We start from the raw sequence: 61,465 nt of genomic DNA, 5'->3' as shown, positions 1-61,465 counted from the left end.
CAGTAGAAACTCAGTATTTGGGGTTTGTGAGACTCCTCCACCATTTCAGATGGACTTTAATTGGACTTGTTGCTCCAGACACTGACGATGTTCATGAGAACCTTCACTTCCCTGCTGATAAGGAATGAAATATGTGTGGTTTTGTCACAAACCATCTCTGTGGTTGCCATAAATGCACATATTGATATACAAAAATTCTTCAAGTGGAAGCAAGACAATGTTTTTATTTATTTTGGAGAGGCAGGTTCCTTTATACATGGAGTATTCCTTATGCAGAAAGTGTTTCAGGTCATGAAAGCACCCACTCATGGCAAACTCTGGATCACTACAGCTAGCTGGGATTTTATGCTGGATTTGAAGCATCGTAAACAAAACAAAACAAAACAAAAAAAACCCTCTACACTTCTGTTTTTTTTTTTTTTTCCTTTTTCACCCACCACCAAAAGTGGATTACTAGGGTAATACATCAGCTTCATTTGCCGTTTCCAATGGGGGAAAATTGGGTTGTGTGCAGGTCCCAATCCTATTCATTCAATTCTTTGCTGTCCAGGGTAGGAGTGTAATAAGGTACTGATTGGATAGCTCTCTCATTGACCTTCATTGTTTGAACACATAAAGTGCCTCCATACAATCATTCAAGAGGCCACCTTTGTAGTTGACTACACACTTGAGAGCAATTTGGATCATTTTCTAGGTTTAGGAACATGTTGACAGTTGACATTCTCCTGTCTCACATTTCTACATTTCTTCTGGTTGTAAGCTGCTCCTTTGTATTCAGATCTGGCCTCAGAATAATTATGTAGCACTTGGGAATGAAGATACAGGCCAGCAGACCAGCACTGGAAGCCAGGATGGAGAAGATCTGCACAGCCACCATGTATTTTCCTTTGGTACTTAAGTAAGTGGGGACAAAAGTCACCCAGACACTGCAGAAGACCAGCATGCTGAAGGTGATCAGTTTTGCTTCATTGAAGGCGCCAGGGAGATTCCTGGCCAGGAAAGCCACAATGAAGCAAATGGCAGCCAGGAAGCCCAGATAGCTGAGGGTGATGTAGAACATGACAACGGATCCTTCATTGCATTGCAGAATGATTAGTCCAGGCTGGGAGTGGAAGTCAGAGTCAGGGAATGGGAGAAAAACTCCCAGCCAAATGGAACAGATGATAATTTGGACAGTAGAACAAGAAAGGATGATGGAGTTGGCCAAACTCTTCCCCAACCATCTCTTCACTTGGTTTCCTGGTTTTGTGGCCAAGAAAGCCAGCACCACAGTAATTGTTTTGGCCAAGAGAGAAGAAATGCCAACTGAGAAGATAATGCTGAAAACTGTTTGTCGGAGAAGGCAGGTGGCTTTCTTTGGTTGACCAATGAAGAGAAAAGGAGACAAGAAGCAAAACAGGAGGGAGACCAGGAGGATGTAAGAGAGGTCCCGGTTGTTGGCTTTGACAATGGGAGTTTCTAGGTATTTAATGAATATGATTAAAACCAGACTTGTGGTTAGGAAAAAGAGTAGGGCAAAAGAGACAAGAATGATCCCCAGATGTTCTTCATAAGACAGGAAGGTTATAACTTTGGGGATACACTGGACTCGGTCCTCATTTGGATATTGATCATCTGGGCACTTGGTGCATTTTTCTGTATCTGTAAAAACCCACAAGCAATATTTATTTAATATTCTACCCTTTTACCATTCAAAATTATACTTTCTAGGGACAATAATTAATACCATGAATATTTTTCAAGATTCATTTCTTAGTATTTCCATAGAAAGAAGAAATGAATATCCGAGTAAGGGTATGGCTAGCTGATGAGAGCTAAATAGCTTGAAATAGATTTATACTAGTCTCTCTTTATTTCTTTATCAGCAAATATAAATTATATACACACACACAATTGAGTTTCAATCTGTCTTTTATCTTCCACTTCCATGGAAATTCTCTGGATTAATCCACTTTCACAAGGCCTTCCCTTTTCTTTAGTCTCACCCACCTTCTTGAGTGGAGATGGTCCCCTCTGGACAAGGAACACAGTCATAGCAGCAAACTGGCTCTCCTTCCTGAGCCTGCTTGACAAATCCAGGACGACAAATTTCCACACATTTGGATAGGGGCAGAGACTAAGGAGAAAAACAAGGAGTGCCAAAGAAAAGTGTGTTAGGACTAAACATCCATGGAAAATGGAGGTGGACATGAACATTTGTAAAATATTTGCTGGGCTTCCGTTCAGGTAAATAGGAAATCTCTGACTAATTTGAAACAAATGTAGGAGAAATATCTACTGACAGATTCTTCATTTACTTCCTCCCTTGGAATAACTCACTGCAGTAAATGATTTTTGTACTTAATAAAGTCCGGAGGAATGGAATTCAGAAAAGATTTAAGCATTAATAGCAATAGCACTTAGACATATATACTGCTTTACAGTGCTTTACAGCCCTCTCTAAGCAGTTTATAGAGTCAACTTATTGCCCCCAACAATTTGGGTCCTCATTTTACCCACCTCGGAAGGATGGAAGGCTGAGTCAACCTTGAGTCTAGTGAGATTTGAACTGCCAAATTGCAGTCAGCCGGCAGTCAGCAGAAGTAGCCTGCAGTAGAAGTAGCACTCTAACCTCTGTGCTACCACAGCTCATTCAGTAACAACCAGTGGCTTTCTCATGAACTGAAAGCCTTGGATCTCTTCATTAGGAGCAGAAGGCCTATTGCACTATCCCAGCGGGGTGAAAGAGAGGTATGGATAACTAAGTCTGGGCTGTTTAAGATTATCACTGACTATGGACCTCCTATTTCAAACCATAACAAGGTGAATCCTAATTCTAAAACTTTTTCCCACTGGGACCAAAAGACCCTGCATCGAGTCTTAGTTCAATTTTACTAGAGTCATTCCAAAACTCAAGCCATGGTCCAGAGAATTGCCTTCTTTACCATATCAGGACAAGGAAAAGTGAATTTGAGGCTATTAGTGCAAAATCTCCAGCATTTGACATTGTTTCTCAGCAGTTTTTTGGATATTGTAAATTGCAGAAGGGAGCCAAATGGCCATATGTGTCTGAAAGAAGAGTATCACATTTTAGCTATAGCTGTATCAGCTTACAACAATGTCCAATATCTGAAGGATACATTGGTCAATAGAACTGAAGTGTTCCTATCTATCTAAGAAAATTATAAAGGTTTTCTCCACATGTTCAATTCTCAGTGAAGGTTACCCCAATTTTTGGACTACGCTTCAACCACTTGAAATGGATTCTCAGGCTTTGAAAGAAAAAGACACAAATATTTGCCCCAACTTATTGATCAACTTTGGCCATGATAGAGAATATTTGTTGATGATAAGACTCTGTCTTTCAAAATTCATTAGATGCTCTTGGATGGGATTTTCCTTGGTGAAAACCTGGGCATTGCACAACCAAATTGTCCTCTCTCTCTCTCTCTCTCTCTCTCTCTCTCTCTCTCTCTCTCTCTCTCTCTCTCTCTCTCTTTGCTAATCTTGGGCAAGGATGACTTTAGGTTATGGGAATCACATCCTGGACATAAATTGTTTCAATTTCTACCCTCAAAACGACGCTATAGAGCACTGCACACCAGAACAACTAGACACAAGAACAGTTTTTTTCCTGAATGCCATCACTCTGCTTAACAACTAATTCCCTCAACACTGTCAAATAATTTACTAAGACTGTATTACTATTATTCTTCTCTTCCTCACTAGTATATATCTCTTCCCACTTATTATATATAACCATATTGCTTGTATCTTTCAATTTATATTGTTTTTACTTGTTTCTTAGTACAATTTGATAGCTTATTAGTAAAATTGACTATCACCAAGTGTTGTATCTTTTTATTCTTGATGAATGTATTTTATTCTCCTTATGTACACTGAGAGCATATGCACCAAAGACAAATTCCTTGTGTGTCCAATCATACTTGGCCAATAAAGAATTCTATTCTATTCTATTCTATTCTATTCTATTCTATTCTATTCTATTCTATTCTATTCTATTCTATTCTATTCTATTCTATTCTACTGTACTCTACTCTACTGTACTCTACTCTACTCTACTCTACTCTACTCTACTCTACTCTACTCTACTCTACTCTACTCTACTCTATTCTATTCTTACCATTTTAAGCAGATACCTATTACAAATGGGATACAAAGAAAAAAATCCCATGTTGGACCTTGATCAATAGTACTGAATCCTTCCAAGCAGACTAAGATTGCTATAAGTATTATACTCCCACATTTAGTTCTCAGTGAAGATCATCCACCTTGGTGACTAGACTCAGCCCACTTGAAATAGGTCCAAAGGCTTTGACAAATAGAGAAAACACAACAATAATTATCCCACCTTGTTGAGCAATTTTAGCCGTGAAACAGCATCTTTGTTAATAATAAGTCTCTGCCTTTCAAAACTCCCCAATTGCTCTTCAATAGGATCATTTTTGGAGAGAACCACCAAGCCCTTTAAATTCAGATCAGCTGCCAAATCTCCATTTTGGTCCATGTACAGTTTCAACAGGGAAATATTGCAAAACTCATTATTCTCCAAAAAGGAATGAAACTAGAATGGAAACATCCAAGAATTTTAAAAAGCAGTAAACTTAGTTACTTAACCAATGTTGTCTTTTTTCATTTGAATCTTTTTTTTTCTACGATTGTCTAATTTGCAAATATACTGAATTGGGAGAATAAGCTTTACCACTATCCTTAAAAATGAAAAACAAAGATTCAGCAAAAAAATTGTTGATCATATATTGACAAAATATGTCAATATATATTGAAGAAATAAAATTGACAAAATTTATCAATTTTAGGGAACATTCTATAGCCGGTCACAAATAAATTGAACAAACAAACAAAAAGAATGTCCATAAATTTCTTGAAAGCAACAAGTATCAAAAGGCATGGATTTGTCAGGAAGATATTTATCAGGCTAATATTCTCCCAGGTAAATCAGATGTAAATATGATTAAGTGAGCTAATTTTACTTATTGTAAAAGCAGGTTAAGAGAATCTTAAAAGTCTGAAAGTCCACATCTCCCACCAACACTTTTTACAGCCTGAGAAGTTAGGGAAGACAACTGAAGGATTTTACAAGAAGCTGAAGATCTGTTCAAAGTTACTCCAGAGTGTTGGACATGGAGAAATGAATTCAGTTACACAAACAGAGATTCTGGATGAGTGATAGGACAAACATCCTAAATGGAAACATAGTTTTAGAACTGAGCCAGTCAAGCAGAGAAGTTCAGACTCCCTTTCACTGATTGTCTTAATTCAAAGACCAACAGTCAGAAAAACTTTAACTGGGATTCCTGGACTAGACGATCTCAGGATCTCCTTCGGATTTATGAATTCTGCAATACTAATGACAGATCCATATGTACAGGAATTTATTTAAAAATGTATACATCCTTTTTTAAATCATTGTTTAATATCAAAATTAATCTGTCATGGTGCCCACTTTTGGAAGATGAGATTGGGTCAAACCTGTTGTCCTTTTTGTAACACAAGTAAGTTAATAAGGTTCCCCTCCTTCTTCTTTGGGTTCTTTTTCAAAGGAACTAAGCTTGATGCATTCTTGTAAGGTCCCCTTACCTGCCATGGCTTCATCCTCAAAGCCCTCAAACCGTCTTTCTCCTTCTTCCATCTCCTGCTGGATCTGGAGGAATAGGCAGCATTCAAGGCATGGACAAGAGTCTTAACAATACTGTAAAGATGGTGGTCATTTTGAACCCAGATCTTGTTTCTTTTCAGTTGGGTCTCCAGTGGTGCTTTCTGGGTGCATCTTCTCCGGCCTTTGACAGAAAAGATGTGCTTTGAAAAAGAACAGTGAAAAGACTGATCTTCAAACTTAGGATCTGTAAAGAAATAGGGTTCAAAGATGTAATATTTTGGTCTTTTTTTCCCCTGAAAAGAAAAGGTCCAAATACTATGAACATATTTTAAATGTCTGTTCTTTTTTATTTGATATGTTCCCAAGAATGTCATGATCCAAAGTTTCCCTTCTATTGGTCCTGGTAAACCTTCAAGTATTAAGTGGAAAGGAATAATTCTCTCCAAAGGGGAAACATATTCTATGAAGTGAACAAAGACATTGACTTGTTTCCATTTAGAGATGGCATCCCTGAGGGCTGCTGTATCTGTAGTTGTTGAGAATCGTTGTGATATCACAACACAAATATAACTCCCTACAAGCATAGGAGTAAAAGTCCTCATGAAGTTCTCTCCATTTTCTGTGTCTGAAACAAAGAGACCAATCAAGATCCATCTGAAATGGAGGAGCAGTTGGACAATTCCTGGGTAGTGGAAACCTTTTTTGGGGAGCGTTGGGTAGAAAAATGGGAATTGATTTTTATCACTCAGAGCCTCTGAAAGAAATCCATAACTCATCTGAAAAAGCAATGACAAATGTTGAGTCATATTTGGGGTCCTATCAAATCCCAAATATTACATTTCAATGAATCCAACATTGTTCTGATGTACATATTAGAATAACCTATTGCTGATTAATCATTAAGCCATATCAAGATGTAATATATAAAAGTGCTCCTGGAAAGGGTTTTGATCAGGGCCAATACCCTCAGTTCCATTTTAAGAGCAATCAATTTCCTCCATAATATTTCTCTGTTAATTGTACCAAGAGCTGCACTGAGATCTATACATTCAGCAAAACTATGTTTCCCCTGACTGATATATTTTATAATTAGATGATTTTTTTTTTTAAAAAAAGCAATTGTCAATAGAGGATCAACTCTATTGATCAAGAAGTCTTTTTCTTGTTATTCTGCAAGCTATCCACATTTACCTATCATTTCTCAACTCTAATCAAGAAGAGCCTGGCATATATTTTAATCAGAATATCTTTTAGGTGAACAGGCAGGTTATTGCTGTGATCCTTTTTATTCACTTTTATAGAGATAGGAAATACTGGATATGGCAGGTGTTATTTATGTGTATAATGAATCTGTCAATAGGGCATCCCACCAGTAAGGATATTTTTTTAATACTTCAGAAACTACATTCCAGGTTGACCATGAACAGATTAGATAAAAAAAATGTTGATATGGTGATTAATTTGCTTATATATTTTTTAAATTAAGTTGGTTAATTGCCGTATTTTTCAGAGTATGAAATGCACCTTTCCCCACCCCCAAAAAAGGCTGAAAATTTGGGTGCATCTTATACTCTGAATGTAGCTTTTTTGAAGCTTTTTTTCAGTGCTAACGAGGCACTAGCGAGAGAGCTGGCCAGCTTTGCCTGCTCCCTTGACTCTCCACTGTGCTTCAACGAGGTGCTAGCAAGTGAAGGGATCTCCATGCTTTGCTCCGACTCTCAGCTGTTCTTTAGAAGTTTTTTTTCAGCCCTAACTAGGCGCTAGTCGAGTGAAGCGATCTCCCATGCTTTGCCTACTTTTCTCATTGCTGCTTCCTCTCAGCTGTGTCTTAGAAGCTGTTTTTTATCCCCAAGCAGAGAATAAAATACCAGCAAACTAATATACTGAAGCTGACCAGACTAAGGACGCTAGCCAGATGAATACCTGGTAGGCAGATTCCCCCCCCACTATTTTCCTCCCCAAAAACTAAGCTGTATCTTATACTCAGATGCATCTTATACTCCGAAAAATATGGTAATGCTAGCGGGCCCTATGAGTCCATAAGCCGTATGTGTTTGATTAATTGTAGAGATAACCCAGTTAGATTCTTATGAATCTGCAATTTGCTCACCATTTCAAATATCATTCTTTTGACTAAGAAAGTATACAAAAATATTTATTTATTTTATTTTTATTTTATATCAAATTTATATACCGCCCTTGTCCCTGAGGACTCAGGGCAGTGTACAGCCAAATAAAAACATAGACTACAAACATTAAAATACTATTAAACAGATATATATATAAATTTGGCCCCGTAATTAAAAAACAAATGAATTTCCCATCACTGTTGCATCTTCCTTTTGTACAAGGAACTTTTGATTGGACACACAGCCTCTCCTCATTTTCACAAGTGTGCAGCAGAAATCCCCAAAATCAGTGCGGATGGTGTTATGCAAGGATATGGTTATTTGATCCTTGCAGCCTCTATGCTATGGATGCCAGTCTTTAGCCATGACAACTACAATAGCCATGGTGAAAAGCAGTTCTTGAATTCTAAAGAGAGTATAGTTGAACTTATCATTCACCCACCACAACTCACTCACGTTACCTATAGCTAAACACAAATACAAACCTGAGGGATTTTGTAAATATCTACTAATGTTGACATCTGGATGGAGATGTCCCGGTCAGTTTCATCAAGAAGAGCCAAATGTTTGTCCTGCTTCCCACAGCTGTAGTTAGGAAGATTGGCTTCGCCAGTGGAGAGTATGTCTAACAAAACATCTGAAGTGCGAAGTGTGTTCAGATAGTTGTCATGGATGTTGTAGCCCAGTGTGAGATTTTGCAAGAGCTGAGGCTTCTTGTTGACCATTTGAATTATGAAAATCAAGCGTAGAATTCTTGACTTATCAAAACGTAAACTAGTGTAAAAAATGTTCATGTTATTATCATTATCATCAAATAAGATTCTTTTTTTCAATTTAATCCTGTTTGCCTCCAAAAACCTACTGAGGTTTAAGCCAATGCTGATCCAAAATGGAAGCCTTGGTAGTACAGTGGTCTAAAGCACCCTGTTATTAACACAGCTGCCTGCAATTTCTGCAGGTTCGAATCTTGCCAGGCTCAAGGTTGACTCAGCCTTCCATCCTTTCTAAGGTAGGTAAATTGAGGACCCAGTTGTGGGGGCAATAAGCTGACTTTGTATAAATATACAAAAGTATGAAAGCTATTGCTTAGCGCATTGTACGCCGCCCTGAGTCTCCGGAGAAGGGCGGCATATAAATCAAATTAAAAAAAGAAGAAGAAGACAAATGACAGTCACTTGCCACTATTTATTTTTTTATTAGTGTTCAGAAGATGAGCTAGAGAGGTTAAAAGTCACAAATACATCATTATTTTTAGTAGTGCTGGTTTTCATTTTTTTCAAAATGTAGGATTCAAAATAATTCAATCATTAAAATATTAAAAGAGGATGTTGTTTCACAAGTAACACAGAAAAACAACTCTACAAAGACGTAATCCTTTATTTCTATTAGGATCAGACATTCAATAATGTGTCATTATAAAAATAGGCTGGATAGAGGAAACTATAGTAATTTCAATAATTATTTTAAACAAAAGTCAGTATTGAAGTGATGAATTTAGGATTTGATGGGGGTTTTCTTTCTGCCCCAACTTTGGATTTGTGTCTCTTCCACAAAATAAGACAAAAAAAGGAACCCATGGAAACCAAAACGATTCAAGAAATCAGATTTGTTCTGCAATATAGAAGTAAATGAAATGAGAAGGGGAGTGTTAGAACTTCAAATTCTAACATTTATTGCAATAAACCCATCACATTTATTGACTTACGAGGAAGACTGACTAGAAGGAACTATGTTGAATGCCAACATTGTATGTGATATTTTTGTTATAGTAGTTACCATACTAATGAGATGGTCTCCTGACTTGTAATAGCCCCATGGATTTTTCCCATCCTGGTTCTCTAAAGTTAGTGGGCACTTCATTCTGAACTTCCCAGAGACTGGCTGGGACACCAGCAGCATCAAAAGCAGAAACAGGAGGCCCATAATTCATAGAGCTGAATCAATTACCTTCCTGCTTCAAAAGAAGAAGAATTAGAAGTGTTAGAAGAACTCAAAGCACTCTCAAAAACACTTTCAATGGAAATGCTAATAGGTTTCCTGATTTAAACATAGATAAACTAAGCTTCATCTGGGAAGGAGAGAAAAATACATTCAAGAGCACAGTCTATACCTTTTCTCAAACTTCGGCCACACAGAGTATGACCTGAGATATTTATCCTCTTCTGATGCAAGAGCCCTTACATGTTGCTTCAGTCTGATGTTTATATCAAAGGCAATCACTGGAGAAGTAGCTTAGAAGATCTCAAAGACTAGGATGGTGATAATTACAGTGAGAAGCAGCTTACAAGCTCTATGTGTAGAGGGAAAAGTTGATGTGAAAAATCACAGATATACCTCTAGGGCACTGTTCTGTACTAATTGTGTTCCTTCCTGTCTGGACATGTCTAAAAAGTTATGCTGGATGAATAGAATTAGAATAGAATAGAGTAGCGTAGCGTAGCGTAGCGTAGCATAGAATATGTCAGATGTAAATGCCTTATTCTCTAATGTGTAAATAATGTATATATGGAACATCAGGGGTTAACTTATTACTTGAGCTTTAATGTATTCATATTTTACCACTCCCATTCCTGGCTCCGCCCCTTGTATATAAAAGGAGCCATCCTCCCCATTTTCCTTGCTTCTATCTTGAATATTCAGCGAATATAGAATGCCTATTATGAATAAAGAGAATTATATTTAAACCTATAATTTCTATTATCTTTATTGAGTCTGATCCTGAAAATATTGCAACAAGCTGGTAGCAGAGGATGGTTAATTGACTCAATAAGTAATTAAAAATGTCCAAGAAAGATAGGCCCAACACCAGGGCCTACAGCAAAGAAATAGAAACTGATCAAGAGATGATCAACGAATCCACTAATGCGATTTCGAGAGAATCCGAAGAATACACCACTGAAGAAGAAGAACTGATGAGTGAAAATAACGACCAGGAAGAAATCGAGATAGAAAATAACGAACTCAGGTCAGAAATATTAAAAATACTAAAAAGCCAAAAGAATGATGAAAGCCTCATCGCGGACCTCCAGGAGATGCTGAGGAACAGCGGAGCAGCGAGAGAGAAAAACATCATTAAAGAAAAACCCAAAGATCAAAAAACTGTGAGTGAAATGACTACTGAGAAAATAGTTGTAAAAAAGAAAAGATGTGACCCCGCGCGAAATTTTGAACGGCAGCCATCTTGGTTTCAACGAACTTCAAAAGAGAGTGAAGCAGAGCCAATCAAAACGCTCAGTTCAAAATTTCTGGCGCGAAAAACGCTATCAGACGAAGAAAGTGAAAAAGAAGTCTCAAACTCTTCAGATGAACCAAAATCAGAAAGTGAAGACGATTTAACAAAGTCTCAAGTAGAGTCAGCAATGAAAACACTTTTTGCTGCTTTTGGGCCAAGATTGAAAATTTCTAAGACATCAACGAAGAAGCAAGCAATCAAACCGACAACTCAAGACCTGCACGCTCCCATCCTGACTTCGAAAACGACGACACCCGAGCCCAGAGAGCCATGCCGATTCCGTCCTACACCGCAGACAGAATCGAGTGCCAGCACACACAAGAGAAAGAGAAGAACCGCCGCCATCACCAAAGCCCCAAAAACCGAGCCAGAGACCGACTCATCTGAAGAGGAGCGGATCGAGAGAGCTGAAATGGAGAGAACCTTCCACAACGGCGCCAAAGAAGAAATGAGCAACGCGCATGTGCAAAACTACGTAGACGGCCCCGAAAGACTTGAACTGGCCAGAGAACCGCGCAGACTCGTTACAAGCATCCCAATGCCGTTCTGTAATTTCCTGCACTTGAGAGACCACGGACTGCCTCAGGTTGTAAGTAATGGACAAAATAATGTGGGGAACTTACCCAGTGACTTCCCAAAACTTAGAGTTGATGGCATTAATTTACAAGAGTGGTACCAACAGCTTCAGGTTATTTTTATGAAAGAAAATTTACTATTCTTTATAACTAGTCCTCCAAGAAGACCTTGGACTTTAAAAATAGACTGTTTACATCATAGAGCATTTTTCATAATAATTTCTAGCGTGTCTCCTGCAATGTATCATAGCATCAAACCAAACCTAACTGTATCAGAAATAATTCAATGCATGTTTAATCTATTTCACAGCGATAGCGTAGCCACAACCACAAGAATGTCTAAGGATTTCTTTTCTTCTAGAGTGAAACCAGGGGTTTCTATAAGTGAACATTTGATAAATCTAAACAAAATAAGAGCTGAGCTGCAATTGAGGGGGGAAGTGATTTCAGATCAAACTATGAAAAGTGTTATTATCAATTCACTTGATCCATCATGGGATAGCTTTATGTCACACTTAGATACCATTAATTTGGGATATTTATCAATAGAAAGTCTATCTAACAAATTGATAGCAGAAGACAATTCAAGAAAAAATCGTTCCAGTAACCAAACAGAACACAAATCTTTTAGGAAAGTAGTCTTTCAAGATAAATATAATGAGGTCTTTAGATGCCACAATTGTGGATCCAGGGAACACAGTAGAAGAGACTGCCCCAAAGTCCCAAGGGAGAGACATAGGCCAGAATATAGGAGCAAATACAATTACAGACAATCTTCCACAGATAGACACAAATATAGAAGCCCACCAAACTACAGAGAAAGTAGAGGGGGTAGAGAAAATTCAAAAGAGAGAAAATCTGGGTCACTAAATGGGCTAAATAAACAAGACAGCACCAAAACACAACAAGATGAGAACAATAATTGGCTTATTGATTCTGGTGCAACAAATCACACCACTAATAACAAAAGTATATTATCTTCATTTACAGAAGATAAGTTTGTGATAAAGGTAGCTAATCAAGAAAAGGTTCAAGTATTAGGCAGAGGAAATGTGACCTTGCCTGGTTTAGGGAAAATAGAGGGGGTATTATTAATCCCAGAAATACCTCACAACATACTAAGTGCTATAAAACTAAGCAGAGAATCTGACATCAATATAGTTTTCTCAAAGGGGAAAGCAACTATAGAAAAGAACAAAACAAATGTAGGCACTGTGATGATAAAAGGGGGTCTACCCTATCTGATAACCAAAGAAAGATGGTTACATAACATTGATTCAAATATGGAAGATTGTATTGAAGCAGATGATGAAAATGTCAGTAACAGTGACAATGATGAATGTAAAATAACTCATGATAACAAAAATACACACAATGAGAAGAAACCAAAAATAGGTAAACCAATTCATGATGAGTGTGCTCATATCTTACATAGGAAGTTAGGACATGCAAGCTTTCCTGTAGTACAAAAAATGACTGAACACGCAGAAGGTGTAAAAATAAAAAATTGTGAAAATTATTTAGAATGCTCAGTATGTAAATCCACCAAACTAAAAACCAGTCCTAGACCAAAAAAATCTAACAGATCAACTAACAATATTTTTGATTTGGTACATATGGACTTAGTTGGTCCATTAACTCCATCAATTACCTATAGAAAACGTTACTTCCTAACAATAGTGGATGATTACAGTCGCTATGGTTTTGTTTACACATTAAAGCACAAGGATGAAACCTTTCAGAAATTTAAGGAATTCTACAAACGCATAGAAACACAACATAATATCAGAATAAAACAAATTATGACAGATAGGGGATGTGAATTCATGTCTAAAGAATTCTCCCAATGGTTAAAGGATAGAGGGATGCTACATTTCACGTCCAATCCATTTTCTGCCTTTCAAAATGGGATTGCAGAGAGAAAGAACTCCACACTACAAACCATGATTAGATGCACATTAGAAGATGCTGGTTTAGGCAAACAATTTTGGTCAGAAGCCTTACATTATTCAAATTACACTCAAAATAGAACATGGTCCAGTATTGTGAATAAGACACCATATGAGGTGATGTACAATAGAAAACCTAAATTAGCACACATGCACATATTTGGAGTTACTGCAGACGTGCACATACCTAAACAATTGAGGAGAAAGGGAGAAAACGTATCCAGGAGATTAAGATTCATGGGATACGAAACTGGAACCAAAGGGTACAGATTCATCGATAATAATAACAAATTTATAGTATCCAGAACAGCTGTGTTTCATGAGCAGGCCAATTGGTCTAAGTTGCACCTTAATGAAATTTTTTCTAATAAAAGCAAAGATAATATATCTTGCGAGGAAGGAACAACAGAAAATCAAAATACTAACAAAAGTAAGAACAAAACCAAAACTTGGACAAATAGTCAGCATAAAATAAAGACAGACACATTAACAAAAAAGGAAGCCAGATATTTGCATGACAACCATAGCAAACCTGAAAGAAATATTAGAAATAATAGAAACCAAATACCAAATAAATACAAAGATTATATTATGCATATGGATGGAGAACAAATAACACCTAATACATATGAGGAAGTATTGAAACTTCCCCGTGAAGAAAGAGAAAAATGGGAACTAGCTATGGAAAAAGAAATGAAAAGTTTACAAGGATTAAATGTATTCACACCTGCGATCGCACCTAAGGATAAAACAATTATAGGTACCAGGTGGATTTATAAAATTAAGAATTTAGAAGGAGGAAATACCTTATACAAGGCCAGACTAGTTGCACAAGGTTATGCACAAAAATATCCAGAAGACTACACTGACACATATTCACCCACAGTGAGAACAGAGAGTGTCAAAACAGCTCTAGTAGTAGCATCTGCACTCAATCTAGACGTGTTTCAATATGACATACAGACTGCATACTTACATGCAAAATTAGATAAGGAAATATATGTAAGAGCACCACACAGTCAATACACTAATAAGAACGAAATTTGGTTACTAAATAAGAGTCTGTACGGATTGAAGCAATCTGGCAAAAGATGGTACGATTGTTTGGTAAAAGTACTAAAGACCATGGATTTCAACGCCACCACTGCTGATAACTGTTTCTTTGTAAAAAAGAGTAATGATCATATTGAATTTGTATTAATTTATGTGGATGATATTTTATATATTGGAAAGCATAAAGAGAGCAGGGAAATCTTTGTAAATAAGTTAAACGAACACTTCTCATTGAAATCACTAGGTAGAGTGAATAAATACCTTGGTGTACAAATTAACAAAACAAAAAGGGGATTCAAACTTACTCAAAAAGATAAAATCATTGAACTCCTAAACAAATGTAACTTAAATAATGCCAAAACATGTGACACACCTATGCAAACTGATTTTCTTAGAAACAATGATGAATCTTCCCCTGAGTTTAAAGATAACACATTTTACAGATCAGTTATAGGTTCACTCCTTTATATATCTAATTGGACTAGGCCAGATATTGCATTACCTCTCAATTTATTGTCAAGATATGTTAGCAAACCAACCTTGTATCATTGGGAAGCTGTCAAAAGAATTTTAAGATATCTGAAAAGTACATTAGATTTTTGTTTAATATTGGAACCCAATAATGACAAAGAACCAAAAATTACTTGTTATGCTGATGCAGATTGGGCTGGTGATACATCATGCAGAAAGAGTACCTCTGGTTATGTTTTTCTATTGAACGATTGTCCAGTTTACTGGTATACTGGTAAACAAGAACTGGTAGCCACCTCTACCACAGAAGCAGAATATGTTTGCTTGTCTAAAGCTGCAAATAACCTTGTATGGTTCAATGATTTGATCACAGATGTTTGGAAGAAACCTACTTTACCATTTATTATGCATGAAGATAATAAAGCGGCCATTGAAATTTCTAGATCCGATGCAATTGGACAAAGGTCCAGGCATATTGATATAAAATTTAAGCACGTGAGACAACTATCTCAAGACGGATTCATCAAAGCAATACATTGTGATACTTCTGAACAATTAGCTGACATATTAACAAAACCCTTACCTTCTAAACAACACAAATATTTAACTTCTAAATTATATGTATTATATTGTCCTGAATCTGAATGTAACTGGTGTTGTATAACGAACCGGCATTTAGAGGGGGATTTGTCAGATGTAAATGCCTTATTCTCTAATGTGTAAATAATGTATATATGGAACATCAGGGGTTAACTTATTACTTGAGCTTTAATGTATTCATATTTTACCACTCCCATTCCTGGCTCCGCCCCTTGTATATAAAAGGAGCCATCCTCCCCATTTTCCTTGCTTCTATCTTGAATATTCAGCGAATATAGAATGCCTATTATGAATAAAGAGAATTATATTTAAACCTATAATTTCTATTATCTTTATTGAGTCTGATCCTGAAAATATTGCAACAGAATAGAATAGAATAGAATAGAATAGAATAGAATAGAATAGAATAGAATTCTTTATAGAATAGAATTCTTTATTGGCCTAGTCTGATTGGGCACACAAGGAATTTGTCTTTGGTGTATATGCTCTCAGTATACATAAGGAGAATAAAATGCATTTATCAAGAATAAAAAGATACAACACTTAGTGATAGATAATAATAATAATAATAATAATAATAATAATAATAATAATAATAATAATAATAATAATAATATTTTTATATTCAAACAACCAAACATTACACAATGAATTATCATACATCATTTTATCCCCACCCAACCCACCCTCCCCAATTCCCCCCCCTGACTTCCCAGAGGAAAAACAGGATATAGCATTTAACAAACATAAGCTAAAATATGCTAGCTATTACAGAATTCAAAACTCTCTCACACTTGTTAACTCCCCTTTTAAAAATTATACTTCAACCTTCCTTTTATAAATTCTCTTATCACATTTCACATTTGTAAAAAAAAAAAAACACCATGATCTTATTTTAAATATTTTAAAATCTCTTAATACAGAACATTCTCCAAAATATAAGTTTCAAAACTGTTAAAAAGTTATCCATTAAATTTTAAGTTATCCACCTTTAAACTTCAATACTTTAAAATTACCATAAAATTCAGAAGTTATCCAACTTTAATTAAATCTTTTAACATCATGAAACAATCTCCAAAATATGACCAGCCTTTCTTTCTTTCTATATTTTTTCCAGTCCTTCTTCAATAATACTTTTTCCTTCAGCATTGCTCCTCCCCCGCTTTTATTTTCGAAGATTTTTTGGTTTGAAATTGTAGTTGGTATGTCTTAGGAATTTGTTCTCTTCTTGGGATTGTTTCCTTTAATTTGAAGCCCCCGTTTCAACTCTTCCTGCATTTGTAATCCATCAGTTCGTTCCTTATATATCGGTTCTGTCTGTAGCACCAAAACTTGTCAAAATATTTATCAACCTGCAGTAAAGAGTCCTCTTGCTGTTTCTCAGTTAATTGAATGGAAGCCTCTTCCAAAACCTGTGTTTTTGATATAATAACCTCCATTTTAGCCCCAACAATGTCTCTTTTACCCTCCAAAGGCACATTGTCCTGATTAATTTCTTCCTCTTTTTCAGCCAGCAAGTCATTATTATCCCCCAATTTAAAATCTTGAATAGTTATTTTAATTATCTGTCTTATCTCAGCAGTAAAAGATTTTAAAAAGTCTTTTAAGTCCTTCGCAGTCACTACTTGTAAATTTGCTGACTCATGTAGTCCATCTTTAATTTCAGCCATTTTTCAATTGTCTCTTTATGTTTGTGTTAGTTCAGCTATCAGGTCATTAACTCCAATTATTTCCAGACAAATTAGGGATATAAATTAGTTAAAGTCAATACCACAGTCTTTTCCATTCCACTTCCACTTCAAATCTTTTTCTTGAATAACCCGATAGCTTTAACAATGTTACTGATATTAACAAGGACTTTCACTTATAGGTTTCAGTTTTCACACCCTAAGGTGCCATCTTTTTTTTTTTTAAACAGAGTTAGCGTACAATACTTGCATTTTTAGTCTCCTGGATTAACTCTGCCAGCATCCAAAATCCAAATTCTTTTTAATCCTTCTAGTTGCTTTGCTGGAGTGGTCGCGACGCTTCGGTCTGCTTTAAGCAGACTCGTCCCGGCTCCAGAGTTTTGAAGGGCTTTCAGGGAGCTCTCACCCTGCAAACCCCAGGCTTAGAAAAGAAAGCCTGGGGGTCTAGGGGAGCTCTACCCAGACCCTTCTGCTCTTCTCTCCCTCTTTTCCCTGGGGGAGAGTTTTAAAGCTGCTAGACAGCTGGTTTTCGCTGTTCTAGCGGCTGTACGGAGTCACAGGGCTGGAGCTCCTAAAAGGAGCACCGTCAGCGTTATGCGGAGCCACCGGAAGTGTGAACAACCAGTCTCTCAGGCCACCCCTGCACTTTACCAGCCAGCCTTCTGAATTCCCTGATGTATTCTGCCACAGGCCTCCCCTTCTGTTTTATCTTCAGTAGGTCTCCCTCGGCGTGTTGTGCTCCAGTACAGTCTTCAAACCTCTCCTGGAGGCCAGATAGAAACAGGCCTAAATCACCCAACTTGGCTGCATGGTCTCTATATAGATCCGCCACCCAGCCTGCCGCCTCCCCATCCATGACCGTTGTCACTGCAATAATGTATTTATTTATTTATTTATTTATTTATTTATTTATTTATTTATTTATTTATTTATTTATTTATTTATTTATTGGTTTGATTTATATGCCGCCCTTTTCCGGAGACTCAGGGCAGCTTACAATGCATTAAGCAATAGCCTTCATACTTTTGTATATACCTGCTTAGTAGGGCTTTCGCCCCCCCCCCTGACTTTTTTATACAAAGTCAGCTTATTGCCCCCACAATCCCACAATCCCACTGGGAGGTGTACCATCTGCCATAGCGGTCAAAGTGATCGAGGATCTGGCCTAGAGACAAAGGCACCTTCTCAGGGCTGCCATCAAATGACACTCGCAAGGTGGCGGGTCCCACCTGTCCATATATAGAGGGCCTTGCTGGGCTGGTTGGTCAGCCAGGAGATTGGGCAGTTGGCCCATGTACTCCTGTACCCCTGGCACCTGCGGTTCATATCGATGTCCTGTTGGCCCAGCATCCTCTGGGACGGGTTTTTGTGGAACCCCTAAAGCCCTTGGGAGGTCATATGGCCCTCCCTGCCCAAGCAGCCTTGATCAATGCCCCACAAATGGCAGCTCCATGCCAACAGCACACTGGAGCTGACACCGTATTTTTCAGAGTATAAGACGCACCTTCCCTCCCCTAAAAGAGGGTGAAAATTTGGGTGCATCTTATACACTGAATGTAGCCCCGCTGAAAAAAGGCTCTGAAACCACCATTCGAGAGGCTGAAAAAAAGGCCTCTGAAATGGGGGTTTCAAAAGTTGAAAAAAAAGCAAGGCACAGAGCTCACAACCAATGAACCTGTTGCTAAAGTTCACCTCTGGGAACAGCTGGGTAAGCCAATCAGCTTTTTTCTTATTTTCCTCCCCAAAAATTAAGGTGTGTCTTATACTCTGGTGCGTCTTATAGTCCAAAAAATATGCTAATCAATTATATTTATTTTGTACGGTGTAAAAGAATACAGCATTATTACATAAAATTAGAAGAAACAGGATATAAAAATGTTTATCAAAATATAAAACACCAGAACGGTGAATTATTTCAACAATGCATACGAGAAATGATGGGTACAATTATGAATAAAATTAAATTATGTATGAACAGTTACCAGAGTGACTAAACCTATGGCTGGATATCTAGACTGTTTAGCTATTGGGCAACAATGCCCTCAAGATGGTGTATTTAATGCCGGGATCCAGGGAACCTTCTGAGAAGGCATTTCATTGCAATATGATACTGTATAAAGTTTGTGGGATGTTCCCACAGTCACAGTTAGTAATATCAACCAGCCCCCATTTGTATTTTGAATATTGGCACCTGCCATGCTTGGTCAGTATCATCTGAAATCCAAAGAAGATCTTTCTTGAAAGGTGAAAAGAGATATAAAAGAAATATTACTTTTTGTTTTCTCAGATACTGAAAAATGCACAAAGTGCCCATATGATCAATATCCAACTGAGAACAGAGTCCAATGTATCCCAAAAAGAATAACCTTCCTGTCCTATGAAGAACATCTGGGCATCATCCTGGTCTCTTTTGCCTTACTCTTGTTCCTAACCACAGGAATTGTTTTAATCATATTCCTTAAATACCTAGAAACTCCCATTGTCAAAGCCAACAACCGGGACTTTTCCTTCATCCTCCTGGTCTCCCTCCTGCTTTGCTTCTTGTCCTCCTTTTTCTTCATTGGCCGACCAAGAAGAGCCACCTGTCTTCTCCAACAAATGGCATTCAGCATTGTCTTCTCAGTAGCCGTGTCTTCTGTGTTGGCCAAAACAATCACAGTGGTATTGGCCTTCCTTGCCACAAAACCAGGGAACAGGGTGAGAAAATGGTTGGGGAAGAGCTTGGCCAACTCCATCATCCTTTCTTGTTCTGCTGGACAAATTATCATCTGTGCCACGTGGCTTGGAATCTCTCCCCCATTCCCTGACTCTGACTTGCACACCCTGCCAGGAGAGATCATCCTTTGGTGCAATGAAGGCTCTGTCACCATGTTTTATCTTGGCCTTGGCTATATGTGCTTCCTAGCTATCATTTGCTTCACTGTAGCTTTCCTGGCCAGGAACCTGCCTGGGGCCTTCAATGAGGCCAAGCTGATCACCTTCAGTATGCTGGTTTTCTGCAGCGTCTGGATCTCCTTCCTGCCCACTTACCTGAGCACTAAAGGAAAGTTCATGGTGGTCGTGCAGATCTTCTCCATCTTGGCCTCCAGTGCTGGGCTTCTGGGCTGCATCTTCTTCCCCAAGTGCTACATTATCATCCTGAGACCAGATCTAAACACTAAGGAGCATCTAATGATAAAAGAGGGGAACTGATTGTGAATTGGTTTCATAGGCTTATAACATTTAATTATTCATTGAACTTATTACAGGGTTTGTATGCTTCCTTTGCATCCGTTTGATAATTAAGGTGATTGAATAATGAAAGAATTAAAACTACGAAGTTCAAGACTGGTGAAATTAAAATCCAATGTAATAATCAAAGATAAAATATGTGAATTAATAAATAAATGTATGATTCATTTATCCACACCTGTGATCGGTGTTCTTTGCTTCTTGGACACAGAAAAGTCAGGAGCTGAAGCTGGTGATTGGCATGGTCATATAAATCTCTTTTGCAAATTTAAGACCAAATAATGTTGAAGGGTGGCTGACTCTGGCTGACATTTGGTACTGCCTCTTGGAAGAAATTTGGGTGCCAGGAACCAGGTTAATGGGAGAATCAAAGTCTCCATGTGAGGATAATCTCCATTGATGAAGCACCCACAACTTCTGAAGGCAGCTGTTCCCCTGATTAATTGTCCTCACTGTTAGGAACTTTCTGCTTAATTCCAGGTTGCTTCTCTCCTTGTTTCCACCCATTGTTTTTTGACTTGACTTTTGATTTTTTGGAAAATAAGTTGACCCCCTCCTCTTTGTGGCAGTCCCTCAAATACTGAAAGATTGCTATCATGTTCCCTCTAGTCCTTCTTTTCCATAGAAAGCCTCAGAGATCTAGAGGTCAAAAAGCCCGATCACCATAGAGTGCATCCACACAACCAGAAGAAGGGAAATCATGTCTCTTTAAACCAGGGGTGGACCTCAAAAATTTTATCAAGGGGTTCTCTGCCTGGTTGCTGGGTGGGCGTGGCCATAGTTGGCATGGCCTAATAGGCCTCCTGCACCATGCCTGGTGGTGAAAACGGCCTCCCCAGGCTCTCAAGGCCCTCTGGAGGGCAGAAACGGGCCCATTTCCAGCCTTCGCAAACTTCCAGTAGGCCCATTTTTTGCCTTCCCTGAGTCTGTGCCCTACACTTACCTGCATCCAAAACGGGCTGTGTGGGGACTCCTGGGAGGGGTGGGCTGGGCTGGGCCAGCCAGGTGTGGGATTTGGGGGTTCTCTGAAATGCACAGAATCATAGCTAGAGTTTCTCCCAAACCCCTGTGAACCCCCAGCAACCCACCCCTGCTTCAAACCAGTTTTTTGGTGGGCATGGCAACAAATTGGTGTCAAGAAAAAAAATATATTGGCCCTCTATCTTTCTCCGAGGGGTGAAATGCTACAGGTTTGCTCCAATTCTGGTGAACTGGTAGTGATAAAAACTATCGGTTCGGGTTAACCAGTAGTAAAAAAAGTGCTTGAAAAAGTAAAAAAAAAAAGTTGGCCATGCCCACCCAGTCACATAACCCCCAACCAAGCCATGCCCACAAAGCCACTTGCATAGAACTGGAAGCAAAAAAAATTACATTTCACCACTGCTTTCTCAATATTAAAATTTAAAAACATTCCATGTTTTCAACCTAGAGTGGCACCAAACTCCATAGCTCTGGGTGACCTTACCCAGCAGCCCCTGGAGAAAAGAAACCATGTTGAAGAGCAGCAGAAGTCAACAATACTGTGTCTTCCTCCAGCATCATTTTCTAGATGGGTCCTGACAGGAAAGACCACAACCTATAGAGAACCCTGCCCTCAGGGACATATCTGTAATTTTTAGAATTGAGAAAGGAACAAGGCAGGGGTGTCCTCTGTCCCCATTGTTGTTTATCTTGACTTTGGAAGTGCTATTGAATAAGATACGTGACTCAGAAAAATTGAAGGGTATTGTAATTAGACATCAAGATTATAGATTAAGAGCATTTGCAGATGATTTGGTTGTTACCTTATCCCAACCTATAGAGTCGGCTCCATATATATTGGATATAATTGATCAATACGGGAAAGTATCAGGATTTAAAGTTAATTCACATAAGACAAAGATGATAATTAAAAATATGTCTATACTTGAAAGAGATGAACTAGCAAGAATAACAGATTTTGAAATAGCTAAAAAGGTTAAATATCTAGGAGTGTACATAGCAGCTTCAAATACAAAATTATACAAAAATAACTATGAGGTTCTTTGGCAGAAGGTACAGAAGGATATGGAGAATTGGAAAAAATTACAGTTGTCTTTATTGGGAAGAATTGCAGCAATTAAAATGAATGTGTTACCTAGATTTTTATTTTTGTTTCAAATGATACCTGTGCTTAAGAAAGATGAAAATCTGAGAGAATGGCAGAAAGGTGTTAATACTTTCATTTGGGCTGGGAAAAAACCCAGAATAAAAATGAAAATTATACAAGACACACGTGAAAGAGGGGGTCTCAAAATGCCTAATTTAAGATTATATTATGAAGCAGCAGTCTTATCACAAATTAGTGACTGGTTTAATTTAACTGAGGGGAGAATTCTGAATCTAGAAGGTTATGATGTTATATGGATGGCATGCCTATAAATTATATGACAAAAAAGTGGATAAAGTATTTAAGGCCCATATACTTAGAAATGCTTTGTTGAGGGTTTGGAAAAAATATCAATATAAGTTAAATTATAAGATACCTGTATGGGCAAATCCTAGACATGCAATAGAAAATATAAGTATAGAACAAAAACAGGAGGTGATTACCTATAAAGAGCTTCTCATTATGGAAAGGGGGGTAATGTATTTGAAACCTTTAGATACATTGAGAGAAGAAGGTATAATTTATACATGGTTTCAGTACGGTCAACTTCAAGCTAGATGGAAGGAAGATAAAAAAACTGGCTTCGTGCAAAATGAGGAGAATTTGGTAAAACAAATTAGAGATCAAAAACAAATGCATATTAAAAGGTTGTATAATGCTTTATTGGAAATAGATTCTGAGACGGAATTGGTTAAAGACTGTATGATTAAATGAGCACAAAATTTTCAAGAGCCAGTAATGATGGAGACTTGGGAAAAGATTTGGATTAGAAATGTGAAATTTACACAAGCACAAAATTTAAGAGAAAATTTTTATAAAATGTTTTATAGATGGCACTTAGATCCCAAAAAATTATCATGTATGTATCCTAATGTGCAAGCTAAATGTTGGAGATGTGACTGTGATGATGCAACTTATTATCATATATGGTGGACTTGTAGAAAAATCAAAGCATTTTGGATAAAGATTTGGTGGGTGATGCAGAATATTCTAAAAAAGAGACTGAAATTTACTCCACAGTTGTTTTTACTGGGTATAACTACGGACTGTACAATCGCAGAGACTAAATTGATTTTGAACTTGATAACAGCAGCAAGATTGTTGGTAGCACAACACTGGAAGAAGGATTTTTTGCCTACTATTGATGACTGGATATTGAAAGTACCTAATTTAGCTGAAATGGCTAAAATTTCAGCATATTTGAAGGATCACACACAAGAAAGGTACATACAGGACTGGAGAAGATGGATTGATTATATTCAAAATAAGTATCAGACCAAAAAATATCAAATAGCTTATGAATGATTTCTTTTAACTCTATAAGCGTTATATAAGTGATATTAGAAGTTTTATGTCTAAGAAGTAGGATTTTATCTATGGGGGAGTTAAGAATTTTTTTTTAGGGGGTGTCTGTAATTTTTCACTAACATGCTGTACTCTGGCTTCTTTTCTACAAATGGATCCAAGGAAGGAGTTCATCATCCCCAGAGGAAAAGTTGCTTCCCACTGTAATTATCACCATCCTGCTCTTTGAGATGTCTTCTACTTCTCCAGTAACTGATGTAAACAACAGACTGAAACAACATGGAGGGAGGTTTCCTCAAGGAAAGGATAAAGGCTTTAGGTCACACTCTGTGTTATCTGAATTTTAGGACAGGTAGGGGCTGTGCTGTTAAATGTACCTTTCTCTCTTTTCCAGGTGAAGCTTGGTTTGTCTCTGTCTGAATCAGGAAAGTCCCTGGCTTTTATGAGAAGGCTTTTAATTCTTCCTGTTCATGTTTAGAAACAGGAAAGTAATTGATACAGCCCTACGAATGATGGACCTTCTGCTTCTGCTTTTGATGCTGCTCTTGTCCCAGCCTGTCTCGGGGAAGCTGAGAACGAAATGCCCGCTGAGTTTAGAGCACCAGGCTGCAAAAAAACCATGGAGTTATTACAGACCAGGAGACCATTTCATTAACATAATCATCGCTACAGCAAAACTGGTGCATATAACGCTCCCTTTCAACGCAGAGCCTTCTAATCAGTTTGACTCGTAAGTCATCCAGGATAATGCAGTTGCATTCCCTTCATTTATAATTTAAACACTCTCATTTTGTTCGCCTTATTCCACTGGCTCCTATATTGCAGTACATGTCCTATCTACTTTCCTGAATCATGTTGATTTCCATGCTTTCTTTGTCTTATTTTGAGGAAAAGACTCAAGTCCAAAGATGTGACAGAAAAAAAGTCCACATTATTTTCCTCTCCCTGTTCAGTCTTGAATTCATGATTTGAATTCTGTACTGACTTTTGTTTAAATTAGTGATTATTGTGGTTTCCCCCTGCCTGACTCATTTCAAATACAACTACTCATTGATATTTACTTCCCAATCCTTATAGAAATGACTTATTTTTTACAATTGGTTTCTGAGTCACTTTTGAAACATCGTCTTCCTTTTATAGTGATGCCACTTTAATCATTCATTTATTTCTGACCTTGGTCACTGGCCAGATGAAAATCAGTATTGTTACAAATATTGGTGCATTTGCGATTCTTAACCCAGGAGGGGGGCTGTATCAATTCCATCTCCCCAACATTCATTAAAATTAAATGGAGACGGGTGAGTATCATTTGTTTCTGGGTTTGGAGTCAGTGTTGTCTTAGGATTCTGTAGGCTTCAAGAGACAAAGTGGATTAGATTAAAAAACAAATATATTGTTGGTTCTGTTGATGATGATAGAAAAGAGTAGAACAGAGTAGAGTAGAGTAGAGTAGAGTAGAGTAGAGTAGAGTAGAGTAGAGTAGAGTAGAGTAGAAAAGAATTCTTTAATGGCGAAGTGTGATTGGACACACAAGGAATTTCTCTTTGGTGGATAAGGTCTCAGTGTACATAAAAAGACAAGATACATTCGTCAAGAATCATAAGGTACAACACAATGATAATCATACGGTACAAATAAGCAATCAAATCATATTAGGAAACAGCCAATATAAATCGTAAGGATACCAGCAACAAGGTTACAGTCATACAGTCATAAGTGGAGGATATGGGTGATAGGAATGATGAGAAGATTAATAGTAATGCAGACTTAGTGAATAGTTTGACAGTGTTGAGGGAATTATTTGTTTAGCAGATTGATGGCATTTGGGAAAAAACTGTTCTTGTGTCTCGTTGTTCTGTTCTGCAGTGCTCTATATCATTGTTTTGAGTGTAGGAGTTGAAACAGTTGATATCCAGGATGTGAGGGGTCTGTAAGTTTTTTTACAGCCCTCTTTTTGACTCGTGCAGTATACAAGTCCTCAATGGAAGGCAGGTTGGTAGCCATGGTTTTTTTTCCACTTCTAATTATCCTCTGAAGTCTGAGTCTGTCTCGTTGGATTGCAGAACCAAACCAGACAGTTATAGAGGTGCAGGTGACAGACTCAATAATTCCTTTGTAGAACTGGATCAGCGGCTCCTTGGGCAGTTTGAGCTTTCTGAATTAGCACAGAAAGATCATTCTTTGTTTTGCTTTTTTGATTACGTTTTTGATGTTGGGTGTCCATAGCAATAGCACTTAGACTTATATACCACTTTACAGTGCTTTACAGCCCCCTCTAAGCGGTTTACAGAGTTGGCAGATTGCCTCCAACAATCTGGCTCCTCATTTTACTGACCTTGGAAGGATGGAAGGCTGAGCAACCCTGAGCCGGTGAGACCCGAACTGCCAAACTTCTGGCAGCTGCTGAACAGCAGAAGTGATGATAATAATGTGATCATTTTTTACAGGAGTTTATCTATTGCTCATTCAGAAGTGCAATGCTTCATTTTCACTAGTCAAGCAAAGATATATTAAAAAATATAAAATATATTTTAAGATTGATGATGGTGGTGGTGGTGATGATAAAATGAACACTTTTTATACTAGAATATCTTCTGATCAGTCTACAAGCCTACGCTATATTTTCGCTATTCAAATGGTCAGTAAGAATTCCCCGCTCCTGCACAATCTCACACTTGGCTACAACGTCCATGACAACTATTTCAGCACTCTTGGCACATCAGATGCCTTGCTGGACATCCTCTCTACAGGAGAAGCCAATGTTCCCAACTACGGCTGTGGAAAGAAGGACAACCATTTGGCTCTTTTTGATCAAATTGACATTGAGATCTCCATCCTGATATCAACATTAATAGCCCCCTACAAAATCCCACAGGTTTGTATGTCTGCCTCTCTATCTAGTAAATTGGGTGGATTGGTAGGATGGGTAAGCGATAAATCCAACTATATCTCCTCTGTGGAATTCAATCAATCAATCAATCAGAATAGAGCTGGAAGGGATCTTGGAGATCTGCTAGTCCAATCCCCTTCTCAAGCAGGAGACCCTACACCATTTCAGACAACTGGATGTCCAGTCCCTTCTTAAAAATCTCCAGTGAGATTTTTAAGATTTCCAGAAGCCTCCACAACTTCTGAAAGCAGTTCCGCTGGTTAATTGTTTTCACTGTTAGGAAGTTTCTCCTAAATTCCAGGTTGCTTCTCTCTTTGATTAGTTTCTATCTATTGTTTCTTGCCTTGCCTTCTGGTGCTTTGGAAAATAAGTTGGACCCCTCTTCTTTGTAGCAACCTCTCATATACTGGAACACTGCAATCATGTCAGCCCTACTCCTTCTTTTCTCTAGATGAGCCATACCCAAGTCCTGCAACCGTTCATAAAACGGTATGTTTTAGTCTCAGTCATCTGAGTTGCTCTTCTCTGCATTTTTTCCAAAGTCTCAACATCTTTTTTGTAACATGGTGACCAAAACTGGATGCAGTATTCTAGGTGTGGCCTTACTAAGGATTTGTAAGATCTTACCAATACATCATGTGAATTCAAGAGCTGGTTTCCTCCATGGCCACTCTAGGTGTGTTGTCAAAGGATTAGATTGATAGTGTTTGTGTGTGTGTGTGTGTGTGTGTGTGTGTGTAGCACCCAAGCAGCCATATAATTTCATGACAACATCCCCATTGCTTTGGGGGCTTCTCCTGCACACTTGTGAAGCTGAGGAGAGGCTTTGTGTCTTATCAAAGGATCTTCTGTAGAAAAGGAAGCACTGATGGAAAGCTTCCGTTTTCTTTATCAGCTTAGCCAAAATAATATTTTCAATGATGTATACGTTCCTGTTTTGTGAAAAGAATCCCAATGGCTTATATTATCTAAAGCTTATAAGAAATATATGTTTTTGGACTTACACTGACCACTCCCATTAATTAATCCAATTTATTTAAAAAGTACAAGCATATTAATCAATATGTCAACTATTTTTTACCCTAATCAGTCTATGATCAAATTCAACACAAAGGACTTGAAGAGCAACAAAGCTCCTGGAAAGGATTTTTTATTGGCTGAACGATTCAAGAAACATCCCAATCTGTGGGACCTGCAATTTACAGGTTGTTCTCCACGAATAAATAATAGATTTGTCTAATAGGTATTATGGCTAAAACCAATATATTGTTCCTCTTGAATAAAGTTCAGAGTGGAAAGATGAAGGAGAGCAAAGAATAAGAAGGATTTAGACACAGATAATCCATTGTTGACAATTGCTTTGTCATGAACAGTGTAATAAGAGGTGGTATTCAGCCAGTTCAGACTGGTTCGGGTGAACCAGTAGTGGAAATCACGGGTGGCCCACCCCCGCACTGACTGCATGAAGTCCTATTTAGGCATGTTTTTGAGGTCATGAGCATATGCTTAAGTGGCATGTGCGCTCATATTTGCGACCCGGTAGGGAAAGTACCACCCCTGCATGTAATCATACAATATGTCAGTCAGGGGGAATAAAGGTTTGTTGTCTCCATAAACCTTATTAATACTTATTAATAAAACAAGCTGAAAACTTATGGTTTTTAGAAATTGACATGGATTGATTGAGTTGGATTTATTGAAAGCTAATAATTGACACCCAAATACAGCATTCTTCATATTTTTTTCCCAGATGTGTTCAATTGCTGCAGAAGCTCTGGAAGATAAAAGACAATTCCCTTTTTTCTACCAGATGCTCCCCAAATTAGCGATTATCAACCCAGGAATTGTCCAACTGCTCCTCCATTTTGGATGGTCTTTGATTGGTCTCTTTGCTTCAGACACAGAGGATGGAGTGAACTTCATAAGGACTTTGACACCTCTGCTTGTCAGGAATGGGATTTGTATTGTTATATCACAACTTTTATCCACCCTTGCACGTACAGCAGCCCTCAGGGATGCCATCTCCAAGTGGAAACAAGTCAATGTCTTTGTTCACTTCTCAGACTATTTTTCGTTTTCGGACAGAATTTTTCTTTTCCATTCAATACTTCAAGGTTTGCCAGAACCCATTGAAGGAAAAGTCTGGCTATATGCAGGCTATGGGGAAATGCAAGTAAGAAGCCACACATTTCTCAAATATGTCCATAGTATTTGGTACTACCGTTTTCAGTGGAAAAAAACGCCAAATGATGGTTCCTTCGAACCAGATTTCTCTCTGGAACCACAGTTCACCAAACAGTCTTTTCAGTGTTCTTTTTCAAAAGACAACATTTCTGTCAAAGGCCGGACAAGATGCACTCAGACATCCCCACTGAACACCAAAGTGGAAAGGAACAGGATGTGGAACCTGTATAACCGCCATGTTTATGCTATGATGAATACTCTGGCCCATGCCTTGAATGCTGCTTATTCCTCCATATTCAAGAGGAGAAGGAAAGACCGAGAAGAGAGGCTGGGGACTCGAAGACTGAAGCCATGGCAGGTATGGAGTCCTGACAAAGATCCATGAAACTTATTTTCTTTGGAGAAGGAATACAAAGGAGGCAGGGAACCATTTCAACTGTTTTGTGCTTCAAAAGGCCAACATGTTTGACCAAACCAATCACTTGTGGATAATTTTCCAAAGAGCGGGTACTGTGACATATACATTTTGATATTAAGACAGTGTTAATTTTACAACGTAAGTATGCATTTTTAAATAAATTCCTGTCCTTATGAATTTGCGATTAGCATTTTGGAATTTTATGTTCATAAATTTGAAGGTGTCCCTGAGGCCATCTAGTACAACCCCTCCTGCCTGCCGAAATACCAGTTAAAGCTTCTTTAAGTAATGGCTCCTGGATCTTTGCGTTAAAGCAATCAGTGAAGAGGAAACTTGAACTTCTCTGGTCCACTAGATCAGCTCTAAAATTGTTCCTCCATTTAGGATGCTTTTCATCTCATTCAGCCAGAATCTCTTCTCTTGTGACTGAGCTCATTTTTTCCATGTCCAATACTTTGAGACAGGGCTGTCAAACTCAAGGCCTGTGGGCCAGATCTGGCCTGTGGGGTGTTTAGATCTGGCCTGTGAGGCTGCTCTGGAAATCGTGAAGGACCACTACCAGTGAAAATGGAGCTTGGGAGGGCTGCACTTCTGGGCTCCATTTTGGCCACAATGGCCTCCTACAGCCCTCTGCCACCTCCGTTTTTGGATCCCCCCAGCCCTGCCCAGGCCACCACAGGTGCCCGCAACACAAGTTACATCAAGCTGGCCATGCCCACCCTGGTCACGCCCATGCCCACCCTTGTCCACCCAGCCCCCCGAGGTCAAACACAACCCTGATGCAGCCCTCCATGAAATCGAGTTTGACACCCCTGCTCTGGAATAACAGTAAACATCTGTTATTTTTCCTTTCGGGAAAGGAAATGCCCTGGACTTTGGTTTGTGAGGGATGCATTACTTGGAACCTGACATGTAACATCTTTCAGCTATTGGAAGAATGCTGTATTCTCCTTATTCCAACCAAGAGATTTTGTCCATTGTAAAAGGTGCTCCCAGATTCCTTCTGATTTTCATCCCCAAAGAACAACATGACTCCTCTCCTTGTTGCCTTTCCTCCAGGCTAAGATGAGCTCCTTTGATATTTTCCTTGATTTCATTGCCCATCTCTAAAGCTGATCCAATCGTGGTACAATGTCTTCTTATGGGGGTGCCTGCAAGGGGACTTTGTACTTGAGTCAATTTCTCTCCAAACCTGCACATTTACTTCTAAGATTTTTATGGATGCATTTGCCTTCTTTCCATGAGCATCACACAGCCAACTCACATTTGGTTTGCAATCTACTATTTTGAGATCATTTCCACAAATATTCTTATCAAGAGTAGTTAGACAGAGATGTGGACATGGACATAGAATTATAGAGTTGAAATGGACCTTGGAGGTCTTCGAGTCCAACCCCCTACTCAGTCTCTTTTTGGAAGCCATCAGTGATGGAGCACGTACAACTTTTGAAGGCTACTCCAGACTAGTATTTCTGCTTTTAACATTCCTGGATATTTTTGTTCTAGTTCCATTCATTTTTGAAGAAGAATGAGTTTTGCAATCTTTCCCACATGAAAATATACTTGGACCAAAATGGTGATTTGACAGCAGATCTGGATATCGTAAGCTTGATAGTTCTCTCCAGGGAGGATCCCATTAACGAGCAACTAGGGGTCTTTATAAGACAGAGACTTACTATCGATCAAGATGCTATTTTACAACTAAAGTTGCTCAACAAGGTGAATTAAATATCGGTGTCTTTTCTCTGTTTTCTAAAGCCTTAGGGCACATTTCAAGTAGCTAAGCCTATTCACCAAATAGGCTTCAGTGAAAATTGAATTTGGGGAGTAGAATCCTTCTAATTTTTAAAAAATGTTTTAGGAGGCGTCAATATAATTGGCAAAGTGTCCTTTAGATGCCATGATATGAAACATGGTTTTAAATTGATTCAGCCATGTCCAACTTGGGATGCTGGGTGATGATGGCTATTTTGTGTCCCCTGTGCAAACTAGTATCTGTATAAAACTGCTGAAAGGGGACATCAAGTGCTGGGGATTTTGGTGCTCATAGCACCAACTTGTCTTGTTTCCTTGCTTCAAATTAGCAAAATGGAATGAAAGTCTTTTGGCCACTACCCACGTTCCTGGTGGAGTGAAAGAGGCAAGGATAACTCCAATCAAGACTGGATGCAGTTCCTGTTGATACCATTGGGAATTCAGATTTAGCTTGCCATGGTTGGGCAAGCTGATCTTCTTAAACAGACAATATATGTCAGAATTTCCCATACTTGTCTTTCATGCCAGGGGAGCAGACGAATAGGCCTTCTGCTCCTGAGGAGAAGGTCCAAGGCTTTCAGTTCACATGATATCATAATGACTGTTCTGATGTGCCCTGACCCAGAAAACTAAAGCACTGAAACATGACTTGATCCAAAGAAAAACCCTTCTTCATATTGGAAGAAATGAGGGACAAATTGGTTTGTGGGAGGGAGTTACTAAGATTGGGTCTTTCCCTTATAACCTAACGGTGGTTTTTCAACAGAAAGGAACTTTTTTTGGATATCTAACTTGACCTTAGAACAGGGGTGTCAAACTCAAGGCCTGGGATCTGGATCCAGTTTATGGGGAGCTTACATCTGTCACATGGGCCCACCCTGGAAACAGCGAGGGACCCGCCCAGCGCACAGCCTTCCTGAGCTCCATTTTCACTGGCAAAGGGCTGCAGGAGACTGTCGCAGCCATAAACAGAGCCCGGGTCGGCCATACACGGCCTCCCTAAGCTCCGATTTTGGTGGCAGAGGGTTGCAGGAAGCCATTGCAGCAGAGAAATGGAGCCAGGGTGGGCCACGTATGGCAGCCTCCCTGAGCTCTGTTTTCTCTGGCAGAGGGCCATCATGGCTGAAAATGGAGCTTCAATGAGTGACATTGATCTGGTCATGACCCCTGGCCACCTCAATGTCACTCATTGTGTTTGTTCCCCGAGATCAAACACAACCCTGATGCATCACTCAATGAAATAGTGTTTGACACCCCTGCCTTAGAAACATCTCTTTCTGACACAGGGCTCCTAGTCATGTCCCATGTGATGCAGCAAAAAATGAATGACTTACCCTTTTTAAGGGCATCTCTCTCCGTCTCATCTCTCTACAGTTCTAAAAACTAGGCAGTCAGTTTAGTCTTAGTTCACCACCATATAAAATTAGCAAATAAATATACAAATAAATAGCAATAGCACTTAGACTTATATACTGCTCCATAGTGCTTTACAGCCCTTTCTAAGCAGTTTACAGAGTCAGCATATTGCCCCCAACAACCTTGTCCTTATTTTACCAAGCTCGGAAAGCTGGAAAGCTGAGTTAACCTTGAGATAGTGAGGATCAAACTCCTGGCAGTGAGCAGAGTCAGCCTGCAATTCTGCCTTCTAATCACTGCACCAAATCCAACCCTAATCTGTAACAAAGTTTTCCTTTATATCTTAAATGGAAGGTTGTCCTGGTCCACTTACAAATGGGGGTGGGTTTGCAATGATATATGTCTTCTTCTTCTTGTGCCATATCCGTCATCGGACGTTGCCGATCACGTTGGCCAATGTCCGATGACGATTATGGCACAAGAAGAATGATGATACAATGATACACGTGGTCTAGAAGAAACCTTCCCAGATCCCATTGGCCAGAACTTTCTTCATCACATTTTTATTCTCTTTCAATAAATCTAGTAAAATAAAAAATTCACAAAGCTTTCAGAATAAATTTCATTCTAAACTTTAATAGGACTAAAGCATCATACTTTAAATTCATGGATACATGAAGAAAGGAGGAATGCATGCTAATATAACCGTATGGAGGAACCACTAATTGTCACTTCATGCTTCAATCTTTTCTCAATTGTTTCTCTCCAGAATTTATTAAATAGAAGTATCCTGTATTACAATGAGATATTTTGGAAGCCAAAGGGAGGAATTACCATATTTTCCGGCGTATAAGATGACCCCCGAATTTTCCTGTTAAAATATAGGGTTTTGGCTATACTCGCCATATAAGACTACCCCTCTTCCAATGCACACCAAATAAAAATTAAAAAACATCAACTGGCTCACCCACAATGTAAAAGCAGCTGTGCTAGACCCAAAATGGCCCCTGCAACAAGCAGGAACCTCACACAGCCACAAAAAGCCCAAAAAAACAACTTTCACACTTTACACACATAAAATTCCACATACAGCTTTGTGACATTTTGTGTGTTTGTGTAGTTAGAGTGAAACACTACAAAAACACACTAAATCTCAGAAAGCTGCACAAATATTATTTTATTTTATTTTATTTTTATTTTTATATGAAAGCTAAATTTAAAACTTCCTAAACTTTAAATGGTTAGGTCTAAAAAAGAACAACTAAAAAAAAACACCAATTAACTATTTTTTTTAAAGATCCCAAAGGGGGAAAAAACTTACCCAATAGAACAGGGGTCTCCAACCTTGGCAAATTTAAGACTTGTAGACTTCAACTCCCAGAATTCCTCAGCCAGCTTTGTTTTGCTGGCTAAGGAATTCTGGGAGTTGAAGTCCACAATTCCCTGCCTGCTTGATGGCAGGCAGGGAGTTGCTTGCTGATAGAATGGATTCAGGCAAGTGAAGCAAGGCAAGCGAAGCAAGGCAAGCAGCTAAGGTAAGCAAGCTGGAAGGGGAAAACTTTTTTCCTTCTCCATGGCTCTGGCGATCCCAGCTGAGTTGCCTGATTAGCAGATCGTGAGGGCTTGGATCGTCAGAGCCATGTGAAAGGAGAAAAGTTTTTTCCTTCTCCATGGCTCTGGCGATCCCAGCTGAGTTGCCTGATTAGCAGATCGTGAGGGCTTGGATCGTCAGAGCCATGTGAAAGGAGAAAAGTTTTTTCCTTCTCCATGGCTCTGGCGATCCCAGCTGAGTTGCCTGATTAGCAGATCATCAGAGCTTGGATCACCAGAGCCATTTAAGGCTCATCAGAGCCTTTCGGGCTGGTCTGCCTGGTTACAAGAGAATGACACCCGGCGTATAAGACGACCCCCGACTTTTGAGAAGATTTTCATGTGCTAAAAAGTCGTCTTATACGCCAGAAAATATGGTAAGTGAAGAATTTGCCAGTAGTTAGATCCCTTGCAACATTGAGAGTTAGTTAAAAAATTCTTATTTACCTAAGCGAACTACGTACCCAGGCAACTACTTGACTAATATTCATGTCTAACTCCATTTTTCAATGATGGTTATTTCTAACAAACTATGTTTGGCATTCCTTGTTTTTTCCTTAGTCTCTGCCTCAGTCCAGATGTGTGGAAAATTGTCATCCTGGATTTTTCAAGCAGGCTCAAGAAGGAGAGCCAGTTTGCTGCTATGACTGTGTTCCTTGTCCAGAAGGGACTATCTCCACTCAGGAAGGTGGGTCACACCAAAGGAAAGGGTGCTAGATTCATCTAGAGCATTTTGATCAATGTGCATTTTAAAAAAGACACATAGGAGGTTGATAATTTTGTGGTTCTTAATTTTCAAGATGCCCAATTTCTTCCATAATGGGCGGGATAAGAAAAAGATCTCATCTTGAGCTATAAGGTAGGAAGAGATACAAGGACACGGTGGATTGTGCACTTGCATCAGAGGAAACTTCTCTTTTCTTGTCAGTTTGGAACTGCCCATCCATGTTGACCGTTCTTAGGAACATCTGCATTCTTTGAAATTGAGAAATCATATCAGATCAATGCCCTTTGCTCACCCAAACCAAGTATATATTACAGCCCAAAAGATATATGAATCAATCAATTCATGAATCAGTCAATCTTTATTAAGATCACGGAACCCCCTAAACAGAAAGATCTAATTTGAGGAACCATGGAGGGAGGGTGTTTGGGTTCAAGGGATGAGAGAAATCCTATTCTCACCTAGGCTTCCTAAAAGCACGAAGCGAATTCCTCTCCAGCAAAGTCCCAGCCAACAGTCTTTCAAGAGATATCACAAGTTCAGACCTTTATCAGGCTTGGAGAGCTGCCAGGCTGATATCTTCCAAACGCCACTCTGTAGCAGGCAATACTTGGCAAGAAGTCAGGAACAGATCTCCACTCTAATGAATTGAACTAATTGTCTCCTGCAAACTCCCCTCCCTTTTTGCTCCTCTTTATTTCCTATGGGAGGAGCCATTCACCATCCATCTGTGGCTTTACTCCTGAGTCGACCATTGTTCCTTAGCTGTTCCCTTCTCCTGGCAACTATGTGCATGCTCACACTGGGAACAGACTCCGGCTGTTCTTCTGCCCCACTGATGTCCGACTTTGAAGGCAGCTGACAACTGTCAGACGGCCCTGACTCCATCTCTGCCTCTGATGCAGAGCACTCGTCAGAGCCTTCCCCAGACTCCAGGACTGGCCCATGTTCCTCTCCAACCTCCTCACTGTCCAAATCTGCTGCCAGATCCGCTGGCGGGCCACAACAAATACACACAGGAGACTTGCCCTAAAGAAGTGGGAGAGGTCATCTGTGTGAAAGAAGGAACATAAATTAAATTCACCATTATTAGGGGTAAAAGCTGCCTTTTTTATTGTTAGTGCTTTAATTTTTCATATTATGGATTAAGAGGTAAAACACAAATATTGTTTATAGCCCAGTTTAACATTCCCAGGTTCAGCATAACCACCATCATAATTTCCTTTGTTGGATTGCTACTGTGACTTCTCTTTTCTTTTTATCTTTCCAATTTTCTTAGGAAATTGGAAGATGAAGTTATGAAATACCAACAGTTACAACAGCAACAAAGAGGGAATACAGTTGTGGTTCTAAAATGAGTGGGGGAAGCCTTACTTCCACTATTGGGATTAAAAGGAATCAGATCTAAGAGAAAGCAGGGAGAAAAGAAAACCAACTAATGTATTTTTCGGAGTATAAGATGCACCTTTTTCCCCCTAAGAGAGGGTGAAAATTTGGGTGCATTTTATACACTGAATGTTGCCCTGCTGAAAAAAGCCTCTGAAACCTCCATTCGAGAGGCTGAAAAAAAGGCCTCTGAAACGGTGGTTTTAGAGGCTGAAGAAAAAAAAAAAAACAAGGAGCAAAGCTCACAACCAACAAACCTGTTGCTAAAGTTCACCTCTGGGAACAGCTGATTGGAGGTATTCTGGGAGGGTGATCCAACCGCCAATCAGCTTTTTTCTTATTTTCCTCCGGAAAAACTAAGATGTGTCTTATAGTCCAAAAAATACGCTAATCAATTATATTTATTTATTTATTTATTTTTGAAAAATATTTTTTATTTTTTTTAAACATCTTAAACATAAAATACATCTTTTGAGAACAAAGGTTTGGTCCTATCATGAATAGGTACAATTGCTCACACTTCTTTAACAAATTTGATTCCAAGTTTCATCCATTTACATCTTTTAAGATAAAAGTCAAACCACCAATTCTTATCACAAATTCTAACATCTTAATCTAAACATTTAGCATTCAATTGTATCACCATAAATCTTAATTCCCAAATAAACACAGCTCCTTTTTATATACAATCGTTAGTTTCCAATAAACACAATTCTAATTTATATCATTTTATAAATCAAAATTCCATATATATTCCTTAGTCTCAGGACCCATTTCATCAAATCTCTATCTTAACCTCTATTGATTTACATCTAATTTTCTTAGGCTTATCATCAATTACACTTCTCATTTTACATAACATCATTTCAAAATCAGTTCACATTATTTAATTATCATTCATCATCTTCTTTTTCACCCCAAATGATTTCCAACTTTTTTATCTTTAGACTGTTTTCCAGTATATTCTCCTCCACGTCTCCATCTATTGTTTTGTCTGGTTCCCAATATATTTTATTTTAGCTGGTTTCCAGCATATTCTCCTCCATTCCTCCTGCTGATTACCAACATATTCTCCTCCACTCCTAAACCTATTGTTTGGTTGTTTTCCAGCATATTCCCTTCCACTCCATTTTTATTGTTTTGGCTGATTCACAGCATATTGTATAGGCTGCTTTTTAGCATATTCTCCTCCATGTCTCCCACCTGTTTAGAATAGAAACGTGTTACACGAAATATATTCTCCACATATTCTTTCCTGGGCTATAAATTTTTCTTGAATTTATCCCATATACATACATATTCTTATTTTTCTATAAAAACGTCATTTTTATGCACTTTAGTATCAGTTTTCTTTATTTATTGCTCTATAAGCACCTGCCATGGTTGGTCAGTATCATCTGAAATCCAAAGAAGATCTTTCTTGAAAGGTGAAAAGAGATATAAAAGAAATATTACTTTTTGTTTTCTCAGATACTGAAAAATGCACAAAGTGCCCGTATGATCAATATCCAACCGAGAACAGAGTCCAATGTATCCCAAAAAGAATAACCTTCCTGTCCTATGAAGAACATCTGGGCATCATCCTGGTCTCTTTTGCCTTCCTCTTGTTCCTAACCACAGGATTCATTTTAATCATATTCATTAAATATCTAGAAACTCCCATTGTCAAAGCCAACAACCGGGACCTCTCCTTCATCCTCCTGGTCTCCCTCCTGCTTTGCTTCTTGTCCTCCTTTTTCTTCATTGGCCGACCAAGAAGAGCCACCTGTCTTCTCCAACAAACAGCATTCAGCATTGTCTTCTCAGTAGCTGTGTCTTCTGTGTTGGCCAAAACAATCACAGTGGTATTGGCCTTCCTTGCCACAAAACCAGGGAACAGGGTGAGAAAATGGTTGGGGAAGAGCTTGGCCAACTCCATCATCCTTTCTTGTTCTGCTGGGCAAATTATCATCTGTGCCACATGGCTTGGAATCTCTCCCCCATTCCCTGACTCTGACTTGTACACCCTGCCAGGAGAGATCATCCTTCGGTGCAATGAAGGCTCTGTCACCATGTTTTATCTTGTCCTTGGCTATATGTGTTTCCTAGCTATCATTTGCTTCACTGTAGCTTTCCTGGCCAGGAACCTGCCTGGGGCCTTCAATGAGGCCAAGATGATCACCTTCAGTATGCTGGTCTTCTGCAGCGTCTGGATCTCCTTCCTGCCCACCTACCTGAGCACTAAAGGAAAGTTCATGGTGGTCGTGCAGATCTTCTCCATCTTGGCCTCCAGTGCTGGGCTTCTGGGCTGCATCTTCTTCCCCAAGTGCTACATTATCATCCTGAGACCAGATCTAAACACTAAGGAGCATCTAATGATAAAAGTGGGGAACTGATTGTGAATTGGTTTCATAGGCTTATAACATTTAATTATTCATTGAACTTATTACAGGGTTTGTATGCTTCCTTTGCATCTCTTTGATAATTAAGGTGATTGAATAATGAAAGAATTAAAACTACAAAGTTGAAGACCATTGAAATTAAAATCCCAACTAATAATCAAAGATAAAATATGTGAATTAATAAATAAATGTATGATTCATTTATCCACACTTGTGATCGGTGTTCTTTGCGTCTTGGACACAGAAAATTTGGGAGCTGAAACTGGTGATTGGCATGGTCATATAAATTCCTTTTGCAAATTTAAGACCAAATAATGTTGCAGGGTAGCTGACTCTGGCTGACATTTGGTATTGCCTCTTGGAAGGAATTTTGGTGCCAGGAACGAGGTTAATTGGAGAATCACAGTCTCCTTGTGAGGATAACTTCCAGTGATGAAGCACCCACAACTTCTTCTTTTTTTGCAAAAAGTTTTTATAAACTTTTATAAATCATAATCATATATTGTTTCAATTTTCTTTTCTTTCAGTTAGGTAATAAATGTTCAAATTATCACACTTGTTATACATATTTAAACAATATTCCAATTATTATAGCTATCAATTTTCTAATTTGACCTTTTCTTTTATCCTTCCACTGTTGATCCCAATGTACAAAGTACATCTTTGGGTTCTGGGATGACCAGAGTGGGATTGGGGGAGAACCCACAAGGGTCAAGGCTGGGTCCGGCAGAGGGCAGCGGCATTAGGGGTGCAGGACTGAATATCAGGAAGGGGGCTAGAGCTCGATCTAATGAGGGCCACATGATTTATACTGTGGGTGGGAGGGGCTGATATGGTGGAAGCAGAGGGCCATATCATGTTATGGGAGTGCGCTCTCACTATCTTCGAGCGATTGCGCACTCCGGTCCCCAAGGCTTTACTCGTTCCCCAGGTAGCACAGACTCTCAGGGCCTGGGCCATTGGCTGTTGTTGTGCAATGCCAGATCTGTGATAAATAAGCCCCCCCCATTTACGACCTTATTCAGGAGGGGGGAGTGGATGTGGCGGGTATTACGGAGACCTGGTTGGGCCCAGAAGGGCGGGGTGCCCCTGGTTGAAATGTGCCCACCAGGTTTCTGGGCATTTCATCAGCTGAGGGCCCAGGGTAGGGGCAGGGGGGGTGGCGGTTATTATTTAAAAAAGTCTATGTCCGAGGGAGACCACTGTACCTCAGATAGCCGGATGTGAGTCCCTCCTTGTGAAGTGGGGTCGTGGGGTGCAGATGGGCCTGCTGATTACTTACTTGGCTCCCTGCTGCATGGCAGCAGCCCTGCCCGAGCTGCCTGACGTAGTAGCCGGGATGGCGGTTGATACCCCCAGGTTTATGGTCATGGGGGATTTCAATCTGCCATCTGTCGGCGAAATGTCTATGGTGGCTCGGGAGTTCTTGGCTTCCTTGACGGCCTTGGACTTGACCCAATTAGTTCAAGGCTCTACTCACATGGGGACACACACCCTGGACATGATTTTTGTCTCTGGTCAGTGGCAAAGTGATCTGGAAATAGGGGACTTAGTCATCGAGCCCTTGTCATGGTCTGATCACTCCCTCCTTCGCATGGACTTTCAAACCGCTATACCTCGCCACAGGGAGACGGAACCGACTAGGTGGTTCCATCCCAGGCGCCTAATGGACCCAGTGTTCTTTCCCCATCTCACACACGCACACAAACAGTCAGCCAGGGGTTAAATAAAACTTGCAGACAACAAATTCCTTCGATAAGAGGATTGGCAGCAACCCAGTAGCTGCTTGCCAAGAACTTTACTCATAGAGGGAGGGGTTGTTCCTCCGCTAGATAAACCAAACAATATACACACAGTTAAAGAATTGTCAAGTCCAGTCCGTATTAAATCCAAGGCAGATAACGTTGTTTCAAAGATACAATGTGACTCGCTAGTAGTTTAGTTTTGTCCATCACAGAGTCTGAATGGCCACCACATCCCCTTTTATCCCCCTGTGGGGTGTGGTCCAGTGACTCAGCTTAATATCTGGCACACCTCCTTTTCTGCTGTGTGCGCTTGTCTCTCTGACGCTGGCATGGATCCAGCCAAGACTTATCTCTGTCACTGTCCAACTGCGAGGAGATACCTGGCTCCTGGCCAATCTCTTCTCCTTTGGGAGACACCTGAGGCATTGCCAGAGAGGAGGGTCCTGGAGAGGGAGGCCTGGCCAACTCCTCTCCTTCATGTTCGGAGCCTTCTCCCTCCGATAAGTCGGCCTCAGGGGTCGGAGTTACAACACTATCCCACACCGCAGGGCCCTTCCCCTGAGTCTGACAGTCGGGATGTGGTCGGGACGGGAACTGGTCATGAAAGGTCCGTACCAGGTCAGGGGCCTGAATGGAAGAAGCATCCTCCCAGGAGAAATCCTCAGGCCCGTATCCCTTCCAAGCGATGAGATATTGAAAACGCCCCTTCAGCCAATGGGAGTCCTGGATGCTGTCCACCTCGTATGTCATGGAGTCGTCCTCGTCAACTGTGGCTGGGGAGGCAGGCGTCGTCAGGCGTTGGAGATGGCACGATGGGGCCTCAGGGACCAGGGGGGACCAATGGAAAACAGGGTGGAGCCGCATGGAGCATGGTAGAGTCAACTGGTAGGCCACCGGGCTGATGACTGCCTCGACGGGGAAGGGACTGATAAAGCGGTGGTCCAGTTTCTTCACCAGCCAGTCCGTGGGGAGGTGTTTCGTGGACAGCCACACCTGATCTCCAACTTCCAGCGGTGGCATTGCCCGTCGAGAGCGGTCGGCGACCCGTTTATAGTCCTCTTTCACCTGGATCAGCTGCCGATGCACCAGTTGCTGCACTGCCTGCAGTTCTGAGAGGAAGTCCTGGGTCTCGGGAACAGGGGAATCCGAGATCGACAAAGGGAAAAGCCGTGGATGGGTATCCTATGTAGGCATGTAATGGGGTCATCTGGGTAGAGGTGTGCTGGGAGTTGTTAATGGCGAACTCCACCAGGGGAAGGTACTCGGCCCAGTTGTCCTGCTGTTGGTTTAGGAAACAGCAGAGGTACTGTTCTAGGATGCCGATGACCTTCTCCATTCCCCCATCAGTCTCCAGATGATGCGCTGATGACAGGCACACCTGCACCTCCAACGCGGCCATCAGGCTTTTCCAGAAGCAGGCCGTGAATTGGGCCCCGCGATCCGAAACCACCTTGTCTGGCAGGCCGTGGAGGTGGAAGATGTGTTGCAGGAACAGATGGGCTGTGGTGCGGGCCGATGGCAGTCCATGGCACAGGATAAAATGTGCCATTTTTGTGAGCATATCCACCACCACAAGGACGGTCGTAAATGTAGCAGACGGTGGCAGGCCCGTCAGGAAGTCCATGGAGATGGCTCTCCATGGTCTCTCTGGTGTCGGCAGTGGCTGGAGGAGTCCAGGAGGTCAGCCAGATGCGGCTTTGGCCTGTTGGCACGTCACACAGGATGTCACATACGTGTCTACGTTGTGCTGTACCCGAGGCCTCCAAAAAGTCCGTGTCACCAGGTTTAGAGTTTTAAAGAAGCCGAAATGTCCTGCCACGGGGTTGTCATGGCACTGGTTCATGACGAGGGCTCGGAGCAGACTTGTGGGCACGTACAACCGACGGTGTACTCGAAGTGGCCGTATCAGGTGCCAAACACCATCTTCCACTCGTCCCCCTCTCGCACACGCACCAGGTTGTAGGCCCCTTGGAGATCGAGCTTGGTGAAGATCGAGGCCTCCCGCAACCTCTCCATCAGCTACGGGATGAGTGGCAGGGGGTAGCGATTCGCACCGTGATGGCATTCAAGCGCCGGTAATCACAGCACAGGCGTAAGTCCCCCATCTTCTTCTTCACAAAGAGGACCGGGGCCAAGAGAGGGGAGGACGAAGGCCAGATGAACCCTCAGGCGAGGTTCTTGTCCAAAAAGGCCCATAGGGCGGCCAACTCGGGCTCCGACATGGAATACAGGCATCCTGCAGGCAGTGGTGCGTTGGGCAGCAGGTCCATCGGGCAGTCGTAGGGTCGGTGCAGGGGTAATCGGTCCGCCTCCTTTTCACTGAACACATCGGTGAAGGGCATCAGTTCAGGAGGCAAGGAGATGGCCGGGGTGGAGACGTCCTGGCCGGCACAGGTGTGGCGGAGGTGGTCGACACACTGCAGGCTCAGGAACGAGATGGCGTTTCTCGACCATGCCACCTGAGGATCGTGGGCCCAAAGCCAGGCCATCCCCAGGACCAATGGGAAATGAAGGTCTGCTGTCACGTAGAACTGGATCGCTTCCTCGTGGGCCCCAATGGCGAGGCGCAAGGGCTGGGTAGCGAATTTGATGGGCCCCACCACGAGATCCCGCCCATCGATAGTCTTGACCCTCAACGGAGGGTCCACCGGAACCAAGGGGACCTTAAAATGGGCCACAAAGGCCTGGTCCATGAAGTTCATCGTGGCCCCCGAGTCCACCAGCACATGCGCCTGAAGCCCCTCTGACCGGTTGGCCAACAAAACCTGGGTGTCCAGAATCAGGTGCTGAGTGGGCTCACAGTCCACAGCCGCCGATTCCGGCGAGGCATGGCTACGTGCCTGGCCCAGGGTTTCCCCTAGGCCAGGCCTGCCCCATTTCCCAGCTGGTCATGCCGAGATTCCGGAACAGGCTTGAGCACCCCACTTTGCTTCCTGGGACACGAGGCAGCAAAATGTCCAGCCTCTCCGCAATAGAGGCACAATCCCCCTTGGCATCTCCGCATCCGCTCCTGGGCCGTCAGGTGAGGTCTGGCTGCTCCGAGCTCCATGGGCTCCTCAGCCATCACCACAAAACGCGGGGTGGCCCGGGGCGCTGTCAGTGCGGGATGCGGGGGTGCAGAACCTGCCGGTGGTTCCTGAAGGGGCTGACGAGGCCATCGCCATTGGAGGCGGGCATCGATACACAGGCATTGGGTCACCAGAGCGTCGAGGGTCTGAGGCACCTCCACCCGAACCAGTTCGTCCTGCAGCTCGTCTGAGAGGCCGTCCTGGAAGGCGTCCATCAGCGCCGCCTCATTCCAAGCAGAGTCCTGGCCTAGAAGTCGGATTTCAGTGATATAGTCCTGCAGGGGGCGTTTCCCTTGACGGAGGTCCTTAATGTGCCTAGCTGCTGTCTGAATCCAAAGGGGGTCCTCATACATAACGCACAGGTGTTGCAAAAAGCCCTGATAGTCCAAGAGCAATAGGCTATTTTGAAGCAACAGGGGCATGGCCCATTGGGCAGAAGAGCCAGAAAGGAAGCTAATCACGAATGCCACCCGAGGCCAGTCATCCGGAAAATCCTCTGGTCTCATGGTCATGAATAATTGGCATTGTCCCATGAAGGCCGGGAACATCTCCGGCTGCCCAGAAAACCTATGTGGCACGTTCACTGGACATCTCCGACGGGGAGGAGGAGGAGGGAAGGGGAAAGCTGCAGGAGCATTCCCCAAAGCAAGTTGGGCAGTTAACTGTGCAACTTGTTGCTGCAGGAGCTGATTAGCATCTTGCAGCTGCTGTAGCTGCTGCTGCAGCTATTGGTCCATCTTGGTTAAAAGATGGGTTAAATTTCAGGTGACGGACAAGATGTTCTGTCCCTATCTCACATACGCACACAAACAGTCAGCCAGGGGTTAAATAAAACTTGCAGACAACAAATTTCTTTGATAAGAGGATTGGCAGCAACCCAGTAGCTGCTTGCCAAGAACTTTACTCATAGAGGGAGGATTGTTCCTCCGCCAGATGAACCAAACAATATACACACAGTTAAAGAATTGTCGTCCAGTCCGTATTAAATCCAAGGCAGATAACGTTGTTTCAAAGATACAATGTGACTCGCTAGTAGTTTAGTTTTGTCCGTCACAGAGTCTGAATGGCCACCACATCCCCTTTTATCCCCTGTGGGGTGTGGTCCAGTGACTCAGCTTAATCTCTGGCACACCTCCTTTTCTGCTGTGTGCGCTTGTCTCTCTGACGCTGGCATGGATCCAGCCAAGACTTATCTCTGTCACTGGTTCCTGACAGAGTTTGGGCCATTCCCTGAGGCTCTGGCTCACGGCGCAACTGAAGAACTGGTGGCCGCCTGCGATAAGGCGGCCACCAGAGCTCTGGATCGTGTTGTGCCTTTGCGGCCTCTGACCCGGTGCCAATCTCATCTGGCTCCCTGGTTTTCCGAGGAGCTGAGAGAGATGAAGCACCGGAAAAGATGCCTGGAGAGTGATTGGAGGGCCAGTCGCTCCGAATCTGACCGAACACTGGTGAGGTCTCATATTAAGATCTACCTAGTGGCGATAAAAGCGGCAAAATTTAATTATTTTTCCGCTCTTATCAGGTCTGCAGAGAACCGCCCAGCAGTCCTGTTTAGGGTGACCCACTCCCTCCTTCATCTGGGAGCGAGGGAAGACCCCTTGCAGGGCAGGGCTGAGGATTTTGTGCAATTCCTGCATGACAAAGTCACTCAGATTCAGGAAGGTCTGGACTCTGATTGGGTAGATCCGGATGGGGTGACGGAGCGGGGTCTTGAGAATGTTATCTGGGAGCGGTTTGACCTTGTAACTCCCGAGGACATGGACAGGATTCTGAGGAGGCTTAGCGCTGCCACATGTTTATCGGATCCATGTCTCTTCTGGTTGGTGCTGGCCTCCCGGGAGGTTACACGAGGCTGGCTCCAGGGGATTATTAACGCTTCTTTGAGCGAGGGTTACTTCCCCCCCCCTTTGAAAGAGGCGGTGGTGAGGCCCCTCCTCAAGAAGCCCTCCCTGGACCCAGCTGTGTTAGCGAATTATCGCCCAGTCTCCACCATTGCTTCGTGGTGAAGGTTGTTGAAAGTGTGGTGGCACGACAACTTCCCCAGTACCTGGATGAAGCCGATTATCTAGATCCGTTCCAGTCAGGCTTCAGGCCAGGGCTCAGCACGGAAACAGCATTGGTCGCATTGGTTGATGATCTCTGGAGGGCTCGGGACAGGGGTTGATCCTCTGTCCTGATCCTATTAGATGTCTCAGCAGCTTTTGATACCATCGACCATGGTATCATGCTGTGACGATTGAAGGGGTTGGGAGTGGGGGGCACCATGTTGCGGTGGTTCTCCTCCTACCTCTCTGACCGGTTGCATTCTGTGTTGGCAGGGAGGCAGAGGTCAACCTCGAGGCACCTCGTATGTGGGGTACCGCAAGGGTCAGTCCTGTTGCCCCTTCTGTTCAACATTTATGTGAAGCCACTGGGCGAGATCATCCGTGGTTTCGGGGTGAGGTTCCACCAGTACGCTGATGATACTCAGCTGTACATCTCCACCTCAGACCACCCCAATGGTGCCCTTGACGTGATGTCCCAGTGCCTGGAGGCCATGTGAATCTGGATGGGGAGAAACAAGCTCAAACTCAACCCCTCCAAGACCGAGTGGCTGTGGCTTCCAGTGTCCCGGTATAGTCAGCTGGTTCCATCGCTGACTATTGGGGGCGAGACCTTGGCCCCCTCAGAGAGGACTCGCAACTTGGGTGTTCTCCTGGATGCATGGCTGTCTTTGGAAGATCACATGACAGCCGTGGCCAGGGGAGCTTTCTATCGGGTTCGCCAGATGCATCAGTTGCATCCCTTTCTGGACCGGGATGCCCTGCGCATGGTCACTCATGCCCTCGTCACGTCCCATCTGGACTACTGTAGAATGCGGCCGCGCAGGTGGTCATGGGTGCGACTCGGCACACCGACATAACACCCCTCCTGTGTGAGCTGCACTGGCTCCCCGTGGTCTTTCGGGTGCGATTCAAGGTGTTGGTTACCATCTTTAAAGCACTCCATGGCTTAGGATCGGGGTATATATGAGACCGCCTACTGCCATCAACAACCTCCCACTGGCCAATACACTCCCACAGAGGGGGGCTCCTCAGGGTGCCGTCGGCCAAACAATGCCGACTGGCGACACCCAGGGGGAGAGCCTTCTCTGTGGGGCACCAGCCCTCTGGAATGAGCTGCCCCTAGAACTTCGTCTTAGCTCTGACCTGCGTACTTCTCGCCGCGCCCTTAAGACCCTTCTGTTCCAGCAAGCCGGACTGGCCTAGTACGAATTTTATAATGGGTGTATGTGTGTTTTAATTCGCAGGCCAAATTTTATATATTCGATTTTAATTGGTTTTAAATTTTATAAATCTATGTGTTTTAATATGGCTGTACACCGCTCTGAGTCCTTTGGGAGAAGGGCAGTATAGAAATCTAATAAACTTCAAACTTCAAACTTCATCTTTATTCCACTGTTAATCCCAGCGAAATCATCTTTATTTTTCTCACTGCTAATCTCAGTGTAATAATTTTTATTCACTGTTAATCCCAGTGTAATCATCTTTATTTTTCTCACTGTTAATCCCAATGTACTCATCTTTATTCCACTGTTAATCCAAGTGTAATCATCTTTATTTTTCTCACTGTTAAACCCAGAGTAATCATCTTTATTCCACTGTTAATCCCAGTGTAATTATCTTTATTTTTCTCACTGTTAATCTCAGTGTAATCATCTTATTTACTGTTAATCCCAGTATAATTATCTTTATTTTTCTCACTGTTACTCCCAGTATAATCATCTTTTACTTTTGTAGTTATATTATTAAAAATATTCAAATTATAACAATTGTTAGAGGTATTTAAACTATATCCTAGTTATTATAACCATCAACTTCCTCAAGTAGTATCTTTTATTTATTTATTTATTTATTTATTTATTTATTTATTTATTTATTTATTATATTTTTATACCGCCTTTCTCCCATAGGACTCAAGGTAGTGTACAATCAAGAAAAATATAGACATACAAACATCATAAAATTGCTAATTAAAATTTTTATTTAGTTTGGTCAATTAAATAAAACCCAGAATTAGATGACATTTTAAAAAATCATTCACATGTTCATATGTTTAGCTCCTCCTGTTGGAACATCAGGGTCTTGAGGGCACGGCAGAAAGCACGGAGATCAGGGATATTCCGTATTTCTGGGGGCAGTTCATTCCAAAGGGTTGGAGCCCTCACAGAGAAGGCCCTCCCCCTGGGAGTCGCCAGTTGGCATAATTTGACTGACGGTACCCTGAGTAGTCCCTGCCTGTGAGAATGAACTGGTCGGTGGGAGGCTATTGATGGCAAAAGATGGTCTCGTAGGTACCCGGGTCCTAAGCCATGGAGCGCTTTAAAGGTGATGACTAACACCTTGAATTGCGCCCGGAAGACCACCAGGAGCCAGTGCAGCTCACGCAGGAGAGGTGTTACATGGGTGCAACGAGTTGCACCCATAATCACCCCGCAGCTACATTCTGGACCAGCTGGAGCCTCTGGGTGCTCTTCAAGGGAGCCCCATGTAGAGAGCATTACAGTAGTCCATACGGGAGGTGACTAGGGCATGAGTGACTGTGCGCAAGGCATCCCGATCCAGAAAGGGACGCAACTGGCGGATCAGGCGAACCTGATAAAAGGCCCCCCTGGCCACAGCCATCATGTGCTCTTCTAAAGATAGCCATGAATCCAGGAGGACACCCAAGTTGTGAGCCCTCTCTGTGGGGAGTAAGGTCTCATCCCCAATTGTCAGGGATGGTACCAGCTGACTATACTGGGACGCCGGAAGCCACAGCCACTCAGACTTGGAGGGTTTGAGTCTGAGCTTGTTTCTCCCCATCCAGATCCGCACGGCCTCCAGGCAACGGGACATCACAGTAAGGGCATCATTGGGGTGGTCTGGGGTGGAGATGTATAGCTGTGTGTCATCAGCATATTGATGAACACTCACCCCAAAACAACGGATGATCTCGCCTAGCGGTTTTACATAAATGTTGAACAGAAGGGGTGAGAGGACTGACCCTTGCGGCATCCCACAAATAAGGTACCTCGAGGTCGACCTCTGCCCCCCCTGCCAACACAAACTGTGAACAGTCAGAGAGGAAGGAGGAGAACCACCGAAGCACGGTGCCCCCTATTCCTAACCCCTCCAGCCAGTGCAGTAAGATACCATGGTCGATGGTATCAAAAGCCGCTGAGAGATCTAATAGGACCAGGACAGAGGAACAACCTCTGTCCCAAGCCCTTCAGAGATCATCAACCAATTTATTAAATTAATTAACAAATTAATAAATCAATTTTTATTAACATCTTAATAAAAAATTAAGAGGAATTAAAAATGAATTAAAAATTGTTTTGTAGTTAGTAAAAAGAACTTGATTCCATTGAAATGTTTGGTTAGGATGATATTAGTTAATATTAATATTAATTATTAATTAAACAATTTAATAATGATATAATATGTTTACAAGAAACGCATATAACAACTCAAGATCAAAAATATTTGATAAACTCAAAACTAGGAGCACATTTTATATCTTCAACTTCGCAGAAAAAGAATGGTGTGGTTATTTATGTAAATAAAAAATTAACAGCGAAAGTTATAGAAGCAGATCAAGATGGTAGGTTTGTAGCAATTGAATTGTTTACAGCAAATGGACAAATTCTTCTGATTGGAATTTATGCTCCCAACCAACAACAGGACTATTTTTATAAGATGTTACATACTAGAATATTGCAATGGGACTATAGATCTATTTTAATTATGGGAGACTGGAATGGAGTAATTGATTCTAAACTAGATAAAAAGAGCTTGGCAAAGTCTAGAATTAGACTACCACAGACTTTTTTTGATATGAAAGAAGATATGGAACTAAAAGATGTTTGGAGAATACATAATTCAAATGAATTGGATTACACTTTTTTCTCTGATAGACATAGATCCTTTTCTAGGATTGATTTTATCCTGTTGTCAAATGATCTACTTGTTAAGACAAAAAGAACAAAGATTTTTCCAAGAACTTTGACTGACCATAGCCCTGTATGGATAGAAATTGAGATGGATAAGGTTGAGAGACGTTCTTGGAGATTAAATGAGAACTTGTTTAGATATGAAAAAAAATACAATAGAACTTAAAAAGAATTTGAAAGAATTTTTTGAAATAAATTTGAATAAAGGTACTCCAATTGAAATTGTTTGGGACGCAAGTAAAGCTTATATGAGAGGGGTACTTATCTATATGAACTCTAAACATAGACTGTTCCGACAAAAGAAAAGATTTGAGTTGGAAATGGAAATAAAGAATAAAGAACAGCTACTTATTAAAAACCCAACAGATGAAAGAATTCGAAGTGCTATAAAACTTTTGAAAGACCAATTTCAAATGCTTATGGCGGAACAAGTTGCAACAAGCCTACAATATGCGAAGCATAATACATTTTGCAACGCTAACAAACCGGGCAGATGGTTGGCTTACACATTGAGGAAAAAACAAAGTATACGGACTATCGATAGTATTGATATTGGCGGGAAAGAAATTTTTCAACAAAAATTAATTAAAGAAGCTTTTGTGGACTATTATACTAAACTATATGCTAAAGAAGAGGTGCAGAATGGACTTATAGAAAAATATTTAAATGATAAGAGAGTTACAAAAATTACTGATCAACAAAAGGAAAGAATGAATTATCCTATAACAGAGGAGGAGATAACAGCAGCAATTAAACAGTTAAAAACAGCCAAAGCTCCTGGCACGGATGGTTTGACTGCAGTGTATTACAAAACTTTACAAGCTGAAATGGTGGGACAACTTAGAGATTTATTTTGTAACATTCAACAAGGGGGTAAAATACCCCCATCTTGGACAACTGCTTATATATCTTTGATACCAAAAGAACAAGTTGGTCCTAAAAAACCAGAGAATTACAGACCAATATCTCTTTTGAACACAGACTATAAAATTTATGCGAAGGTATTAGCCAACAGGTTGATGCCAGTAATCCAAAAGGTGATTCATGAGGACCAAGCGGGATTTATTGAGGGCAGATATATGAAGGACAATGTAAGGCAAGTAATAGACTTATTGGAATATCTTGATAAGAATAAACAGATTCCTGCAGTGCTGGCTTTTTTGGATGCAGAGAAGGCCTTTGATAGAGTGGATTGGAATTTTCTACTAAAGACTTTAAAAAAGATGGACTTTGGGGACCAATTTATACAGGCGATCTCAGCAATTTATCAAGAGCAAAAGGCACAGATTATTATTAATGGAAGTTTGACGACAGAGTTTAAAATTGAAAAAGGAACAAGACAGGGATGTCCGTTGTCCCCACTTTTATTTATTTTAACATTGGAAGTCTTGCTTAACACAATACGGGACTCTAAAATTTTGAAAGGCATAATGATAAGGCAAGAGGATTACAGAATAAAGGCATTTGCAGATGATCTGGTGGTTACCCTATCACAACCAATGGAATCAATAATCTTGATGAACGACATTATACAAGACTATGGTAGAGTTTCAGGCTTTAGACTGAATTCAAAAAAGACTAAAATGATAGTTAAAAATATGACACAAGATCGTAAACATGAGCTTGAAAGGAGGGCAGGTTTTGAAATTGTACCTAAGGTAAAATATCTTGGAGTTCAGGTTGCAGAATCAAATATGAAATTGTTTCAAAATAATTATGAGGTGTTGTGGCGAGAGGTCCAGAAAGATATGGAGACTTGGAAAAAGCTGCAACTGTCTTTACTTGGAAGAATAGCAGTAGTTAAGATGAACATTTTGCCAAGATTTCTGTTTTTGTTTCAAATGATTCCGGTGCTTAAAAGTGATAAACAACTGAAAGTTTGGCAGTCTGGTGTGAATAAGTTTGTCTGGAACGAGAAGAAGCCGAGAGTGAAACTGAAAATTATGCAAGATGTTCCAGAAAGAGGAGGCCTTAAACTCCCAAACCTACAGTTATATTATGATGCTGCAGCTTTAACTTTAACAAGTGATTGGTTTGGAAGTAAAAAGACTGGAATACTGAATGCAGAAAGTTTTGATCTTGAATTTGGATGGCATGCTTATTTATTTTATGACGACAAAGTAGATAAAGTATTTAAAAGTCATATACTTAGAGACTCTTTGATGAGAGTTTGGAAGAAGCACCGATTCAAATGGGATTATAAAATACCGTTATGGCTGGATCTTGGTCATACTATGTGGAATACAAATATAATGTCACTCGGGGGGTTTTTATATAAAGAGGTTCTTTTTACAGATGCGGGCAGATGGCAGCTGAAGACATTACAGTCACTGTTGGATGAAGGAATTAATTTAACTTGGTTACAATATAATCAATTACAATTGAGATGGAAAGAGGACCAAAAAACTGGTATCATGTTGCATGAGGAAGAATTGGTTAGACATATAAGAGAGAAAGGTCCAATGCATATTAAAAGGCTTTATAATGTTTTGCTAGAAAGGGATTCAGAAACTGAATTAGTTAAAGATTGTATGATTAAGTGGGCACAAAATTTTGAAGAACCAGTGATGTTGGAAACATGGGAAAATATTTGGGTTCAGAATGTTAAATTTACACAGTCCCAGAACCTGAGGGAAAATTTCTACAAAATGTTTTATAGATGGCATTTAGATCCCAAAAAGTTGTCATGTATGTACCCTAATGTTCAGCCAAAATGTTGGAGATGCGAATGTTTGGATGCTACGTATTATCATGTTTGGTGGACCTGTAGGAAAGTTAAGGCTTTTTGGATAAAAATTTGGTGGGTCATGCAGAATGTTTTGAAGAAAAAAATTCAATTTTCTCCACAATTGTTTTTATTGGGTATAGTTAAGGGTTTTACACGGGGTGAAATAAAACTAATATTGTATATGATAACAGCAGCAAGATTGTTGATAGGTAAATATTGGAAGAATGAAGCTTTGCCTACTATCGAGGAATGGACTTTGAAGATGGCTAGTTTTGCAGAGATGGCGAAGATTTCAGCGTATTTAAAAGATTGTTCACAAGAGACTTATGAATGGGAATGGAAAAGGTGGATAGAATATGTTCAGAACAAATACCAAACTAGAAAGTATCAAATAGCTTTTATTTGAAAATAATGTATTAGAAATATTTTAATGTAAAGAGATAAAGAGGAAAAATTATATAGGGGGAGGGATGGGTTCAGGCTTATATATTAGTGTTATTAGTTATGAGTATGTAATAGGGAAGTCTGGGGGGGGGAGGGTCAGGGAGGGTTAGGGAGGATGGGAAGTTTGGGGAGGGAGGTGGGGGGGTGAAAAAAGGGGTGAAAATGTAATTGTAAAACTTTTGCAATAAAAAAAAAAATATTAATTTCAGAGTGAGTTTAAATCTCGGTTAGTCTTGTTTGTTGTTTGGTTTTAGTCCTGTGTTTAGGTCTTTCTATGTTTTGCTTCCTATATTGCTTTTCAACCATTATTGTGTGTGTTAATTTTATTGTAAATATTTAATAAAGATTATTTTTTTAAAAAAATATGAATTAAAAAGTTCATTATATCTATTGCTATGTTTCTTTTAATATAATCTATTTTCCATATATTTTAGCTTCAATCCCTAGTTCATTTCAAAATATCTGTAACATAGTTCTTCTTATATTTTTTTATCTCAATATAGTCATTTTATAAATCCAGGTCCTGGACTTCTTTAAATTTCTTAATATTTCTTAACCTTTTATTCTTTTATCAGTCAGTATTAATCTCCATATAATCATCATTAGATCAATTATTAATCTCAGTGTAATCATCATTATGTTATTGTTAATCTCAATATAATCTCTAGAGACCTCCTTTTTATTAGAAGTATGCACATATTCAATTATTTGTTCATATTTAATCACAATATCTTTATCTTCTTTATTTTCCACTTCTATGTCTTATTTCTCCATCTTCATTTTCTTGTCCACACATGTATACTCCTTTTCAATTTTTATATCCTCAAATTTTGTCCCCTGTGCAATATTATAGTTATTTCTTTTATTTCCATTCTCCAAATCAAATAGTTGCTCCAATTATAAAAGTTCCATTGTACTCCCTTCTATTTCTTTTTTTATTCCTCCAAAAGTCAAGCCTCTTGTAGACAAGAAAATCCTCCTCCACAAGTTCTCACATCTATTATCTGGTGAAGTTCACAATTTTCCAAAACAAAAAACCAAGTTGCAATGTTCCTTTTTACTCCAGATGGTGTCTCTCTGCAATCCACAATTTCCAATTGCTTAATAAGTATCCGTTTTGTTTCCATTACATCACGATCTTACTTGACTTCTCTTTTTTCTTTTTCAATTTAAAAATAATAAATCACATTTAAAGTCCAGTCCAAATTTAAATAGCACTTCTCACTTCTTTTTTTTCTTTTTTCCCCTTTATTTATACATACTTTTTTTTCTTCTTAAAGCTTATTATCCATTCTTTTTGTTTTTCTTGCCATTTAAGAAAGAAAAAAAAGGATCTCTTTATTTATTTCCAATCCTTCAACCACATCTAATTATTTGAAGTTTCCATTTAGTTTGTTCAGAAATCAATTTTCAATTGGGTTTTTGTCTCTTCCAAATTATGTTTCAAAATCCTCTTTGCCCCCATGCTCCTTAGCTGCTATTTTACATAAGGGGTCTTATAGTTGTAAGATATTTCTCTTCTTGTTATTCAAGCCTGAGTTGGCTGTCACTCACCTGGCTTCAAAAACACTCTGTTCTGTTTCTTTCTTCTCTTCAGTTCTATACTTAGCCCGATTGTCCCAGCTTCATGGCAGCCACCATGGCTGCCGCCCGCCACCGACTCCTCACAGAGAATACCCTCTGACCTCCAAGGAACTTGCCTGTTCCTCTTGGTCATCCGAGGTGCATCTCTTTTTTCCCCATCCCTGCAGGACGGTTCAGGTCTGAAGACCCATCGGCAGTGGTTCGGCAGCCGGGGTTTTTGCGACGCTCATCAGAGAACTTTATTTCTCCGACTGTCTCACCATGATGCTAAACCGGAAGGCTCTAAGCACCCACAACCTCTGAAGGAAAGCTGTTCCACTGGTTAATTGTCCTCACTGTTAGGAAATTTCTGCTTAATTCCAGGTTGCTTCTCTCCTTGATTAGTTTCCACCCATTGTTTCTTGACTTGACTTTTGTCGTTTTGGAAAATAAGTGGACCCCCTCCTCTTTGTGGCAATCCTTCAAATACTGAAAGATTGCTGTCATGTTCCTTCTAGTTCTTCTTTTCAATAGACAGCCTCAGAGATCTGGAGGTCAAAAAGCCCCATCATCATATAGTGCATCCACACAACCAGAAGAAGGGAAATCATGTCTCTTCAAACCAGGGGTGGGCTTCAAACATTTTAGCAAGGGGTTCTCTGCCTGGTTCCTGAGTGGGCATGGCCACGGTGGGCATGGCCTAGTAGGCCTCCTGTATCATGGGGGGGGGCATTTTTGCCCTCCCCAGGCTCTGGAGGCTTTTCTCGGGCCTCCAGGAGGGCGAAAATGGCCTCCCCCGGGTCTCGAGGCCCTCTGGAGGCTAGAAACGGGCCCATTTCCAGCCTTCCCAAACTTCCGGTAGGCCCGTTTTTTGTTTTCCCCGAGTGTGTGCCCTGCCCTTACCTGCATCCAAAACAGGCTGCATGGGGACTCCTGGGAGGGGTGGGCTGGGCTGGGCCAGCCAGGTGTGGGATTTGGGGGTTCTCTGAACTGCACAGAATCATAGCTGGAGGTTCCCCTGAACCCCTGTGAACCCCCAGCAGCCCACCCCTGCTTCAAACCAGTTTTTTGGTGGGCATGGCAACGAATTGATGTCAAGATAAAAATTCTATTGGCCCTCTATCTTTCTCCAAGGGGTGAAATGCTACTGGTTCGCTCCGGTTATGGTAAACTGGTAGTAAAAAAGTCCTTGATCACCCCGGATCACCCCAACGATGCCCTTGAAGTGATGTCCCGGTGCCTGGAGGCCGTACGGATCTGGATGGGGAGGAACAGGCTCAGGCTCAACCCATCCAAGACCGAGTGGCTGTGGTTTCCGACGTCCCGATATAGTCAGTTGATGCCATCACTGACTATTGGGGGCGAATCACTGGCCCCCACGGAGAGGGCTCGCAACTTGGGCGTCCTCCTGGATTCACGGCTGTCTTTAGAAGAGCACCTGATGGCCGTGACCGGGAGGATTTTTTATCAGGTTCGCCTGATTCGCCAGTTGCGTCCCTTTCTGGATCGGGACTCGTTACGCACGGTCACTCATGCCCTCGTCACCTCCCGCCTGGACTATTGTAATGCTCTCTACATGGGGCTCCCCTTGAGGAGCACCCGGAGGCTCCAACTGGCGCAGAGTGTGGCCGCGCGGGTGGTAATGGGAGCGTCATGGCGCTCCCATGTGACACCTCTCCTGCGCGAGCTGCACTGGCTCCCGGTGGTCTTCCGGGTGCGCTTCAAGGTTTTGGTTACCACCTTCAAAGCGGTCCATGGCTTAGGACCTGGTTATCTACGGGACCGCCTACTACCACCAATAGCCTCCCACCGGCCAGTACGCTCTCATAGAGAGGGACTCCTCCGGGTGCCGTCAGCCAAACAGTATCGGCTGGCGACCCCTAGGGGGAGAGCCTTCTCTGTGGGGGCACCTACCATCTGGAATGAGCTCCCCCCAGAGATACGGAGGATTCCGGATCTGCGCACCTTCCGCCGTGCTGTGAAGACTTTTTTATTCCATCAAGCGGGCTTGGCCTAATCTCCTCCCTCTTTTAATATGTAAATTTTAATCTGTTTTTAAATTATTGGGGTGTTTTAATCTGCCTGGGCCAAAATGATTTAATTTGATTTTATCTGGTTTTAAATTTTGTGTATTTATGTATTTTATTGCTTGGCTGTTCACCGCCCTGAGTCCTTCGGGAGTAGGGCGGTATACAAATCAAATAAACTGAAACTGAAACTGAAACTTGAAAAAGTTAAAAAAAAGTTACGACGATCACAACTGTATGTGCGATTTTCGGAACCTTTTTTTTTTTTTTTTACTTTTTTAAAGCATTGTTTTTCTACCCGAACCGGTAGTAAAACAATGCTTAAAAAGTTAAAAAAAAAAAAAAAGTTGGCCATGGCCACCCAGTCACATAACCCCCCACCAAGCCATGCCCACCAAGCCACACGCACAAGAACCGGTAGCAAAAAAAATTACATTTCATCACTGCTTTCTCCATATTAAAATTTAAAAACATTCCATGTTTTCAACCTAGAGTGGCACCAAACTCCATAACTCTGGGTGGCCTTACCCAGAAGCCCCTGGAGGAAAGAAACCATGTTGAAGAGCAGCAGAAGTCAACAACAATACTTTGTCTTACTCCAGCATTATTTTCTGGACATGTCCTGACAGGAAAGACCACAACCGATACAGAATCCTGCCCTCAGGGGCGTATCTGTAATTTTTCACTAACATGCTGTACTCTGGCTTCTTTTCTGCAAATGGAGCCAAGGAAGGAGTTCATCATCCCCAGAGGAAAAGTTGCTTCCCACTGTAATTATCACCATCCTGCTCTTTGAGATGTCTTCTACTTCTCCAGTAACTGATGTAAACAGCAGACTGAAGCAACATGGAGGGAGGTTTCCTCAAGGAAAGAATAAAGGCTTTAGGTCACACTCTGTGTTATCTGAATTTTAGGACAGGTAGGAGCTGTGCTGTTAAATGTACCTTTCTCTCTTTTCCAGGTGAAGCTTGGTTTGTCTCTGTCTGAATCAGGAAAGTCCCTGGCTTTTATGAGAGGGCTTTTAATTCTTCCTGTTCTTGTTTAGAAACAGGAAAGTAATTGATTCAGCCCTACGAATGATGGACCTCCTGCTTCTGCTTTTGATGCTGCTGTTGTCCCAGTCTGTCTCGGGGAAGCTGAGAACGAAATGCCCGCTGAGTTTAGAGCACCAGGGTGCAAAAAACCCATGGAGTTATTACAGACCAGGAGACCATTTCATTAACATAATCATCGCTGCATCAAAACTGGTGCATATAACGCTCCCTTTCAACGCAGAGCCTTCGAATCAGTTTGACTCGTAAGTCATCCAGGATAATGCAGTTGCATTCCCTCCATTTATAATTTGAACACTCTAATTTTCTTCTCCTTATTCCACTGGCTCCTATATTGTAGCACATGTCCTATTTACTTTCCTGAATCATGTTGATTTCCATGCTTTCTTTGTCTTATTTTGAGTTAAAGACTCAAGTCCAAAGATGGGACAGAAAAAAGTCCACATTATTTTCCTCTCCCCGTTCAGTCTTGATTTTGTGATTTGAATACTGTACTGACTTTTGTTTAAATTAGTGATTATTGTGGTTTCCCCATGCCCAGTTCATTTCAAATAAAACTACTCATTGATATTTACTTCATGATCCTTATAGAAATACAGGATGACTTATTTTTTACAATTGGTTTCTGAGTCACTTTTGAAACATCCTCTTCCTTCTATAGTGATTCCACTTTAATCATTCATTTATTTCTGACCTTGGTTACTGGCCAGATAAAAATTAGTATTGTTAGAAATATTGGTGCATTTGCGATTCTTAACCCAGGAGGGGGGCTGTATCAGTTCCATCTCCCCAACATTCATTAAAATTAAATGGAGATGGGTGAGGATCATTTGTCTCTGGGTTTGGAGTCAGTGTTGGCTTAAGATTCTGTAGGCTTCGAGAGAGAAAGTGGATTACATTAAAAAACAAATGTGTTGTTGGTTCTGTTGATGATGATAGAATAGAGTAGAGTAGAGTGGAGTGGAGTGGAGTGGAGTGGAGTAGAGTAGAGTAGAGTAGAGTAGAATAGAATAGAATAGAATAGAATAGAATAGAATAGAATAGAATAGAATAGAATAGAATAGAATAGAATAGAATAGAATAGAATAGAATTCTTTATTGGCCAAGTGTGATTGGACACACAAGGAATTTCTCTTTGGTGCATATAGTCTCAGTGTACATAAAAAGACAAGATACATTCATCAAGAATCATAAGGTACAACACAATGATAGTCATAGGGTACAAATAAGCAATCAAATCATATTAGGAAACAGCCAATAAAAATCGTAAGGATACTAGCAACGAGGTTACAGTCATACAGTCATAAGTGGGAGGAGATGGGTGATAAGAATGATGAGAAGATTAATAGTAATGCAGACTTACTGAGTAGTTTGACAGTGTTGAGGGAATTATTTGTTTAGCAGAGTCATGGCGTTTGGGAAAAAACTGTTCTTGTGTCTAGTTGTTCTTTTGTGCAGTGCTCTATAGTGTTGTTTTAAGGGTAGGAGTTTAAACAGTTGATATCGAGGATGTGGGGGGTCTGTAATAATTTTCACAGCCCTCTTTTTGAGTCGTGCAGCATACAGGTCCTCAATGGAAGGCAGGTTGGGAGCCATGGTTTTTTCTGCAATTCTAATTATCCTCTGAAGTCTGAGTCTGTCTTGTTGGGTTGCAGAACCAAACCAGATAGTGATAGAGGTGCAGGTGACGAACTCAATAATTCCTTTGTAGAACTGGATCAGCAGCTCCTTGGACAGTTTGAGCTTTCTGAGTTAGCACAGAAAGAACATTCTTTGTTGTGCTTTTTTGATGACGTTGTTGATGTTGGGTGTCCATAGCAATAGGTGGCATAGCAATATACCACTTCACAGTGCTTTACAGCCCCCTCTAAGCGGTTTACAAAGTTGGCAGATTGCCTCCAACAATCTGGCTCCTCATTTTACCGACCTTGGAAGGATGGAAGGCTGAGCAACCCTGAGCCAGTGAGACCCGAACTGCCAAACTGCTGGCAGCTGCTGAACAGCAGAAGTGATGATAATAATGTGATCATTTTTACAGGAGTTTATCTATTGCTCATTCAGAAGTGCAATGCTTCATTGTCACTAGTCAAGCAAAGGTATATTTAAAAATATAACATATATTTTAAGATTGATGGTGGTGGTAGTGATGATGATAAAATGAACATTTTTTACACTAGAATATACTCTGATCAGTCTAGAATCCTACGCCATATTTTCGCTATTCAAATGGTCAATAAGAATTCCCCGCTCCTGCACAATCTCACACTTGGCTACAACGTCCATGACAACTATTTCAGCACTCTTGGCACATCAGATGCCTTGCTGGACATCCTCTCTACAGGAGAAGCCAATATTCCCAACTATGGCTGTGGAAAGAAGGACAACCATTTGGCTCTTTTTGAATCAACTGGCAGTGAGATCTCCATCCAGATATCAACATTACTAGCCCCCTACAAAATCCCACAGGTTTGTATGTCTGCCTCTCTATCTAGTAAATTGGGTGGATTGGTAGGATGGGTAAGCGATAAATCCAACTATATCTCCTCTGTGGAATTCAATCAATCAATTAGAATAGAGCTGGAGGGGATCTTGGAGATCTGCTAGTCCAATCCCCTTATCAAGCAGGAGACCCTACACCATGTCAGACAACTGGATGTCCAGTCTCTTCTTAAAAATCTCCAGTGAGATTTTTAAGATTTCCAGAAGCCTCCACAACTTCTGAAAGCAGTTCCGCTGGTTAATTGTTTTCACTGTTAGGAAGTTTCTCCTAAATTCCAGGTTGCTTCTCTCTTTGATTAGTTTCTATCTATTGTTTCTTGCCTTGCCTTCTGGTGCTTTGGAAAATAAGTTGGACCCCTCTTCTTTGTAGCAACCTCTCAAATACTGGAACACTGCTATCATGTCAGCACTACTCCTTCTTTTCTCTAGACGAGCCATACCCAAGTCCTGCCACCGTTCATAAAACTGTATGTTTTACTCTCAGTCATCTGAGTTGCTCTTCTCTGCATTTTTTCCAAAGTCTCAACATCTTTTTTGTAACATGGTGACCAAAACTGGATGCAGTATTCTAGGTGTGGCCTTACTAAGGATTTGTAAGACCTTACCAATACGTCATGTGAATTCAAGAGCTGCTTTTCTCCATGGCCACTCTAGGTGTGTTGTCAAGGGATGGGATTGATATTGTATGTTTGTGTGTGTGTGTAGCACCCAAGCAGCCATATAATTTCATGACAACATCCCCATTGCTTTGGGGGCTTCTCCTGCACACTTGTGAAGGTGAGGAGGGGCTTTGTGTCCAATCAAAGGGTCTTCTGTAGAAAAGGAAGCACAGATGGAAAGCTTCTGTTTTCTTTATCAGCTTAGCCAAAATATTATTTTCAATGGTATACAAATTTCAGGTTTGTGAAAAGAATCCCAATGGCTTATATTATCTAAAGTTTATAGGAAATATATCTTTGTGGACTTACACTGACCACTCCCATTAATTGATCCAATTCATTTAAAAGGTACAAGCATATTAATCAACATGTCAACTATTTTTTACCCTAATCAGTCCATGATCAAATTCAATACAAAGGACTTGAAGAGCAACAAAGCTCCTGGAAAGGATTTTTTATTGGCTGGACGATTCAAGAAATATCCCAATGTGTGGGACCTGCAATTTGCAGGTTCTTCTCCAGATATAAATAATAGATTCATCTAATAGATATTATGGCTAAAAACAATATCTCCTTTCTCTTGAATAAAGTTTAGAGTGGAAAGATGTAGAACAAAGAATAAGAAGGATTTAGACACAGATAATCCATAGTTGATAATTGCTTTGTCATGAACTGTGTAATCAGAGGTGGTATTCAGCTGGTTCGGACTGGTTCGGGTGAACCAGTAGTGGAAATCGCGGGTGGCCCACCCCCGCCCTGGCTGTATGAAGTCCTATTTAGGCATGTTTTTGAGGCCATGCGCATGTGCTGAAGTGACATGTGCACTCATATTTGTGAACCGGTAAGGAAAGTACCACCCCTGCATGTAATCATACAATATGTCAGTCAGGGGGAATAAAGGTTTGTTGTCTCCGTAAACCTTATAAATACTTATTAATAAAGCAAGCTGAAAAGTTATGGTTTTTAGAAATTGACATGGATTGATTGAGTTGGATTTATTGAAAGCTAATAACTGACCCCCAAATACAGCATTCTTCATATTTT

The 61,465-nt window shown here is 40.8% G+C and overlaps 2 protein-coding genes across 2 annotated transcripts; one reads left to right on the top strand and one right to left on the bottom strand.

Moving 5' to 3' along the window:
- Window positions 1–730: 730 nt before the first annotated feature.
- Window positions 731–9,669, bottom strand: LOC139309949 (vomeronasal type-2 receptor 26-like). The gene is made up of 6 exons (XM_070934129.1): window positions 9,461–9,669; window positions 8,232–8,568; window positions 5,599–6,393; window positions 4,352–4,564; window positions 1,990–2,116; window positions 731–1,641 (listed from the first exon to the last, which is right to left on the bottom strand). The coding sequence occupies exons 1-6, from the start codon at window positions 9,667–9,669 to the stop codon at window positions 731–733; spliced, it is 2,592 nt and encodes an 863-aa protein (XP_070790230.1).
- Window positions 9,670–37,939: 28,270 nt separating this feature from the next.
- LOC139309297 (vomeronasal type-2 receptor 26-like) lies at window positions 37,940–38,638 on the top strand (the record flags this gene model as incomplete). The annotated part of the gene is made up of 1 exon (XM_070933351.1): window positions 37,940–38,638. A coding segment is annotated over one exon (699 nt), but the record flags the coding sequence as incomplete, so codon positions are not given.
- Window positions 38,639–61,465: the final 22,827 nt, after the last annotated feature.

Source organism: Pituophis catenifer, unplaced genomic scaffold (assembly GCF_029215685.1).
Source record: "Pituophis catenifer annectens isolate HBS135680 unplaced genomic scaffold, rPitCat1.0.hap2 SCAF_2, whole genome shotgun sequence".
NCBI lineage: Eukaryota > Metazoa > Chordata > Lepidosauria > Squamata > Colubridae > Pituophis > Pituophis catenifer.
This window is presented reverse-complemented; position numbering and strand designations above follow the sequence as displayed.

Excerpts from the sequence above, each read along its gene's own strand:
- LOC139309949 (XM_070934129.1), bottom strand. The coding sequence starts at position 9,669 with ATGGGCCTCCTGTTTCTGCTTTTGATGCTGCTGGTGTCCCAGCCAGTC. Across the intron at positions 6,394-8,231 it reads ATATTTACAAAATCCCTCAG|ATGAGTTATGGATTTCTTTC; the intron begins GTTTGTATTTGT and ends TTGCTTTTTCAG. Across the intron at positions 1,642-1,989 it reads GACCATCTCCACTCAAGAAG|ATACAGAAAAATGCACCAAG; the intron begins GTGGGTGAGACT and ends GGGTTTTTACAG.